Here is a 72,089-nt window from a genome sequence, read left to right as displayed (position 1 = left end):
AACTGAAGCACCAGGGGAGCCGAGCTCAATATGTATACGGAATCTCACAAACGAAGGGGGGGGGGGCTCAAATTTTTGGCCAAAAAGACTAAACTTACACTACGTATAAAAAATTTCGGGCGAAACAGGTAAATTTACACTATTGCGCAAAAAACCAGGGGGACCGGGGCCACCCCGTGCCCCAACTATACTTCGCCAATGGTGGGTGGTGGTGGCGGCGGACGGTGGATGGTGGTGGTGGTGGGGGACGGTGGTGGTGGCAGCAGACGGTGGGTGGTGGTGCAGCGGACGGTGGTGGCGGTGGACGGTGGTGGTGGCGAACAGTGGATGGTGGTGGTGGTGGCGGATGGTGGTGGTGTTGGACATTGGGTGTTGGTACTTTGTATGATGTTAAGAAGTGTGAAGATGTTGAAAAAAACTTATTTTTTAAGACCATAAAAGCAATTTTCAGATCTTTAAAAAAAACAAATAGTCTTCAAGAGCTTATGTCTGTACGTCCGCACACATAAGCTCCTTGCAGATCTTATAAGCAAAAACAAACACAACCTTAATCGCCTAGGCATGAGACATTTTTTTATCTGATACCAATGCCATGCATGTATGGTTATCAAACCAGTAGTGGTAGCGGGTGGTCAATGGTGGTGGGGGCGATCAATGGTGGCGGTGGCGGTGATAGGGTGGTGGTGATGGTCCTAGTGGCGACCGGGGGTGGTTGTGTCGGTGGTGGTTGTGGCCGGTGGTAGTGGTGGGCGGAGGAGGTGGTGGTGATAGTTGTGGCCGGAGGGGGTGGTACCGGCGGTGGTCGATGGTGGAGGTGGTATTGGTGATGGTGACCGATGATGGTAGTAAATGAGGGACTGAAATTAAAAAAATAGTAGGATAGAATGACATATTGCAGGTGTTTAAAGGGAATGTGTTTACTTGTGGAATAAGTGATTTGATTCTAATGGCCAACCAATCACATTATTTATCATTCCCTTACAATGGTCTATTCAATTCTGTTTATGATTCTTGCGTGTCAAACACTAAAAGATCAAGAAACTGTGTCTGCCAAATTTAGTTTGATCGAAATTTGGTGTCACACCCCGACCAAAACGGATGAACATGTCGGGGCGCAACGTTAGTTACGCAGAAACACATGACACTATTTGAGTGACAATAACTAAAAAACTCATTCATTAATTCAAACTCAAGATACAAATTGTTCAATACGAAATACAACCAAATCAAGAATAACCAAAACTGCTAATAAAACTTGACCATTTGATAATAACCTATTGTTACTAATTTGATCAACACAAATGTTGGTGAACATTTCATTAGTTTTTATATGTATAATATGAAGCCAAATTCACAATTCATGTGTGTAACTTCAAATAAACACAACAATTGAAGTAAATGAAACATAAGTAAATGTGACTCCTTTCTAATTAGTAACTAAATTAGTATGAGCGGCATATGATCATACTTATATGAGGATGAGGATGAGGATGAGGCCTAACAACAGCAATAAATAAACATATAGTCCATACGAAGCATATAACATCAATCGGGCAATTTATCTAAGCAACACATAATATAAAATTGTGGGTTAAAGATCTTAGTCTTAAACAATGTGATTGAAAAATTTTATACAAGTGCAACATTCGTAATTTTTCAAACCCGAAACCCGACCCATTTAAAAAGAAAGAACTTTTATTTTTGGAACCGCACTTAATAAATAAAGCAACGAATTCCTATTAATTTTATTATTTCTCTTTATAACTATTTGCATTTAAATTATCGATTATACGCACTTTAAGCCTTTACACTTAGTTCTTACATCTTTTGATCAAACAACTAAACTTAGGGACCAGATTGAAAATTGTTTAAAACCCTTATCCTTTCCCTCCCCTCTTCCCGTCACCGCCAACTAGAGGTGCACAAATCGGTTTTTTTGAAAAAACCGGTTCGGTTATTAACCGGACCGGTTTTTTTTATCCAGAAAAAAACCGGTTCGGTTAATAACCGGACCGGTTATTAACCGGTTTTTGTCAATGAAAACTCAAACCGGCCAAACCGGTTTGGACCGGTTTAGAAACCGGTTAGAACCGGTTATTAAACCGGTTTTTTTACAACCGGTTTTTAATAACCGGTCTAACCGGTTAACCGGTTTTTTTTTTTTTTTTTTTTTTTTTTTTTTTTTTTTTTTTTTTTTTTTTGCTTTAGGGTTTAGGGTTTAGGGTTTCGTTGTTAGCATTCTTTGCTTGGAAGATTAAAAACACATAACTTTCATTTATAGCTTTTACATTAAAAATACAAACATTAAATCGTTATCGCATATTCGTAACTCAAAAATACAAACATTAAAGAATGCTTAGACACGATTACATTAACAAGTTGATGTTTGTTACTCATTTTCTTCGCTACCCGATCCCGAGCTATTCCTTAGGTAATCGTCGTACGCGGCTTCTTCATCGGTCATTGGTTGAGTGTGTCCTTGATTGACCTCGTCTTCATACAAGGCCGCCTCATACTCCATTTCCCCCTCGAGTGAGCGTTGATGTTGTGCCCTATCTAAAGAGTCCAAGTAATCCTTGTAGCAAATCGACATCTCTACAGCTGGTGGAGTGAGTCGAGTCCTCCTAATCGATATAACCCTGCCAGAAACAGAAAAAGCAGACTCCGAAGCTACCGTGGAAGCTTGGACCGTTAGTAAATCTTTGGCCATGGCGGCGAGGATCGGAAACTCATCCTCCTTACCTCTCCACCAAGCCAGCATATCAAGACTTCTAAATTCATCCGGAGTCATGTGTTTCACAAAGTTGGTACCACCATACCTTCCAAGTTCACTGCTTGGGGTGTTTACCCTTTGACGTTTACCGGCGTCTTCCCAAATCATGTAGTACATCCCCATTTCAAGGTCGGTTTGGGATTGGGATTGGGCAACAGCTCTTAACGAGTCATGAATTTGGGAAGACGACCCGTGTTTTGTAAGGTAAACATCATACATGTTTGCCAAGGTGGTGTTGAAAGCATTCTTTAAAGTTTGGTTATAATGGGGGTTTTGATCGTCGTTTAACTCTAGCTCATCACAAATTTTTTCTATTAAAGCTTCAACACCACCAACATTGATGCAAGGGTTTAACGCAGCCGCACAGGTCAAAACAGCGGGTAGTTGTTGAAAATATTTTCTAAATTTTTCTTTCATTTTTGCACCCATATCAAAATAAGGTGCACCCCTACAATGAATTTCAGTCAACTTTGTGCACATGACAGCAATTTTTGGTAAAGCAATGGGGCTTGTTGGATAGTAAACCCCGGATAAACTAGTTGTGCAAGATTTAAAAATTTGAAGAACCTCCGTAACGATCTCAATCAATAACCAGTTTCTAGGATCGTACGGTGCACATTTACCCCTATTTGACAAAATTTGATGAAACGCAATTAACGATTGTTTTTGTTGGATGGCTTTCTCAAACATTTCACAAGTCGAGTTCCATCTTGTTGGACAATCCCAATTAGGCCCCAACCATTGACAGTTAGCTTCTTCACAAAATTTTTTGTATCTTGAAAATGTTGAATTGTTGCTAAAAACATCTCGTAACATTCTTTTAAAATTGTTTCTTTGCGTTTCGATCACGTTTAACCCATCTTGCACGGCCAAGTTGATAATATGTGCAATGCATCGGCTATGAAAAAACGCTCCATCACAGATAGGTTTATACTTTAATTTTAAATGGCCAACCGCGGCCGTATTGTTGGACGCGTTATCAAACGATATTGAAAAGATTTTATCTTCAATCTTGTATTGTCGAATGACTTTATCCAAGAGTTTAAAAATATTTCTACCCGTGTGCGGGTAATCAAACAATTGAAACGCAACGGTTCGTTTCATCATTTGCCACGACCGGGGGTCAACCCAATGAGCCGTCACACAAATGTATGAGTCGGGCGAACCATTAGGTACCGACCACACATCCGTTGTTAAGTTCACACCAGTTTGTAAGTTTGAAAAGTATGAAATTAGTTCGGATTTAGCGTTTTTCCATGCTTTAAGACAATCTCTTCTAAGGGTCGAACGACTTACGTGTTGGTAGCGTGGTTGAACATACTTTTGCATCATCTCCGTGAATTGAGGGTTGTCGAAGTGGTTGAAAGGAAGTGATTGTTGAATCACAAAGTTGCCAAACTGTTGACGTACCGCTTCAAGGTCGTACGTAAACACCGTTCCTTGATTCGTCATCTCCGGCTGCGAACTACTTCCGGATTCGTCCTTCAAGACCTTGCAAGAGGGCTTTTCTACATGAGCTCTTAAACTGGAGTTTGCTTCTTTGTTATAAAACTTCAAACAATGTTTGCATCTAGCTTTTTGGGTTCCGTTAGACATTTCGCATAGGTCGAAATGTTGCCAAATATCTTGGTTTCGTTTCGTGGGGATGACCCGAACGACGGTTTCTCCCGTGTTCGAGGCACCCATGTTGACCGATGAAGCAGCACTTTGGGAGGCCATGATAATCGACTACGAATTAAGAGTGGTATACTCGAGTATGAAATAAACGACTACGAAAGAAGAGCGTTTGGAGTTGTATAATCGCGTATGAAATAAACGTTTAGAGCGTTTGGAGTTGTATAATCAAGTGTGATCTAACCAATACCCAACCTAAACTATATATAGATGTTTGTGGGGGTAAAATGGTAAAAAAACAAAAAAAAAACGGCTAAAAAACGGTCAAAAAAAAAAAAAACGGCTATAAAGCCGTTTGGTAACGTTCGAAAACCGGTTTAACCGGTTAACCGGTTATTAAAAAACCGGTTAACCGGTTTTTTTTATAACGGTAATAAACCGGTTATTTTAAAAACCGGTTAACCGGTTTTTTAATAACCGGTTATTAAAAAAAACCGGTTATAAAAAAAACCGGTTATAAAACCGGTTTTGGCTCCAAAACGTATAACCGATACGTAAACCGGTTACGTAAACCGGTCAAACCGGTTTTTAAAAAAACCGGTTTTTAAAAAACCGGTTTCCGGTTGAACCGGCCAAACCGGTTCCGTAACCGGTTTTTTTGAACACCTCTACCGCCAACAACAACAACCCCCCCCCCCATTGCAAATTGATCTTCAATCGAGCCGTGATATTTGGGATTTGGTGTAATTGTTTGACCCTTAACCATCACGCTAATGACGTATAATTGAGTAATTGACATCAAGATACTAACAAAATCGTTCAAACCCCTTTATCTATGGATGCAGACTTATCGGGCCTTGTTACACTATAAATACATGTTTGAAATTCAATTAACAGGTACCACACACTCTCTTCTGCATCACGAATCAAACCCCTCCATAAATCATTACACAGAAGCAGTCCAATACCACTCTTGATCTTATGTTCTTCACCTAACCCTAGTGTATCATTTCCAACCAATCATTACTCGATTAAGATAATTGTTGTATGCTTCTTGATCAGTTTATGAAGCTTAATCAAAGCCCTATGTCAAATTTTAATTGACAGGGTATTAGACCTTTGATTTTGGTATTTTTGCAAATTAGGGTTCTAAGGGTTTGGGCTGATATGTTTATTAACTGGTTAAAAAAATTTACTTCTTATTCTCCTACACAGGTTAGACATCAACCCTGTTAGTTGGTGTACCCATGTGTAAGCTCGAACCGGCCTAGAGGCGCGGGTTCGAATCTCCATAGGACCGGTTTGTAAGATTTTTTTTATTTCTTATTTTAAATGTTACTCCTTTAAGAATCTTTCACTGTATTAATATTTAATATCAATTTTCACCCGTTAAAATAACCGAACCCCGTTAAACTTCCAAAATAAATTATAAATAAGCATTTCCATACATGTATATATAAATATACAACTTTTTATATTTATAAATTTATATTTTTTCAAGTTTTGAAAAGCCTAATCTAATTAACGAAATGTTTACCACCAATCTTTCAAAACAAGTGTTCACTTATTATATAAATGATTAAATACCTAAATATATACATGTATAGTATTTTTTTTTCTTTAAAAAGAAACTTGTAAAAATATAAAAAAAATGATTGCGTTTTCAATTCAACTTTATAAAGTCAATATAAAATGTATTTAACGCTTGATCGATTCCAAATCCATTAGAAACCCATATTATCACGTCTAGTACATTTATTTCGATTAGATATTCATTTATTTTATTCTTTTAAAATTAGGATAAATTGCCGGTAATTCTTGTGGAACTAACTAAATTATCTTCTCGTTACTACTTTCCTTCATTCAAGTGAGTTTACATACCAATTTTTCCATTTTTGGGGGGTAACATGTATATCTTATTCACCTTTACTCATGTTTTATTACCACATTTATTCAAAACACAATTCAATATATGTTTATGTGTGATTATTGCATGATCTATGATTATGCTATATGTGCTTAAATGCGTGTTTGGTTTATGTTTGATGGTTATCTTCATCTATTCTCATCTAGTATGATCATACATTTATACATATAGATTAATTTTGTATCAATAGGAATGGGTTCACATCTATTTAGTTGTTTACATTTTCATAAGAATTGTAATGCTCTCCATTTACATATGAATTGTGATTTACCTCTCTATATATATAATATAAACGAAAACATAAAAATCTTGCGTGTCGCGATGTGGTAGCTCCCCCTTTTTTGGGAGTCATTAGATTGCTTGATTTTTAAATGAAGGTTTCTCATGCATTTGACCCGAATTCACAAGTATGGGTCTTACCAAACCCAGATATTCCTTAAACGGGTTATAACATCTCATTATACTAAAAATTATTGTCACCAAATTATTGATGTGAAAATCCTATAAAATATAATGTACTAAAAACTATTATATGATTTTTGTTTTAAAAAATTATTATTTATATTAAGAAAAAATTTTATAGTAAAAAAAATAAGCGGGTCTTGGGTCTTACCAAACCCAGATAACTTTTAAGCCGGGTTATAACATCTTAGTTATTTGTGAAACCTTTTTATCATAAAACTCTAAGTATATTATAAATTTCATTACAATAAATAAAATTAAACCCAAAAAATCATATAAATATTAAAAATGAGTAATGTAAAACAGCCTCCGTAATACGGGGGATAAAAACTAGTATATATATATATACATATATATCGTCACCAACATTCGTGTTGACAAACTCTATTTTTATACATGCTACAGGTACAAGTAATTAATATTGTTCAATATCGAAGATATTAGTTTTACCTTAGGATGTTTATTTAAATTACAAAAGTATGATGTATTTGTTTTGTTTATTGAATCTGTGTACTTGTTTAATGTTCATAAAATTAAATAATTAGTGTCGCCTTAATTAATATCTTTTGAGCTATTGTCCAATCAATACGTTACGCCCCAACATTTTCCGCCTTTGGTCGGGGTGTGACAACAGGCAACCCCCAAAATATAAAATGGAAAACGGGGAGTGAAACTACTCACTTGAAAAGATGTCGTTGGTGAAGACTATTGTGACATTCGTCAATTTCGGGTTATCTTATAATTGTTTTTATTATGTAAACAGACCCGTTTTGTAAACCGAAAACTTATGATATATAAAATATTGGATTTTTATGTTACTAAATCATTCTCGTTGGTTCAATTTGAAAAAAAAAACCCTTTTACGGATTCGAAAACGCCTTTAAAACAACCAAATTACATAAAAACGAGCATTCGGGACGCGTAACGACCCACAAAAGACAAGCTGGGCCAACCCACCCTACCCTGGACACGCCACGTCGCGCGGCCAGGGCATAGGGGTCAGGTCGCGCGGCGCCTAGGGGTAGTTGCAGCATATTACGGTTTTTCTTGTTATTTTGTGTTTTGCTTGTTTGTTTAACCAATCTATTTACATGCAAACATGAAAGAGAACCTTGAAAAGAAGCTTTGACCCTTACCCTATATAAACACACCCATCTCCTTCATTTTACACTTACTCATACTCCAAATTCTTTCTCAATTCTTAAGATTCAAAGGTTGTTCTTCATATTCTTGGTAGTTTGACTTCCCAAGTCAAACTAATCATAGTCTTTCATTTTAATCAACTTGTTTTTACTTGAATATGGTTGTACAACATATATATAATATACACCCCTTGTTACCTTTGGTAGTTACTTATCCGGCTCTAGTTGGTTAAGTTTCGGACCTCGTAAGGCAAGGGTTCATGGAGGACTTCGTGCCCTTGATATATATATATATATATATATATATATATATATATATATACTTATATAACTTGTTTATACATACTAACCATGCTTAACTTCTGCTCATTTTAGTTTGTTTGTCATATTTACAAGTTCCATGGTTATAGGTTCTAGGAGTATAGCCTCGGTTTAACCGTAAATAGCTCTAGACCGTAAATTGAACTTTGTTTACTTGTTTTTGTTAAATACTTGTTTAAACATGTTTAATGTTAGATCTTAGTTTATAAAATCATTTTTATAAGTTCTATAGTTATGGGTTTTTAGAATCTTACCTCGGTCTTAACCCGAACCAAGATTCGAACCGAAAACCAAACTTTTGTTTAAAGACTTTATTGTTAACTTTTTGGTTGTAAAACTTAAGTATTTTCATTTGTTCATTATTATACAAGATATTTGGTATTTGGGCATGTGGAAACCATCTATGAACTTATTGTGAGATGAAAACCGAACCAAACCGAACTAAACCGATTTTCACTCGCTTAAGGCACACAAGTGTGTTTTTAGCTATCAAGACTTGTATATTTTTTTAAAAATAGTTTACAAACTGGTTTTAATTATTTTCTTAATACTTGGAAATGTTGGGTCCAACTTGATCTCATAACAAAGTTGGGACCGACAAAACCGAACACTCGCTTAACATACGTTGTTAGTTCTAAAACAATAGAACTACATACTTGGTTAAGTATTATTGGATTTTTATGAGTTATATCATAACATTTAATATTTTGGAAAGTTGACTTTGGGTTTGACCAATTAGCAAGACCCGAATCAATAACCCGAACACTCGTTAAAACCCGTTTTAGTATCTTTATTTTAAAGGGACTTGCATTCTTGCATTTTTACCCACCTTATTACTTAACATATGTTGAGTAAATATTAAGATTAGATACTTTAACCCGGTTTCGAGCAAACTTACCTTTTTAAAGGACTATTGTTATAATTTCTTAAATAGTTACATTTTAAACCTTGAACTTTAATTGTTTACATTTCTCAACATTTATTTTATTTAAAGACCTTCAAGACAACCTTTTAATTCAAGACTTTCTTTTATCTAGGCTTTGCTCGTTAAACTCGTCGTTCCGGTTAACCTCCAATTACCGACCTTTTCATGTTTATTACTTGAACGTGAGTACTTTCATACCATGTTTTCCATCTTTCGTTTTGGGGGTGGCATTTTATAATTATTCAAACTAAATGCTTTATACTTGAGTCTTAAACCACAAACGTTATTGTATATTTTACTTAAATAATTGCTCGATTTGGTGTTCTATGCTTACATGATTATATGCCTATGTTTTTATCGCTTTTGGTTGGTGGAACTATAAATCCTAGTCTATTTGGCAGCCTCTTATAGCAAGGTGTCGTTAATGTATGCTTATAAACGATAACTATAAAATCCTAGACTATTTGGCATCCCTTATAGCTAGGTGTCGCTAATGTGTTTAGCGACATATTTTTATCCAAGTTATTGCTATTATTTATTGTTTCGTATACAAGATTGTGGCTTTTCTTACTATATACTTATTTGCTCAAACTTATGAATTGCTCACCAACCTTTGTATTGATAAACTTTATTTTATGAAATGTTACAGGTTTGCATCTTGGTTGACTCGAGCTTGTGGAGAAAACGTTGTCAAGACCTTTAGGATGTTAGTAAAATGAACAATATTTAATTTGCTATATTTTGTGATATCTTGTTATGACTATTTTATGAATATTTGTTATGTGACATTTTCGATGTTGTGAAATGAAATCATCATCATCATCATCGTACTCAGTATATCCCACCAATAGCAAAGCTATAGTAGGGTCTGAGGAGGGTAAGATGTAGACAGCCTTACCTCTACCCCATAAGGATAGAGAGGCTGCTTCCGGTGAGACCCCCGGCTCGATAGTAGTTTTGCATCAAGCCTTGGACATAAGGCACATAGCACTCAATCATCGGGACACCGGCTGATCGGTGCATGTACCCTTGTCTTTCGGCTATCAACGCCACTACATGATGCCTGATTAACCGTCCGTCACTTTTAACGTTATTTTCACGAGATTAGTAAAATAACGTCAAAATTAGTGCAATTTCACTTTTGCCCACCCGAGGGTTCACACATATATACATCATATGTGCGCACCGCAAGCAGGGCTAATGTTGTGAAATGAAATGCGTTTGTTAAATATTGTCGCTTTAATTAGTGTCATGTGCTTATGGGCAATCGTTACATCTCAGCATGTTCCGCCGCCTTTGGTCGGGGTGTGACAACTATAAGATCCTCACAAAGACGAACCGATGGGTTCTGTTTAGCGTGTGAGCCCTAGATTATGAACGCTTGGGGTTAATATTGGTCTAATAAAATGAAGTGAACTATACAAACAAAAATAGAATAACCAAGACTTAAGTTTAGTGTTTTAGGATTGTGAAATTGAAGTACTTAAATAAATGAATTTGAAAAGTAAGACAAAACAAGTCGAGTCTTGATGTTTTAGTCATTGGTTTCACTCAACCTTGGTTGAGTTATTATGTGGTAATTGGTTTATTGCAAGAATGCTCGATCCCATGCATGTAAACCACAAAAACGAGAAGTTAACAAGTGTTCGGTTTAGTGGTTCGAATTTGGATAAAGTACCAAACCCGAATGCGACAATCCATGATAAATAAATATAGGAGATGACTCATAAAATCAGAAACTTAAAACAAATTTGGAAGCTCAATTAATTAACTCCAAACTCAAGTTTAAGCGAGCGCTCATTTTTGTTGAACCAGAATTTGATATGAGACAAAGTTCGGTTTCGACATCCCATACGCATTGAAAACATTAAAAATGTTGAGATGTATCATAAACTAAAGTAAAATACATGGGTTCGCTCACTTAAACACGTGGTTTAAAAAATGAACCATCAGAGTCCATACCGTTAACTGACCATCAATTGAAAATGTGGAATCACTAGTTTACCCTTTCTTATGATCAGTATGAGTCCATGTGATTTAAGAGGTTGATCGGTTTTAGTCTCTCATTAAAAATTCCTTTTAAATGCAAAAATTAACCATCAAGTCATAATCAACCAAAAATCAACCAACTAAACCGTAATCAATCAAATATGAACGAAGCGAACTTTAGTTTAACAAAAATAAACGAATCAAAACTTTTTTTCAATAAAAATAAACGAATTGAACTACTTTTTTTAACAAATATAAACGAGCCGGATCTATTTTTGTACAAAATAAATGAACCGAACTACTTTAAAAAAATTAAACGAACCAGACTACTTTTATAACAAAAATAAACGAACGAAACAATTTTTTAACAAAAATATACGAACCGGATTACCTTTTTTAACAAAAATAAATGAGCGTAACAGCTTTTTTTAACAAAAATAAACAAACCAAACTTTTTTTCACAAAAATAAATGAAGTGAACTACTTTTCTATAACAATAATAAACTTTTTTTAACAAAATTAAACGAAGCGAACTTATTTTTTTCTAACAAAAATAAACGAACCAAACTATCTCTTTAACATAAATAAACAAACTGAACCACTTTTTTTAACAAAAAGAAACTACTTTTTGGCTCGCTTAGTTTAGTAAAAAAGTAATTCAATTCATTTATTTTTGTGAAAAAAAAATTGTTTTGCTTAGTTTTGTTAAGAACATAGTTCCACTGATTTATTTTTGTTAAAAAGTAGTCTCGTTCATTTAGTTTTGTTAAAAAAATAGTCTGGTTCCTTTATTTTTGTTAATAAGTAGTTTGGTTAGTTTATTTTATATAAGAAAATGTTTGGTTCGCTTATTTTTGTTAAAAAAAGTAGTTCGATTAGTTTATTTTTGTTAAAAAAAATAGTTTGGTTCCTTTATTTTTTGTTAAAAAAAAGTAGTTCGGTTTATTTATTTTTGTGAAAAAAGTTTGGTTCGTTTAATTTTGTTAAAAAATTAGTTCGGTTCATTTATTTTTCTTAAAAAATTAGTCCCGTTCGTTTATTTTTGTTATAAAAGTAGTCCGCTTCGTTTATTTTTTTTAAATGGTCCAGTCCGTTTACTATCATTTTTAAAGTAGTTCGATTCGTTTATTTTATTTTTGTTAGAAAAGTAGTCTTGAAACCATAGGAACTCGTTGACTAGTTATAAAAGTTATTGAACTTAGAAATATAATGTATATATAGTTTTGAAACCATAGGGACTCAAGTTGATCGGTTATGAAAGTTACTGACCTTAGAACGTTAATGTATATGTAGCTGAAATGTCAAATCTACCCCTGAAGTTGACATTGTTAAGTAACGTCATGACTCAAATAGTTTATTTTTGAAACCATTGGGACTCAGCTGGTTCACTTTTTTATTCTGGAGACCCAATGTGTTTTCGTTTAAAACCACTTTGACGCAAATAGTAATTTTTTAAAAGAAAAAACTTTACTTTTACGGCAGTTCATAAAACCCTTAAGAACTCAATCTTATACTGCTCTTGGTGGCAACCTCGTATTGAGGTTGTGGCACTATTTCAATAAAAAAATAATTAAAAACTTGAAAATTTGTGCAACACAACCGTGAAATCAACCCAGGTTGCAACGTGGGTCATTGCCATATGTCATCACATCAATGGGTGTAATTTTAGTTCTTTTTCTTTTACAATAATTAGTTTATATCTCTAATCTTGATTTTTTCAATAACTTCTAATAGTTAAGTTTTAAAAAAATATAAAAATACAATCTTTTTCAATTTTTTTAACACAACAGTATAAAATTTATTAAAAACAAAGTTCGTTTTAACAAATGTATATTTAATATAAAATATATATTATCATCACTTATTTTTTAAAATATTTTTAAATTAAAACATTTATTTACTTTTGAAATAAAATTAAAACTTTCTATATTTCTAATCACTTTTAATTAAAAAACAACAATTATAACAAATACTTATTTAATAAATAATAATGAAGGTTGGGTTGCTAATGAGTGTAAAAAGTTTGATTGGGTTGGATTGAGTAGATGAAAAAGAGAGAAATTAATTTTATATTAAAAAGTTAGGTTGAGTTGGGTTGTGAATAAATATAGTCTTAATATTTTACTAATTATTATTTTGACAATTTTATTAAAACATTCAGGATGTTTCATCAGTAAAATGGTTGTTAAAAAGAATTAAAGCATTCTCGATGAAAACAAAAACTAACCACTAACCTTAATTATATTATTGTTATTAGAGCTACAAACGAGTCGAGTCGTTGACTTAAGGACTTATGCCTAGGGTTTATGCTATTTTACCTCAATTCATTGGATGTAGTTTCGTAATTGATATTGACTTTCAGTTTCAAGTGATAATCTACATGATTAGTATTCAAAGGTTTCGTCCATCAGTCAATCTATTAGAGATGGGCGACGGTGGATAATTGAAGCCGGAGAAGAATGTCTTCATTCGGGAACTGGAAGAGTGTCTACGATTGGTCTGGCTATGGTTTTTCGATCGAAATTAGGGGTTTGTTCCCGTTTATGTGACTGATTAATTTTGTTGTAACATGTTATGTTATTTTGTTTAGGGGATTTGACTCTGTTGCTAGCTCGCTTTATTAGCTTTCTAATAGTAATGATGATGCTCTTCGGGTAATTAACTTAACACCAACTGTTGTAATTTAATTAAAATTTAAATGCATCTCAATTATACCAATTTTTTGTATTTCATTTTCATTTAGGTTGGTTAGAATATAGTAAAGGTGTTTTATAGCAATTTTAGGGTGGAGTTGTGGAAATATTTTGCTTAATGGTGGTAGAACCTAATTGTTGGCGTTCAATTGATAGCTATCTTTCAGTTGTTTAACTTTATCTTATTGTACTATTCTTATTATTTCCATTCAAGATATTGAATTGTGCATATACTCTACAACTGTTAAATACCAAATTCAGTGAGTGTGCTCGAGCTCGAGCTCGAACTTAATCGAGCTCAGCTCGTTTTCTTTATTGAGCTCGATCTCGGCTCGTATAAAGGCTCGAGCTCGTCGAGCCGGACTCCTTTAATTTTTTAAAATTTTTTTATTTATTATTTTTTTATTTTATATTTTACAAATTGATATATAAAATACAAAAAATATAAATTTTAACATAAATATTATATAAAATTTATAAATTAGAGAATTTATAAATTTATTTGTTTATTTTCGTTATTCTTTTATAAGGTTTTAGGTATCGAGTGACATAATATATGTATAATTTTTATTTATTTAATTTCTTGGTATGATATTATTATATATAAATATTAAAATTTAGGGTTTAATCTAAACGAGCCAACGAGCCGAGCTAACGAGTCGAGCCACGAGCCGAGCTGACCCTGGCTCGAGCTCGGCTCGTTTATAAATCGATCCGAGTCGAGTCGAGCTCATTTAGAATCGAGCTTTTTCGAGCCGAGCTATTTTTGAGCTAGTTTCGAGCGAGCCACGAGCCACGGGCTTTTTAAACAGCCCTAATTTTTATATTTAACAAGAATTAACTTATTACTTAATACCTACAGAAAAAGTAGTTATCATCTTTTCTATTTCTTTTACTTTTGTAATTGTAATGTATAATATATCTTTTTAAAAAACATATGAAAATATATTGTGCATTAATATATATTTATGCTTATAATTTTACATTAATTTTAATTATTTATATGTTATCTTTCACTGAAACTCTTTAATACACTAAACCAAGAAATAAAAAATAAATATAAAACAAATATAATTACTTACTAGTGTGTTGTATTGTTTCATTTTAATTTGTTTAGATTGTCTCTTAACGATGTGTGATAAGTTTAGGGTCGTTGTATTCAAACACCAGCCCCGTGGTGCGTAAATAAGGTTATACGGCTCGTATAGGGCCTGTTGTATAATCATTAGTTATTGATATATGTACGGAGGTGACAGTGTGACAGCCTTTTTACAGTATGTACGAGCCGTATAAATTTTCTGGCCTGTATAGCTTACTTATCTCATCCGACCTATAAGAGCCGTATAGGGGCTATACGACTCATATAGACAGCATGTCAGTCTGTACTTTAACCAGATATTATAGCCCGACTCATATAGACAGCATGTCAGTCTGTACTTTAACCAGATATTTATAATTATTTTCTGGTCTATACGAGTTGTGTTTCTATTTTATTACCAGCTCGACTATTATTTCTAATATTTTGTAATTTTAAAGTAATAAAAAAAATCCTATACGGGGCTATATAGGGGTTATACAGTAATACAGGGGCTATACCAGACAAGGGAACAAATCCTGACACTCCTGATAGAAACTGACATAATTATGCATCTATACGACTCGTATAGCCCCTGTACGAGTCGTATGGGCTTTTCTGGTGTTTGAATAACCTACATGGTGTTTGTATGGAAGTGATTAGATGGTTAAACAATTTAGGCTTAATTGTTATTTTTCAAAACAAAATTAAATATGAGATTGGAAAGTGGAGCTCAAAAGTTGAGTTTGGGGTACCCAAAAAAATAAGGATGAGGCACTTGGCTCTTTAGGCTTAATATATTAGAAGTTTATTACATAAGCTACATATTTGAGGGGATGCCTACACCCCTAAACACAATGCTGAATCCGCCCTGGTTCGAAGTGTCTCCAACTCACTTTTGAATGACTGTAAGAGCTTGAAAGATAAATGCTCTCACTACTTTCTTATTCTTCTCGTTCATAACCGCGCTTGTTGCATATTCAGTGGCTTTCCAAATCCCTTGAACATTCACTACGGCCTCCATTTTGATCGCCCATCGCTCCTTTTGTTATTCACTTCTTTAGAACACTACATTCTGCTTGAAACGCGCCGTCCATATTCCTCTACAGACTGTCAAGTTGTCTTGGCACCCCGACCTCATGTTCATGTTCCTTTTTTTTCTATTAGCTCATTGTTATTGTGTTTCGTTGCTCAATTGCACGACAACCAAATGTCGTCTAATTAGTATGCTGATTCTGCTAGGGGTGTTCAAAAAAATCTAAAGTCGTATCCAAATCCGAAGATCTCGGATATCCGAATTGTCAGATTCGGATTTGGATAGTGATTTTAAAGATTTTTGGATAATTTGGATATCTGAATTATCCGAAATATTTTTTAAATTATTGAATAATAAATAATATTTATTCGGATAATTTTTGGATATTTCGGATAAGTTTTTTTAGGTATTTCGGATAGTTCGGATAATTTTTTGGATATTTCGGACAATTTTTCGGACATTTCGGATATCCGAAATTTTTTTAAAATTAGTTCTATAAAGTTTTTTATAACTATTATTTTTTTCGGATATTTCTGATATCCGGTTCACTATCCGATCATATATCAATTTCGGATATCCGATATATTGAATTCGGATAGTGAAATCCAGTATCTGAAAGGTCCGTTCAGATATCCGACTTTGAACACCCCTAGTTTCTGCCTTTCTTCTCCTTGTCGTCACCTCTGTGGTCGACCAAACAATACAATAAACCTTTGCATGACTAGATTGAACCTTTTTTTACTGCATGTTAATTGACGGAAAACACCACAACTTTAATCAATTCTTGACATGTTTCTTCTGATAATTGATGATTTTTTAGGATGCTGAGATTAATCAACCAAGACTTGTTGCTGTTGACAACAACATGTTGTCTACTACTATTGTAGAAAAAGTTGTTGTTCTTGTCTTTTTGCTTGATATTATGATCTTGGAATGAGACATAAACTTGGTTTGTTGTTGTCCTGATTGTCGGTCGCTGCGGCACGTTTTATGGCTGGAATCTTACCTCGCTCTTTGGCTGTTGTAAGGATTAAGCGATCAAACTTGGTTTAATCAACCATGTTGCCATGTTCTTCAGTTGTTGATTGAGATGTTTGTTGTGGTCTTGTTATTTGATTCTAATCAATAGGTTTTTCAGTATCTGGCCTTTGGTCTCGTAGAATTTAGCTTGATCGATGGCTCCCCTTCGTCTGTTCCTTGCTGATCTATGGCATCTAGAACTGTTTTTATTTATTTTTTTATTTTTGTGTTTTGGTTGTGATACCGATTGTCGAAAATACAATTGGATCAAACAGAAAACAGGGGGTGCAGAAGTTTTGAGTTTAACAACTTCGACTCTCTTCTTATTAATAAAACTCTGGAAAAAAAACGAGTGACGGACCTAAATATATACTTAAGGTCATAACTCAAACACAATCCTAGTCTAATACGAAATCTAACAAATCAGACTGATCATCATTTTTGTTCCTAACCACGACATCGATGGCGGTGCTTATTTGGTCTACGTGGCCGGCAGATTCGTGTAAGCATCATCTCGTCGACACGCACGACTGAAAGTAATTGCATGTTCGTTTGGTGGAAGTTGAAAATTCATAGTTTGATTATAACATCTTGACTTTTTAAGTGTATTGCATATTTTGGGATTATCTCTAAAAATGTTGGACTAGTGCTTTTTTGCATAATCCAGCTTATAGTTAATACCACGCTTCCCTGATTAATGCGCTGCAATTGATGACCCATAACACGAATTATGGTCACCCCTTTTCTGAATAAAAGTACCACCATCCATGACCAAAAGAACTATGCTTTCCACTATTTAAATCCTGATGCATAGCCCACATAGATAGAACCCGGCCTGCCATCATTTTTATAGATAACACTGGTAAGTATACGACCATTAAACCCCTACAACCCATTGAAAAACATGTTCTACCATTAAACCTGACCTGAATAAATCCCTTGTATGCATTTAGGAAGGTGTCATGTTCCCCTGCAAAATAAATATAAAATTGGTATATACACAATAATAATGGCATGGAAAAGTATCTTGAAAGAAGTAGATGAATCGGAAAAATAGTTTTCTTATGCAATTTAACAGCTAATGCTCATCACTAATTACTCTGCTTGAAGGCACATATGATTATTCATTTGTGACACAATATAGAACATATACAATAAATATTTCACATGTAAATCTTAGGAAGATAAAATTACTTATATACAACACCTCAGCTGCAGCAAATCTCAGTTTGGCTCCATCCAGCTCCCTTTGATCCTTAACGAATATCATCTTGAATGAAAAGTAGTATCTTTATTTATTAGAACTTGAAAAATCTATAATGAAAGACAAACTAATAAGAAGCATCTAAATTTATAACTAATAACAAAGTTACTTACAAAATTGTGAATCAAATTAGAGGCAAAAAACTAACACAGGCATTTCTCCAAACATTTGGTATGCATATGCTATACACAATACATCATATGCTATATGTCCACCTGAACCAAAATCACAGCACTATTCAAGATTGATCATTAAGAAACACAAATTTTAAAACAAAGTTAGAAAATATATCTCATATATATATATATATATATGGGAGAGATATTTTGAGAACTTGATGAGTTGTAAGAATGTTAAGACCTCAATTTTTGACCACACATTTAGTTAAATGATATGAAATATGTGGCTGAGATTAAATGTAATTAAAAAATGAATCAAGAGAGAGAATAAATATTTTTGATGATTACACAAGTTTAAATGTTAGTTACACACGTGTAAAAAGTTGATTCGATGTGAAAAAAATACTGTAATTTTTTGTACATTACTTACAGTTACGTATTACACATGTGTAAAAAATTCAAAAAAAAATTGTTACATTGAGTTCTTTCGAGTTCTTAAAACTCAAAGCGGTTCTCAAAAGAAATCAATCCTATGTATGTATGTATATAAAAGTTTGTGCCCCCGAAACTTATGTGTCTCGGCCGATGGTGCGGCTCGCACACCCTCCAAGCCTCCCATGTTTACAAATATTAAAGAGAAAACGATTATGATTATTTAATACTTTTAATCCTAATGGAATATCATTTTCTTTGCACATTGAGTATATTTGAAAGCCTACTAGTTTTTTCGATCGGTGACTTTCACAGTTAAGTTATCTCACTGCGCAAACACGCCGCGCCCCACCACCCTACTCAGGCCAACTATATTGACATGATCGGGATCCACGCTGGCATCCGAGTTTGGCTTTGCGATCCCGGTAAAGTTGGCTCACCCCGTCCGAAGGCACAACAGGTTTTAATGCTCTGGTAAATTAGAATAAATGCATTACTAAAAGAATAATACAATAATCCAACTTAAATTTTATCATGTTATCTTATTGTAAAAAACATGTATTTTATGTATGCATGAATGATGAGTTGATCATATTTTCTTTAAGTGCCTAATTTTAGAATTGAAAGTGTGTTATTTTTGGTTTAAAACTAACTTTGGTTAACTTTTCTTTTAATTTTAAGTACGACACTACAAGAAATTCAGGTTTTAGGGGGTCGACACTTGGAATTAGGGGCGACGGCCAACAGTGTCGCCGCTAATGCCGGGTGTCGCCACTAAAACTCTTGATCCGGGTGATAGATCTTCAAATCTTCCTGGCCGTTGATAAGCACAAGATCCAATGGCCACAATCTTTCCAAATAAACACACCACCATCTCCTCTGAATTAATACACCCATACACATACAAACACACCCACCTTCACAAAAACCCACCTCCAAATTAATCTCCTCCTCATCTTCTTCTAGCTGCAAACGGTCATCACCGCGCCCCAACGTAACCAGCCAACACCTCGGCATCTTCTTCAGCTCCGGCGCACCTGCAACTTTTCCGACAACACTAGTTTTTTGAAGTTTTTTGACCGATTTATTTCATGTTAGACCGATTTGTTTGTAGAAATTATGTAAAGTTTTTTGACCGATTAATGAGAATTTGATCGTGTGTTGGTTCAATTTCATGTTCAAACTCTTGTTCACATTAGTTATCGTGATTCCGTTCATAAGAAAATCTGGTAATCCTTATGCAAAACATTTTCCGGCGAAAACTCTGTCGACCCCAATAGAGGTGACATTTTGAACATTAGAGGCAACTGTTTGAGCATTAGTGACGAGGTAATAGGGGCGTCGCCCCTAAAAGTATCAGGGACAACATTTCGGGGTTTTAGGGGCGACGGGCGTCGCCCCTAAAACCGCCTTTTCTTGTAGTGCGATTACGTTTTTACCTTTTTTGATTAGAGGGACCATTTGAATCTATGGCATCGACGAAAGGGTGGAGTAGGTCAGTGGAGCGAGATGTTCTTCTAGGTGAGTTCATCAGAGAGATCCTTCATTTCAATTGGGTCATGTTTGTTCATAGTGTAATCTAGGAGGGTTTAAGAGGATCACATCCTAATTATAAATGGCTATGATATGTGCCACCCACGTAAGCGGTAAGACCATGTGTAGTCATAATTTTCCACCCCTAGGCGTTATGCGTCATGTGGCGCCCAGTCAAAGATAGATTTTTGCATAAAGAGGGTGTAGTCATAACTTTGCAAAAATCAGATACAATTTCTCTCTCCCTTTCTCTCTCTTTCTCTCTCTCTCTATCTACCCCCCCCCCCCCACACACACACAAAACACCACCCTTCAACGTTATGCACATAACTTTGAACCCATAACTTTACCCTATAACATTGAGGGGGCGGTGTAAGGGAGAGTTATGGGCTATAACTTTACCCATAACTCTCCCACTACACATGGTCTAAGCCCATGCATCGTCACCATGGTGCCATTACTTTCCTGGCCAACGCGATCATTTACTAAAGCATTGTCTCCTAGTTTTCCATTCATTAGTAATAGTGGGTAGTTTTCCATTATTTAGATGTTGTTTGTTTATCTAAAAAAGTTATGTGCAATCTCTTTTGTCTGCGCCGTGCAGATCACGCGCAGACATAGCCATCTGCAGACTGTTTGTATTCTCGAAGACGTTTCATTAAAAAATGTCTGCGCAAGCTCTTCTTGGTGCAGACTTAGTCCATCCACTTCTGAGATCTTATAAGGTCTGCAGAAGGTTAAAACACCACACCCTACCAACACCCACTGTCCACTATCACCACCACCGTCCACCACCACCCACCCATCGTCCGCCACCACCACCGCCACCCACTGTTCGCCACCGCCGCCCACCCCACCACCGACATCGTCTACTACTCACCACCACCATCCGCCGCCACCGTCTACCATCACCACTGTCCACCTCCCACCACCGCCTTCTACCACCGCCACCATCCACCACCCACCACTATCACTATCACCATCCAGCACCACCACCAACCAACGTCCTCCACCACCATAGTCCACCACCCACCACCAATGTCCGCCGCCACAACCATCGTCCACCACCACCACCACTATCCACCACTCACCACCGCCTTCTACAACCATCCACCACCACCACCGCCGCCTTCTACCACCGCCATCATCCATCGCCACCACCTACCACTACCACTATCACCATCCAGCACCACCATCACCCACTACCACAGTTCATACTCCTCCGCCAGTTTATTTTAGCAATCTACAAACGTTAGCATTTATTTTAGTAATATACATATGTGTTCTCTCCATATTACAAATGATCATGTATGTTTCTCCTAAAGAAAAAATGTTATGAGATTTGACGAGAATGAACCTAGGAATATAGGATTGGATATTTAGGCTTTAAAATAGGCTTTAAAATAATGTTGCTGACATCTAATAATCTTTTTGAACATAATATTTTACCTTAAAGCAAGTTTCTTTGTATTTTTCACCTTTGTTGCATATTTTTTATATGTTAGCAAAAGAAAGAATAGATACAGAAGAGGATTTGTTCTCAACTTTCACAATTTACCTTCAACATTGTTTTAAGCACAACATCTATCAAATAACATTCATTGTTTATGCAAAGTACGGAACAAGTGATTTAAAAGAAAATGTTATTGTGGTTTTATAAATATTATTTCAGTGTTGTTTGACTATTATTTATATTTCTATGTTGAAGAATCTTTTTATTTTATTTTCAGCTTATTTAAACTTTTCTGTTTGATTTTAGCAATTTGCAGACGTTAAAAAATAAATTGTCTTCTTTTTGCAGACTGCTGAGGTTTGTTCCACTTCTTCTGCCACAGATGCATGCAGGTGTGGTCAGCAGACTGCGAACATTTTACCTCTTAAAAAACAAACAGCACCTTAGTGATAGTGGGTTTAGTGCTTCCTTATTTAATTTAAATTTCTGTTATCTCACCGTCACCGTATTATTGTCAACAAAAAAAAATGAGAGACGAAAGTGATTAGAAAATAACTTATTATTGTGAAGCTATAAGTTCCATTAAGCTTATAAATGGTCATATGTGGAAGTTTTTCATCAAAATAAGAAAAATTAAGAAGATGGCAACTGGTTTCAAGGAGAGTGACATTTTATTTTGGTTTCTATATGATCTGCCATTTGAAATGACGGATTCTAAGTAATTTACAAATGTTGAAGCTATAAACCGTAAAATAAACTTTTCGCTACAATTTAAATACTTTCAAACCGACGACCAACACTATTGTCTATTTTTGTGTGTCCGACAAGTCTCTCATATAAACCTTAATTATGGTTTAAGTATTTTCAAACCGACCTACCAACACCTTTTCTAAAAAACCTAATCGTGAAACCATACCGGTGATCTATATGGTCGGTTTCACATTTTTAAACCAAACCATGAACATCGACACCTGTGAAATCTTATGGATATTAAATATTCTTAAGGATTGGAAATTATCTATGACTTGAATGCCTATCGAACTTGTTAGGACACGAAAATTTGACACTGTGGATACGTTATCCTGACATATGTATGGATAAGTTATCTTTAGCATGTATTCCAGATCATAGCAGGATCAATGATCCTTAGTACTTATTACTAATTAACGGTTGTTCTCATGTGTAGTCTTGTATTTAGCAGGTGTAATGATTAGAAGACTCAGTCTGTCCACTAACTTGCAGTCAAGAAGATATGGCACGTGGTCAAATGGCTGTAACACGTTTAGTGGGGATAATGGCGGATTTATAGGACTTCTTGTTGACTTACAAATTATTGAGTACTTAGGATATGTTATTCTTGAAGACGTGTCTGAATCAATTATCATTCCGAAGAGTTCCAGAGCTATGTCAGGATCATCGATCCTCGGTATTTGGTGTTGTTAACAGTTGTTTCTTATATGAACGTTGATATTTATCAAGTGCAATGGCTCCAAGACTTATTCCACCGGATATCTTGCTATTAAACTTGTCAAACACGTGGTCAAAGTCGTGGGTGAAGATAGTGGGAAGATGGCGGATTTATAGGACTAGTTTGTTAAATAATTGAGTTTATGATCAATATTAGGTGATATACACATAGATACACTCACTGACGGCTGCACACATTCAAGAACTCTCTCTAGCAGTTCATATACACACACACTTAGATATTCTTGTATTCGTTGATCATAAACTCCACCCATTTGTAACCTTTTTTGATATTAATAAAGTGGTGATCGACGAGTTGTCATCACCCGGTATTTTTTTCCTTTGATCTAAACAAGATCAAGGGGTTTTTCCTCGCAACAAATCGCTGTGTTCATCTTAATTTCGTTCATACATTCGTTGTTAATATCATAGCACTAGACCTCACATTTACATATTTGGATACTTATCCTTAGCTGATTTTTATCCAAAACAGAACTCTTTCATGACAAGGGTCCGACTGTCTTTATAGCAGTGTTGTAAAAGTCGGATTTCAATGCCTTGGAATCGGCGATTCCAAGGTCCTCGGGCATCAACCTTGTCGTCTTTTTCCAACTCGGTCACCATTACTCGCCAAGGTCCAACTCGGTCAAAAGTCGGAGTACTTGGGATTACTCGGCCTCCAAGGTCAACTTGGCCACAATTTTTTATTTTTTTTTAACTTTTTTATTTTTTTATTTTTTGTTATTTTTTTAGTAAAAAATTAAAAATAACAGCAAAACATGAATTTTTTGAATTATGTTTATTTTGACGTGAATTATGCTTATCTTAACATATATATATATATATATATAATATCAAATAATTAATTTATATTATATTTATCACATCCGAGTACAAGCCGAGTACTCCGAGTACTCCCTACAAGGGGGTCGAACTCCTAGGGACCGCCTAACGAGTTTTACAACATTGCTTTATAGCTACTAATCCTGTTTTTTCATAATAGGACAAAACACTTTGAGATAGAATTAGATTTTATTAGGAAATGAAAAAGATTATGGCTGACATTTGAAAACTGAAAAAATCAGTTCAGTTTATTTCATTTGAAGCAGCGGATCCAGGAATTTTAGCCAGTGGGTGCCAAAAAAGGTCAAACTAAAATGGACCAGTCAAGTCAAACAAAACAGGTCAACACAAAATGAGTCGGGTCAAACCAAAATGGTTCGGGTAAAAAATTTAAGCAACAAATTTCATTAAACATAATAAATCAAATAAACATTACAATTGATATTTACGTGATTTTATATTTTGAAAACGGTTAATTATAGTGTCATTCCTAATACTTACAAGCGTTTTTTTCATCTTTTAAATTGTGTTAAATTAGTAATTATCAAAAAATGATACTCTGTATATATAGTATATTTAACTAGTATCTAGTTGTGATATATATAAATTAGAATGTGTTAGAAACCTAGAATCCAAACCATCGTTCTCTAAATGACAAGAACTCTAAACGACAACATATAGCTAAGATGTGAAACGCCAGACACATGTTCGTCTTCCACTCTCGTACAACTTGTAGATTCCAATTTTCCAAATGGAAGTGATTAGATGGTTAAACAATTTAGGCTTAATTGTTATTTTTCAAAACAAAATTAAATATGAGATTGGAAAGTGGAGCTCAAAAGTTGAGTTTTGGGTACCCAAAAAAATAAGGATGAGGCACTTGGCTCTTTAGGCTTAATATATTAGAAGTTTATTACATAAGCTACATATTTGAGGGGATGCCTACACCCCTAAACACAATGCTGAATCCGCCCTGGTTCGAAGTGTCTCCAACTCACTTTTGAATGACTGTAAGAGCTTGAAAGATAAATGCCCTCACTACTTTCTTATTCTTCTCGTTCATAACCGCGCTTGTTGCATATTCAGTGGCTTTCCAAATCCCTTGAACATTCACTACGGCCTCCATTTTGATCGCCCATCGCTCCTTTTGTTATTCACTTCTTTAGAACACTACATTCTGCTTGAAACGCGCCGTCCATATTCCTCTACAGACTGTCAAGTTGTCTTGGCACCCCGACCTCATGTTCATGTTCCTTTTTTTTCTATTAGCTCATTGTTATTGTGTTTCGTTGCTCAATTGCACGACAACCAAATGTCGTCTAATTAGTATGCTGATTCTGCTAGGGGTGTTCAAAAAAATCTAAAGTCGTATCCAAATCCGAAGATCTCGGATATCCGAATTGTCAGATTCGGATTTGGATAGTGATTTTAAAGATTTTCGGATAATTTGGATATCTAAATTATCCGAAATATTTTTTAAATTATTGAATAATAAATAATATTTATTCGGATAATTTTTGGATATTTCGGATAAGTTTTTTTAGGTATTTCGGATAGTTCAGATAATTTTTTCGATATTTCGGACAATTTTTCGGACATTTCGGATATCCGAAATTTTTTTAAAATTAGTTCTATAAAGTTTTTTATAACTATTATTTTTTTCGGATATTTCTGATATCCGGTTCACTATCCGATCATATATCAATTTCGGATATCCGATATATTGAATTCGGATAGTGAAATCCAGTATCTGAAAGGTCCGTTCAGATATCCGACTTTGAACACCCCTAGTTTCTGCCTTTCTTCTCCTTGTCGTCACCTCTGTGGTCGACCAAACAATACAATAAACCTTTGCATGACTAGATTGAACCTTTTTTTACTGCATGTTAATTGACGGAAAACACCACAACTTTAATCAATTCTTGACATGTTTCTTCTGATAATTGATGATTTTTTAGGATGCTGAGATTAATCAACCAAGACTTGTTGCTGTTGACAACAACATGTTGTCTACTACTATTGTAGAAAAAGTTGTTGTTCTTGTCTTTTTGCTTGATATTATGATCTTGGAATGAGACATAAACTTGGTTTGTTGTTGTCCTGATTGTCGGTTGCTGCGGCACGTTTTATGGCTGGAATCTTACCTCGCACTTTGGCTGTTGTAAGGATTAAGCGATCACAACAACTTGGTTTAATCAACCATGTTGCCATGTTCTTCAGTTGTTGATTGAGATGTTTGTTGTGGTCTTGTTATTTGATTCTAATCAATAGGTTTTTCAGTATCTGGCCTTTGGTCTCGTAGAATTTAGCTTGATCGATGGCTCCCCTTCGTCTGTTCCTTGCTGATCTATGGCATCTAGAACTGTTTTTATTTATTTTTTTATTTTTGTGTTTTGGTTGTGATACCGATTGTCGAAAATACAATTGGATCAAACAGAAAACAGGGGGTGCAGAAGTTTTGAGTTTAACAACTTCGACTCTCTTCTTATTAATAAAACTCTGGAAAAAAAACGAGTGACGGACCTAAATATATACTTAAGGTCATAACTCAAACACAATCCTAGTCTAATACGAAATCTAACAAATCAAACTGATCATCATTTTTGTTCCTAACCACGACATCGATGGCGGTGCTTATTTGGTCTACGTGGCCGGCAGATTCGTGTAAGCATCATCTCGTCGACACGCACGACTGAAAGTAATTGCATTTTCGTTTGGTGGAAGTTGAAAATTCATAGTTTGATTATAACATCTTGACTTTTTAAGTGTATTGCATATTTTGGATTATCTCTAAAAATGTTGGACTAGTGTTTTGGCTTTCAAAGATTACAGGTTAAGGTCGGAACGGAACGGGTTAAGGTCGAAACGGGTCACTTAAAAAAGGGTTGTTTTGGTTCGGGTCGCAACGAGTTAGGGTCAACAGGTTCGGGTTAGAACGGGTTAAGGTTGGAACGGGTCAAAACGGGTTTGGGTCAAAACCCGTTTAAGTGATTTTTCATTTCGTTTCAGCACGTAACAGCTCGTTTAAGCAATTTTTCAGTTCGTTTCAGCGCGTAACAGCTCGTTTAAGCGATTTTCAGTTCGTTTCAGCGCTTAACAGCTCGTTTAAGCGATTTTTCAGTTCGTTTCAGCGCGTAACAGCTCGTTTAAGCGATTTTTCAGTTCGTTTCATTGCATAGCAGCTCATTTAAGCGATTTTTCAGTTCGTTTCATTGCGTAGCAGCTCGTTTAAGCGATTTTTCAGTTCGTTTCGGCAAGTAACAGCTCGTTTAAGCGATTTTTCATTTCGTTTCATCACGTAACAGCTCGTTTAAGCGATTTTTCAGTTCATTTCATCACGTAACAGCTCGTTTAAGCGATTTTTCAGTTCGTTTCATCGCGTAACAGCTCGTTTATGCGATTTTTCAGTTCGTTTCAGCCCGTAACAGCTCGTTTAAGCGATTTTTCAGTTCGTTTCAGCACGTAACAGCTCGTTTAAGCGATTTTTTTAGTTCGTTTTAGCACGTAACAGCTTGTTTAAGCGATTTTTCAGTTCATTTCAGCACGTAACAGCTCGTTTAAGCGATTTTTCAGTTCGTTTTAGCATCTAGTTGCTCGTTTAAGCGATTTTTCAGCTCGTTTCAGCACTTAACAGCTTGCTTTAGCGATTTTTCAGTTCCTTTCATCACTTAACAGCTTGTTTCAGCATGTTTTTGTTTCGTTGTTGTCGACTTTTCAGTTTCGGTTAATTTGTCGATTTTTTTTGAACGAAGACAACGGACGAAACGTTTTAGTTTTTTTTCATTTTTTCTTTTTGTTTTATTTTTTGAGTTATGATTTTTTTGATGATTTCTATTAAGATCAAAATCTCTCAAAAAAAATTCAATAAAAAATCATAACTCAAAATGTAAACGAATAACGAAAAAAGTAAAAAAACCAAAATATTTTCGCCGTTAACCTCGTTCATCAAAAAAAAAACCCGAAAAATTAACCGAAACCGAAATGTCGACGAAAACGAATCAAAAACCTTAATCGACCCGTCTAATGCGAAAACTCGAAACAAAACGAAACCCAACCCGTCCAGTGCTAAAACTCGTGTCGGCACGAAAGCTGAGCCGAGTTGAAACCTAAACCGATATCGTTCCAATCTAAAACTCATTTCAACCCAAACATGTCACTTTTTCTTAAGACACTAACCCACATCGACCCATGTAGTTAAATTTGTCAACCCATTTTGACCCAAAAATAAGAATGTGGAATTTCAAGTGACCTATTTTGACCCATTTAATTAAAACATATGACCCAAATCAACCCATATGAATTTTAAAACAACCCAAATTGACCCATTTGAAATGGTTTGGGTCAAGATTGCCACTCTTAGTTCATAGCTTGATAGAAGTCACTTAAGGCAATAGATTTAAAAATGTGTCTGTTATAACTAAACAGGGGCGGACCCACATAGTTCCTATCGGGGTCCCGGGACACCAATGTTTTTTAAAACTTACTTAGATACGATATATTAAATTTTGTAAGGACCATATAAAAATTAATACTTGGAACCCATACTATTAAGGCTGAACTAGTCTAGTGGAAAGTCCCTTGTTTTTTCTTTGAGAGGTTGCAGGTTCAAGCCTCATCATACCCAGTTTTTGTTGTTTTTTTAATATTCTAGTCAATATTAGTTATTTAGTTAGGGTATCTGTGTTTTTTCTTTAGTTTATCCCATATAACCATTATCACTTTAGTTTATCCCATATAACCATTATCACCATGCAACATATATAATGACAACATGAGTTTTACATATACTTAAATTATTTATCTTGTGTATTGTGTATGTATATTATAATTAATCATTTATTTGTGTAAGAGTTAGTTTTTCATGTCTTGGTTATTCATGTAAGACCATATATATATAGCTTACGCTTATGTTTTTCGGGTATGAATAAAAATGAATTAAAAGTGTATGTTCTATCTAGTTTTTAATCTATATTCTTTCTACTTACTCGTTTCCAATGACACCATATTTTCGTGTTTTATTATGTTCCTCGTCTCGACCCGACCCGAATAACGACCGACCCAAAAATTTTGTAAACCGGAAAAATTGGGACCCCATTGGCAAAAAATTCTGGGTCCGCCACTGTAACTAAATCTTGTCGGTACAAACATATTAACCGATGTGATTGATAATTACACTACGATCAGTTAAATAAAGTCTCTTTTAAAATGGGGCATGCTATAAGTTAATCCATACCATTTCATTTGAAGATTCATAAAACGGTTAGTATGTTGAAAATATGTAATTTAGGCATCAATTGTGTTAATATGGTTTGGGTTCTTATACATTTTTTAAAACTGTTTTTGTATGATGAGTTGAGTTCAGAGTGCTAGTGGAAATCTGTTGCTACTATACTTGGGCTTAAGGCATAATATAGCTACTATACTTGGGCTTAAGGCAAAATATTATGGGCTTCGGCTAAGATTCGTTGTTGGTTGCTTGTTATGTCGAAGGGATCCTGACAACATGGATAGTCCGCAGGGGCGTAGCCACTTGTTAGTGAGGGGTGTCCCCCGTCCCCTGCCAAAAAAAAAAATTAATGTTAATATTCCGAAAAATTCCCGACCGACCCCTGTAAAATTTTGACACCGACCCCTATGAAACTTTGAAGCCATACCCTGCATAATTTCGAGAAAACCCCCATGAGATTTTGAGACTAACCCTAACAAAAAATACAATGACAATTATATATATATAATTATATAAACGTTATATAAATAATTTTTCCTATCAAATTTAATTTAATATTAACAAGTCCATTAGTCCAATATCCAATCCAATTTTTAAGCCCAAAACTCAATTCAAACCCTACTATATTTTTAGCCCAAAACCCAATCCCATTTAAACTTCTAAAATTTATTTTTTTTTACCGTCTCTGCTGCCTCACTTCGTCCTTTCATCTCATCAGTCACCGCCTCACCGGAATAAGAAATTCCGACCAATCTCACGTCGTCCTTGACTTCTTATCTTCTCACACAATCTCACGTTCACTACTGCACTACAAATTGTTTCCAAGTTTCCAACAGGCAACAACCCTCGCGTCCACTAAAATTGTTTCCAGCCTTCCAGGTATAACATAATACATTCAATTTATGTCTAATTTAGTTTGGCTTTTAGATTTTTAGGTTTATGATAATTAGACTATGTAAAAAAACAAACATGAAAAATCGCCACTATTATGAGTATGATTGCTTCAATGCGGTTCTAGATTTGTAAATCCAAGAGTTTGGGGACCGTTTTAACGAGGTAACATCCGACTTACTTGTTTCTTTGAGTTGTTTGACTTATTGTGATAATTTTCGGGCATTTTCTATTCCAAAAATATTACGATTAGTCGAGTTGTACCCATATGATTTTGATGAAAGTGATAAAAGAAGACTCCCGGTTGAACTCACGACATACATCGATAATTTGAAAGGAGATAAACGATTTAAAAACTTGAATTGTTTAGCAAGTCTTGTTCAATTAATGGTTCAAACAAAGAAACACCATTCCTTTGTATTTGTGTATCGTTTATTAAAGCTAGCTCTCGTATTAACCGTCGCAACCGCAACCGTTGAAAGATCCTGTTCGGCGATGAAGTATGTGAAGTCCGATTTGCGTAATCGAATGGGTGATGAAAATTTAAGCGACAGTTGTATTTGTTACATTGAGAAAGACTTGCTTGTCAATGTTAAAGTAGATGATGTAATAGTTAGATTTCAAAAAATGAAAACTCGTAGAGAACAACTTTAATATATTTGTTATCTAATATTTTGTTTGGTAATCCTTTTTTATATATATGACCCGACTCAACCCGACCCAATTCGACCCGACAGTTTTATTAGTACCGACCATAAAAATTCCCGACCCCTATGAAAAAATTTTCTGGATCCGTCACTGATAGTCCGGCTAACTAAGAAAAAGAGTAAATGACAGCAGCAAGTTGATTTGTTTAGTCTTGACAGTTATTTCTGTGGCTATTAGAAGGCCTATGATTTATCTTGTTAATGGGAGGTCAGAATGTTGATATTTTTTTTATATAAACGTGAACAAGAATTTTGTAGGCCTATTTAGCATGTGTTAAGTTTTTTTTACGGTTAACTTATTGTGGCTTTTAACTATTGTTTATAAAAGTGCTTATCTATAATAATAATAATAATAATAATAAGAGGAAGGTTCATATACATTTTGATCTTAACATGAGTACGTAGGAAATAATGTCAATTTATTTAAAAATGCGAACGTAAGAAACAATACCAACTACAATACCAATCTACATAAACAATGACTTATAATAGCAAAGAAAAGAACCTAAAAATTACAACAAAAGAATCAAAATCAAGAACAAAATAATAACAACATATACCAGCAAATACTTATAACAGCAAAAGAAAGCATCTAATAATAACAACAAAATATAAATAAGCAAATACTTATAACGTCTCATAATCGAAAATTAGCAAATATGAACAAAAAATAGCAGAAAACACCTATAAAAATAAACCTAATCATAACAACAAATTGGTTCTCACCGTTTTCATGTTAAGAATAATAATTGGTTTGATGAGGATTCAGTGTACAAGAGGAAGAAGACAGCTTTAAAAGGTTGTTGACGAAGACCTTGTGAAGAAAGGATCTAGTGGCTCTAAACGGATTGATGAAGATAAGGAAAAGTCAAGTTGCAAGATTTTTTTTGTTTTTCTTATTAGTTTTATTTTCAGCAGAAAAATGATTTTAAACTTATGTTCATTAGTTCATAGTTAATCTTTGTGAATTTTGACAATGACATATTTAATTATTGAAGTAAGTTTATGTTTATTTTTATTAACAATATAATCGATTAATGAAGTTTCTTAGTTCATATCATGATAGAAGTCACTTAAGACATTAGGTTAATTCAATAATGTGTGGCTGTAGAAATTGTAGAATCCGTTAAAAAAAGCTATACAAACTTTTCACGACACCCTTACATCATAAAATTAGCATTATTCTATTAGTTAAAATTGTGTCATTTTCTCCTTTTTGTTGAACTGACTTGTCCACTCATCATTTTCTTATAATTTCAATTTTATATATATAGTTCATATACATAAATGTTTCTGGTATATTTTCACAGGTTAAGGCATACATGGAGCAACAGAACAAAACCAACCAGAGGATCCTACGCAAAATTGAAGATCTCAAGAAAACAAAGAGGCCAGCGGAGGATCAGACTCCCTTGATGCCTAGGGTGCTGGAGTTCACCACTCTAGGACTCATGGCTCAACATGCTTAAGGATCCTCTATACTTCAACCAGGATCCTCTATCCTTCAACCAGGATCCATGGGTCAGCATGCTCAAGAATCCTCGATCTTTCATCAATGATCCATGGATAAACATACTCAAGGAACCTCGATCTTTCAAAAAGGATCATCCATCCTTCAGCCTGGATCCTTAAGATTGTTTCTTCAAGGATCATTCAACTATCAGCCTCAAGGATCCTTCATGCAGAGTCAAGGATCCTTAGGAGTTCAACATCAAAGGTCGTCAGAGGTTCATGACGGAGACTCTACCCTATGCAGACCATTGCTTCCGGTGGACGTCATAGATGATGCATCATATCCTAGATACTCTTCTGGGATACCATCCTTTAATCAACAAAGATGTTACCTTTATAATCATATATCCTTAGACACTAACCTTGTTTTTGCGCAGGATACATGTATCAATCAATCCATGGCCAAGGAATTACAAAAACTAAAGGGTATGCTATCCAGCGTTCCAAGGGTGGTTCGGCACATTTCTGAAAACTCCGAGGGAAGTTATAAGCTATCCATGTTTGCTCCATCGATATGTGATGCTGAAATCCTGAAGCGCTTTCAAACCCCCAACATGAAGGTTTACGATGGCACAACCGATCCATAGGAGCATGTAGCTCAATACAGGGAAAGAATGAAAATCATTCCCATTCCGGAAAGACTTAAAGAAACCTACTTGTTTAAAGGTTTTGGATCCACATTAACTGGATCTGCTCTCAAGTGGCTGCTAAGTCTTCCTCCTTACTCTATTACTTGATTTTCGCACTTAGTTAATCTATTCAATTGTCAATTTTCTTGTAGTAGAAAAATTGAAAAATGAACTAGTGATTTATACCGTATTATCCAACCTCGTGATGAATCCTTAAGGGATTTTGTCACCAAGTTTGGAAGGGAGGCCTTGGAGATCCCAAATCTTGACATGGCTACGGCTGTTGAGGCATTAAAGATGGGATTACTAAAGGGATCCCCATTTTATGATGATCTTGTTATAACCCCATGCAGGACATTAGATGAAGTCAAGAATAGAGCACTCAAATTCATCAGATTAGAGGATGATAAAAGGAACTAGGAAAGATTTGGTACTTCAACAAAACAGAAGTCACCCGATAAGCAGCGAGGATCCTCCTACAGGAACAACAACTCCAATCCCTATTCAAAGTTCAACAACCAAAACACCCATGTAGTTGAAGAAGACTTGTAAGGCCCCGTTGCCGGTGCCCTTCTTTGAACGTTGGATTTACTCATAAACACAGTTCTAAATATCAGAGTTATTTTAAACTTTCACGGAATAATATAAAAGTCAACCATTCGTTACAAACATCCATAACTTGTCTTTTAAAAACATAACATAAAACATAGAATCAAAAATCATGACAAATCTTCAGATGCCAGCCTCTTCAATCTTGCCATGTGTCCTGCTCAAACCAGCTGCTTCAATCTGTTAACCTGCGTGCATACTAAAAGTCAGCTACGCTGAGTGAGTTCTAGTTAAACTGACGACATGCAATGTATTCACATACTTACATATGTACCCGAGTGTACATACTTTCATATTTTACTTACATACATACGTACTTTTATTCTTTCTTTCATACTTACGTAATACTTTCATTCATACATATACGTTTTAAAGAGCATTCCGACATATACCCTTCGCCATTATTATTAGGGTCGGTTCCCTACATTCGCCGATATTATTAGGGTCGGTTCCCTACATTCGCTGATATTATTAGGGTCGGTTCCCTACATTCGCCGATACTATCAGGGTCGGTTCCCTACATTCGCCGATACTATTAGGGTCGGTTACCTATATTCGCCGATACTATTAGGGTCGGTTCCCTACATTCGTCGATATTATTAGGGTCGGTTCCCTTTTTCTAACTATACCTTCCATACCTTTCTATACATTCATAATTATAATTCCCATACGCTCATAAATCATTCATACATCATATATATATATATATATATCAATTATATCTTTAAGCTATCCCTTGACGGTACATGCAATATCCGAAGATCGTTCATGCATTGTCAAACATTCATTCATACATAAATCATATAAGACATACACTTACCACTTAAGGTAAGTGTATTAACTAATCACATCGAGTATGCACACAGCCCCGAAAACATAACAAGGAATGGGCTAGAAACTCACCTGAACTCGGTTATGTTCACCGTTAATAGTTATTCCCTTCTTTAGCTGTGCGTGACTAACTGTATAACAATTACACGTATCAATTATCTATCGCTACCCATATCGTATTTCTAGTTTAATTACAACCCTCAACGAACGGGGGTCCGGGGGCAGCGCCCCTGGCAGCGGGGTTCTAAGGGGCGGCGGCCCCTAGCCGGGTCCAAGGGGCAGAGACCCTGGCTGGGGTTAAGCTGCTAACTTAACACATTTTCATTAACTGTGTTAACACATTTTCAATTAGGATTTTGAATCATTAATTAATTTGCTAACTTAAAAGTTCAAGGGCTTCTTTGTAATTAAATCATTATTTTCTAAGTCCAGGGGCCATTCTCTCATTTTGTTAAACTTCTATTTCGTTACATTGCTCTTAACGAATTGGGGTTCATTCGTTACTTTTGTCCTCTATAACGAATTGGCGAATTCGTTACTTCATAACGAATTGGCCTTTATAGCGAATTGGTCCTTATAACAAATTGGACTTATAATGAACTGGACTTTATTCGTTTGGTCTGGTTAACGAATTGAACTTCTTAGCGAACTGAACCCTTATAACGAACCAATCCTCATAACGAATTAGACCTTATAACGAACTGGTTATCATAACGAATTGGACCTTAACGAATGAAGCTACTTTGTTATCTTTCCATAACGAATTACTTGCTAGTTCGTCATTTCCCCGTTAACGAACTAGGGTTAGGTCAGAGAATGTCAGAAACATTCTCTGACATTCCCTTACCTCGTATACTTTTCTGGCGCCGTCATCGCCGGAAAACCGCTATTTCGCCCGAAAAACGAGATCTCACCCGTTTTCCACCGTTTTTCGCCCCGTTCGATCCAGATCTGAGCTAGGGCGACCCCTAAGCTCATCTTAGGTTCGGTTTATACCCGAATCCACCCGAATCTCATGACTTTAATGGTTTAATGGTGTCGGCTCGTCGTTTCGTGACTAAATCTAGCAGGTTAGAGTTCATACAACATCATACTATCATTACCTTGGATCGGGATCGGTTTTCCTATCTTGGTTTGGCTAGAGAAAGGAGAGAAAATATAGAGAGCTTAAGTGTGTGTTTTGGTGGTGTATGGAATATGTGTGAAGTGAATGATTAAATGGGTAATTATGACTTATATAATTATGGATCATAGGCTTAAGCCCATGGTCTTTTTCTCTTTTCGTCATAACCCAAATCCATTACTCATATCCATTTAACCCAATACTAGCCCGACTCATAATAACTCATACTTTCATTTATTAACCAAAACTAGAAAAACGGGATGTTAGAAGACGACAATGATGAGGATTATCCAAGGATATCAGAGTATTGTTTTTCCGTTTATACTCCTGGCTTAATATGTTCCATGAGGGATCTTGGAGAATAAGCAAGGTGGCCTCGGAAGAATGAGGAGTCTACATCCTTCAAGGATAAATTCAAGTGGTGTGCATACCAATTTCTAAGAAGAGAAATTGGGTATCTTCTGAGCAAGGGTCACTTCAAAGAGCTTATGGGAAAAAGAAATCAAGAATCCAGGATCCTGAAGAAATCCCACATAAGGCTGCTCCACCACTACCTGATGCTCAGATTATCAATTTTATCTCCGGAGGCTCGGACATCTATGGAACCTCATTCTCCTCAGCAAAACGACATGCTAAAAAAACCAAATTGGAGAATGGAGAAAGACCCATCAGGACGACAACTTTAACCGATCAAAGGGTCATAACCTTTGACGAAGAGGATCACATGCACCTCCAGGATCCTCACAATGACGGTTTGATTATTACTTTATTTATTGCTAACCATTATGTTAGAAGGATCCTTTTAGATGGCCGGAGTTCGATGAACATCATTAAGGCTGATGTACTTAAGAAAAGGAACATCCCTGAAACAAAAATCACACCAAGAACATTTTTCCCCGTTGGTTTTAGTGGAGAAACCAAAAAAATATTGGAGGACATCAAGATTCCTATTTACATTAAGGGAGTTAATTCTTTCCAAAAGTTTTGTGTTTTAGATAACCTATCATGCTGTAATGTGATTCTTGGCAGGCCCTGGATACACGAAATGAAAGCAGTAGCCTCCACCTATAATCAATGTATCAAGCTTCCAACCCCGTGAGGAGTAGTGAAGATTGACAGTGACCAAGAGGAAGCGAGGATCTATTACACTTCATCTATGAAGCCAGCTACGAAGCAGACCATCGCATAACAATCGAAGCGCAATTCAAGAGAAGTGATGGAAGCTAGGGAAAAGGATCTTGAAGAAATATCCCTGGACCCTGAGGATTCAGACACCAAGGTGTATATAGGATCTGGTATCCTCAGCAATATTAAAGAGGACCTGTAATCCTTCCTCAAACAAAGGAAGTCCAGTTTTGCCTTCAAACACTCCGATATGACAGGTATCTCTAAGGAAATTATTACGCATAAGTTAGGGATAAATACTTCTATCAGGCCTATCCACCAGAAATGGAGGGAATTCCCGCCTGAAAGAAATATCATTATCCAGGAAGAAGTCGAAAAACTTCTCAAGGCAGGTTTGATTAGAGAGGTATAGTATCCTGTAAAGCCCTGTTATCGGTGCCCTACATTGGACGTTGGATTTACTCATAAACATAGTTTTAAATATCAGAGTTAATAAAAACGTTACGCGGAACATAAAAACTTTTCATAAACATTACATAATAATCCATAACTTGGTCTTATCTAACATATGTCTTTCAAATAAAAAACATTAATTATAAAACGTTTGGGTCTTCAAATGCCAGTCTCTTATTCATGTGCCACGTGTTCCCCTCAAGCGAGCTGCTTCAACCAACTCACCTGCGTGCATAATAAAAGTCAGCTACGCTGAGTGAGTTCTAGTTAATCAAGCAACTTACCATACAACCATTACATGCAATTATATATACAATTATACATATGTGTCTGAAGACAAATAGTCGTTCATCTAACCTGCTCACTTCACTGCTAACCTCTTTACTGCCCCTACATCTTAGCCACTTAATTACTGAAGCACATTGAGGCTTGCCATTCCACGTACCTACGTATTGCCACTTATTTAACAAAGGACGTAGAGGCTTGCCCTCCCACGTACCATCGTTGTGCCACTTAACAACGAAGGCTCGTATAGGCTTACCCTACCACATAAAATCGTCATGCCACTTAAACCCTTACCAACTTGTTACCACTTCTACCACACTCTAACTCGACTTGTCTACATCACACTTCTTATCGTTACATCAGTTACATAATAAAAAAAACACAACATAACATTCATACACACTGCTTATTACCTGGAAATCATTCTCTTTGGCGATACGTGCAGTATCCGAAGATCGTTCACGCACCGACAAACATTACTTTCCCTTTCGATACGTGAAATATTCGAAGATCATTCACGCATCAACAAACATCTGTATATGTATCACATCAAACACTATAGCATACACTTACCACTTAAGGTAAGTGTATTTACACTTCACATCGAGTATGCACACAGCCCCGAAAACATAACAAGGAAATGGGGCTAGAAACTCACCTAGATCCTGTTTCTTTCTTCGTTAAGCGCTATTCCCTTCTTTAATTGAGCTCGACTAGTTGTATGTAAGTTACACGTATCAATACTCATCTGATCTAATCTAATGGCCTAGTATTAGCTTACTTTTACTTAGCATTTTTATGGTTTTCCTTTATTTTAACATTCTTGTATTTTATCTCCTAGGCCCTTATAATGCATACCATCAAGTGTATGTATATGTGTACATATACGAGTCTCCATGTATCCTGGTTTCAGTATAAGCGAGCTTGGATATAAGCGAACTTAGATATAAGCGAACTTGTTATCAGGCGAACTTATATGTGGCGAACTTAACAGCAAGCGAATTTATATGCAAGCGAACTTGCTTGTAAGCGAACTTACTTGCAAGTGAATTTGCATGTAAGCGAACATGCATGCAAGCGAACTGCTGCTAACAAGGTTCGTTTATCGACCAAAACGCACATTTTGGGTGACCTTAATTCACTTATTATGGTTCGGCCTTAACCACAAACGTTCCCTTGACCGTTTGTGGTCCAAACTTGACCCGAACGAACATAAAGCTTGGATCTTTAAGGCCAAGATGTTCGAAACTAGATTTAGGGTTTCTTTAAATGAGACGTATATAGCTGTAGGTTTGTTAAGTTCGTTTCTAACATCAAGTTAATAACTTTATGGTTCATTTAGACCCGATCTACTATAGTTTTAAGTTTCAAGGCTAACCGTTCATAAAAACGTAAACTTTAACATGAAGAACATATCTTTATGTGTTCTTTAGGTCACGGTTAACTTGGTTATGAACTTTAAATCTTGTATATAGCTTGTACATGCAAGATCTATTAAGTTGTAGGCTCGGTTTGGGTCTCAGGTTGCTCCTTTAGCTCGCGGCCAATTATGGCTAGGTGTGTGTGTGTGTGTTTTTGAGTGTGTAGAGAATAAGGTGGATAAGATGGATGGAAATGGAAAGGATTAGGGTTTAAGTGGGTATTTATACTCCCTCAAGCCCATGGACCTAAGACTCGTCTTTCCTTTTTGGTCCATAACTCATTCCATCTAAATAGTCTACTTACTCTTTCATATATTATTATTATTATTATTATTATTATTATTATTATTATTATTATTATTATTATAGATCCACTAACTCAATTATTTCACCCGGCGCAAATAATATATTAAATATTATTTTAGAAATCTCGGGATGTTACATATCCAATGTGGTGAGCCAATGTAATGGTTATTTTTAAGAAAAACGTAAAGTCTTGTATGTGTCGATCTTACTGATTTGAACAAGGCATGTCCCAAGGATCCTTTCCGCTTACCACATATTGACTCCATGGTGGATGTTACGACAGGACATGAGATACTCACCTTTATGGATGCTTCCTCTGGATTTCAACAAATTCAGATGGAACCATCTGATCAAGAGGATACAACATTCATGACTCCTACCGGCATATATTGTTATATTACTATGCCATTCGGACTTAGAAATGTAGGGGTACCATACCAAAGATTGGTCAACATGATGTTCAAGGATCAGTTAGGAAATACCATAGAAGTCTGCATAGATGACATGGTGGTCAAGTCAAAGAAATCTGAGGATCATCTCAAAGATCTGGAAGAAGCATTCAACATCCTTGACCAATACAACATGAAGCTAAACCTATCAAAGTGGCATTTTGGTGTCAAGGCCGGAAAATTCCTAGGATATTTGGTGACTAAAAGAGGAATAGAAGCCAGCCTTGAGCAGATTGAAGCCATTATTAATTTAAAGTCTTCGGTGAATGCTAAAGATGTCCAAAGACTGACGGGAAGGATCGCTGTCCTGAATAGATTCATCTCCAGATATTCAGAGAAGTGCAAAGACTACTATGATATCTTGAGAAAAAATAAAAATTTTGAGTGGACTCAAAAGCATGAAGATGCGCTGAAGACTCTTAAGGATTATCTATCCTCAGCACCAGCCCTAATTAAACCTGTGGATGGTGAACCATTATCCTTGTACTTAGCTGTCTCAGGTAATGCAGTTAGTGCTGTTATAGCCAAAGATCACGAAGAACAACAGCATCCGGTATACTACGTAAGTAAAAGTCTCTTAGACGCGGAGGTAAGGTATTCTCACATTGAGAAATTAATTCTTGCTTTGATTATGGCCTCAACTAAGTTGAGACATTAGTTTTAAACCCATAGTATGGTTGTAAGAACTAACTATCCTGTTAAGAATGTGCTTAGAAAACCAGAAACGTTAGGTAGGATGGCTAAGTGGGCCGTGAAGCTTAGTGCATATGATATTCAGTATGAGCCTAGAACAACCATCAAATCACAAGCGCTTGCAGACTTTGTGGATGATTTCAGTAATGACATGCAAAAGGAAGTTGATCTAGAGGTCCAACAACTAGAAGAAACCAAGATCCTTGGATCCTCGTCACAGATGAAGCATCCAATAAAAGAGGAACATGATTGGGCATACTACTAAAACCGCCACAGGGGAACAAAATACCCCAGTCCATAGCCTTTGAATTCCAACCCACCAACAATGAGATGGAATATAATGCACTTATTGCAGGTTTACAGTTAGCTAAACAAATGAGGATCATGTATTTCTCAGGTTTATATAGACTTGGAAGGCCCCGTTTCCGGTGCTCTACTTTTTGTTTTGGACAAAAATCTACTAAGGATCAAGTATCCAAATCTTTTAAGTGAGGTAAGGTGCTAACTCGATAATGACAAGTGTGCAATCGTAATATTGGTGAACACAAAGGTTTGATCACGAGGGAAAAATCCCTTAACCAAGATAGTCTTACTTTGGTCAAAACTTATCAAGGCAATCTTTGGTAAAATAATTTCGGTCAAGGATTAATAAGCTAATCTTTGGTCGAATTACTTTAGTCAATGATCGACAAGGTAACCTTTGGTTGACAAGTATATGATTATCATGGTCTTCGGCACAAAAAACCCCCAGACGGTGAAAACTATCACCGTCGATTATATTGATGGTAAAAGGTATTACAATCGTTGTGGAGTATATGATCGAGATTACAATAAAAAGCTAGTGAGTAGAGAGAATGTTTGTTTCTGCTCTAGTGTGTGTGTGTATACAATGTGTCCCCTAACTGATCATAATCTCCCTTATATATAAAAAATAATAACTCAATGGAGTTATTAATATTAAAGACTATTAACTAATAATCCTAAAAATCCGCCTTTATCTTGAATGTAATCGTAACAGCAACTTTGACCACGTGCTCCATCACTCAGGCTGCGAAATAGGTGGTAGACCAGGTCTTCTATCCGTTACACTTGATAAATATCAGCCTTCATATAAGAAACAACCGTTAACAGCACCAAATACCGAGGATCCATGATCCTGACATAGCTCTGGAACTCTTCAGAAGGATAATTGATCCAGACATGTCTTCAAGAATAACATATCCTTAGTACTCAGGTATTTGTGACACAACAAGAAGTCCTATAAATCCGCCACTTCTCCCACTAAACGTGTTACAGCCATTTGACCACGTGTTTGATAAATCCAATAGCGAGATATCCGGTGGAATAAGTCTTGGAGCCGTTATACTTATTAAATAACAACCTACACACAAGAAACAATTGTTGATAATTCCAAGTACCGAGGACCACTGATCCTGACAGGATCTATCTAAGGATAACTGATCCAAGAACATATGTCAGGATAACGTATCCACAGTGCCAAATTTCCGTGCCCTAACAATTGCCCCCAAAATGGCGGTTGTGATAAGATCACAGCTGTCATTTTGCCTTTGAATCCAAACTTCCTGCACAAACATATGAGATTTGACAAGCTGGATATAATTGTCACATATCAATGGAGCTTCCATGGGAACTTCCCTTCAAGCTATATATCCGAAACCTCTTATTCTTCCAGAAGTTCTAAATAGACCTAAGTTACCAGAAGTGTGGAATTCTCAATGATCCTTGAAGGAATAGCTTTAGATTTTTGATCTTCACAAAAAACTTAGTAAATCTGTTGCAAATAATTCAAAAAGTTAACTGGGATCAAACCCATCAAGCTGGGGACAAGCCCAAATAATATACTGGGGACAAGCCCGTGCAACTGGGGACAAGCCCGTGTAATCTGGGGACAAGCCCGTGTAAACTGGTGTTAAACTGGCGACATGGCCCTTGAGAAGAGGTGAAAACCCCTTAAAGCTTATGATTAAACTGGCGACAAGGCCCTTGAGAAGAGGTGAAAACCCCTTAAACCTTAGGAAATGGTACGTCTACCATAAATCGTAGGATCCTCCATATAGCCGGAAACAACACAATTATCAGCCACTAAACGTGTACTGGTCCCGCTGCCCCGGACTATACATCAGATATCGTGCGCAATTGGCGATCGTGAGAAAGGTGAAAACCTTTAAACCTTAGGGGATATGACCATCGGGGGTCATACCCAATCGTGGGCAAAGCCAAGGGAAATAGTAAAGTACCTTATATGTAAAGGAGAGGTGGCCAACCTCTTAGACATTGAACTTCTCATTAGAATCTGCATTGTTACTTAAAAACTTGAAAAAAATAAACGTTAAAAATATATTATCCTTAGAATAACAAGAATATAAAATGATAAGTAATCAAATAGATATTACCGATTTTAGGACCCTTGATCCTTTAAGGATAATATATCCTCTCAGGATATTGGATCCTAATTAGAAAAAATATTTCTTTAGGTGGATAGCATTCCATGCTCTTGGTAGTCTATTGCCTTCCATTGTAAGCAAATGATATGCCCCCTTTCCTGCTTCCGACTCAATCTGATAAGGTCCTCCCCATTTGGGCGCTAGCTTCCCATCAGCCGGATTTGTTGTGTTTTGGAAGGCTTTCCTTAACACCAAATCTCCTTCTTGAAATCTTCTGATTATGATATTTTTGTTGTATGCCCCAGCTACCCTTTGTTGATAAGCTGCCATTCTGATCTTTGCTAGGTCTCTGAGTTTTTCTATAGTATCCAAGTCTTCAAGAAGGATATCCTCATTGGCTTGAGGATCACGGATGCTCGTTCTCGCAGTAGGAACCACCATTTCTGTGGGAATTACAGCTTCAGATCCATACACCAGTGAAAAGGGTGTTTGACCTGTTGCATTCTTTGGAGTTGTTCTGTCTGCCCAAAGAACATAAGGAAGTTCTTCAGCCCATTTTCCCTTCTTGGATCCTAGCTTTTTCTTTAGATTGTTAATGATGATCTTGTTGCTAGACTCTTCTTGGCCATTGGCTTAAGGATGAACCGGAGTGGAAGTAATCATCTTGATGCCCCAACTGTCACAAAAGTTAGTGGTTCTATTCCTGATAAACTGGGAACCATTGTCACAAACAATTTCAGCAGGAATATCAAATCTAGTTATAATATTTCGTTTAATAAAAGATATTACTTCCCTTTCTCGGACTTGTACAAATGCTTCTGCCTCAATCCATTTAGAGAAGTAGTCAGTCATGGAAAGCATAAAGACTTTTCCACCGGGTGCTTTTGGTAGCTTGCCTACAATATCCATACCCCATTTCATGAAAGGCCATGAGGTGGATATAGGATATAAAGGCTCCGCTGGCTGATGAAGGATGTTTGCATGTCTTTGACAAGCATCACATTTCCTTGAATACTCCACTGCATCCTTCTTCATTGTTGGCCAGAAGTATCCAGTTCTAAGTATTCTAGAAAATAATTCTCTTCCACCAGTGTGATTGCCGCAATCTCCTTCATGAAAATCCTTGAGTACTTCTTTGATATCAGGATCCTCAATGCACCTCAAGTATGGACCTGCAAGAGATTTTCTATATAGCATATCATCTAGTAAAATGTACTGTGATACCTTGAGTTTGAAGGATCTGGGATTCTCTGTTGTTGGAATTTCTCCTGTTTGTATGTACTTTTTGATCGGCAGGATCCAGGATCCTTGATTGTCCAAGGATAATGGATCCCAAAGCACAATCTGCTTATAATTTGTTATTTCCCGAACTTCTTGCTCTCCTATTGCTGGCGAGAGTATGTGAATAATTGGGATCATGGTATTTTCTGGTATTTTTAGGGATGAGGCTAAATTTGCCAAAGCGTCTGCCCCGGCATTTTCTTCTCTTGGTACCTGTACTATACTAAACACTTCGAAGGATTTTGCTAATTCCTTCACAATTTCTAAATATTTGATCATATTTTCACCTTTTACGGTATAAGAACCGTTAAAGTGGTTAGTAATGAGTAAAGAATCCATGTAAACTTGAAGATACCTGATCCTCATATTTTTGGCTAAGAGTAAACCTGCTATAAGTGCTTCGTATTCTGCTTCATTGTTGGTAGCTTGGAATGCACATGCAATGGACTGGGGTACTATGTCCCCCTGTGGCGATTTCAGTAGTATGCCCAATCTCGTTCCTCTTACGTTGGATGCTCCATCTGTGAAGAGGATCCTGTTGGCTCAGCCCGGGACCGAGACGATCCGAGCGCGTTCGAGACGGAAGGTTTGAAGACCAAAGACGGATAGAAACAAACACGAAAACAAACGATTTCATTGATAAAAACGAAAGATTACATGCTTGTTTAAACACTGAAATCACGATCTATGGCAGGGGGAGGTCGAGCATGGCCTCCCCCCTCATCCGGACAGCACCTGGGCTCCGGGCACGCAAAAACTCTTAAAACCCTTACCTGTTCACGCCTGAAAGCTGGTATTTATACCCGCTGCCATTCGGTCAGGACTCATTCGATCGAATGAGTCCTATTCGATCGAATGGCAGACTCATTCGATCGAATCAGAAACTCATTCGATCGAATGAGTATCCATTTGAAAATGCTCTTTCAAATGGATCACTTTCAGCGTGAACCACTACCTAGGTGTACAGCATACAACATAAACATTCTAAACTATTCGCCAAGCGACGACCACAAAACATGCACCAACAAATTCCCCCTTGGACGTTGCTTGCGAATTGCTGTAAACACCTCTTGCAATCTTCAGTCAATCTCTGCTCTGGCTTGATAATCACGTGGTAGAATACCATCATTGCAGTAGATTCCCCCTTAGACTGAACTCTCAGTTAATGGTGCAAAGTGTTCTCCATTGCTGACATCTTCAGACAAAACAATCTGTTTAAAAACAACCAACTATAGAAATTCCCCCTCAGACATTGGCGTGTATCCCAATATATAGACGTGTAAGCTCATATCGTCTTCCGCTGACTTAATAATGTATTGGGCAATCTTAGATGAGGCTTCCGATCCACAGCTACTCCCCCTAAACAGATTAGTTTGTATGCAGATTCATCATCGGAGACAAAGACACATCATTAACTTCGTGATTGCGAATCACCATTCTTCAACAGAATTCCCTCCAGAAAAGATGCAGAAGTTGCTTTTGACAGTACTTCGTTGACTTCTTCAACAGTAGCAGCTTCTGCAGGAATTGTTGAACTTGGAGATGATTGAGGAACATTTGACTCTTTTGCTTGATCCTCCTTAATCTCCACTGATGACATCTTCAGAATGCGGAAAATAAATTAAACTTGGTTGGCCCATAAATAGTCAGATGCTCCTGACTACCCCACAATAACTCATCAGTAAACACTTTTCTCTGTTCTTCTGTGTTCTTATAACAATCACCACTGTAGAAGCTCAATGAACAAGGGGTTGTCCATTAAACTTGTAAACGATAATTCCTTCAGGTGATTGTGCTTTGTTCATTGCCCCAATTTGCCGCTTTAACCATTAAACATTTAAACGCTCTGACTTTGCCGGCAAATATCAGTGAAAATTTCACTGTCACCAAACTTTTTCTGGATTGTAATCAACTTGTATAGGATGTCCAGAAAAATCTTCATCATTGACCCGAATATTTAACCGAAAATTTCCCGGAAATTTTGTCGAAAAAAATTTTATTTTTGCCAAACTTTTTCAGAAGACTTCCCGACTGATAAAAATGGCTTGGGCAAGTTTTCGTGTAAGCGGGCGCTCCAGACTTTTTTTTTTTTTTTTTTTTTTTTTTTTTTTTTGGTCTGGAACATGTTCGATCGAATGAAGCACAGATTCGATCGGATGAAGAACAGATTCGATCGGATGAAGAACTGGTTCGATCAGCTATTTGAATTTGACACTTTGAGCGGGAAAACCAGTTCGATCGAATACAATCTGATTCGATCGAATGAAGAACTGGTTCGATCAGCTATTTGAATTTGACACTTTGAGCGGGAAAACCAGTTCGATCGAATACAATCTGATTCGATCGAATGAAGACAATCGAATGGGCGGGAAAACTGGCGTTTGAATTTGACACTTTTGAGCAGGAAGACTGATTCGATCGAATCAGTCAATCGAATAGGCCTATTCGATCGAATGGGGAACTCGTTCGATCGAATGGACTGATTCGACTCCTTCAACGCCAGCCCAGAAAACGCGAAGAACACGAAGAACACACCAACATTTTAACGTCCAGAACGCATAAAATCAAGAGCTCGGCTTGCTAGATCGGTTGTTAGACCTTTCTAGCGGTAACCGTGGCTCTGATACCAATTGTTGGCTCAGCCCGGGACCGAGACGATCCGAGCGCGTTCGAGACGGAAGGTTTGAAGACCAAAGACGGATAGAAACAAACACGAAAACAAACGATTTCATTGATAAAAACGAAAGATTACATGCTTGTTTAAACACTGAAATCACGATCTATGGCAGGGGGAGGTCGAGCATGGCCTCCCCCCTCATCCGGACAGCACCTGGGCTCCGGGCACGCAAAAACTCTTAAAACCCTTACCTGTTCACGCCTGAAAGCTGGTATTTATACCCGCTGCCATTCGGTCAGGACTCATTCGATCGAATGAGTCCTATTCGATCGAATGGCAGACTCATTCGATCGAATCAGAAACTCATTCGATCGAATGAGTATCCATTTGAAAATGCTCTTTCAAATGGATCACTTTCAGCGTGAACCACTACCTAGGTGTACAGCATACAACATAAACATTCTAAACTATTCGCCAAGCGACGACCACAAAACATGCACCAACAGATCCAAGGATCCTTGATATTTTCCAGTTGTTGGACCTCCAAGTCAGCTTCTTTTTGTAGATCACCAGTGAAATCAGCCACAAAATCCGCCAGTGCTTGAGACTTGATTGCTGTTCTCGGCTCGTACTGGATATCATATGCACTTAACTTCACTGCCCATTTGGCCATTCTTCCTGATAACTCTGGTTTTCTAAGAACATTCTTCACAGGATAATTAGTTCTCAAAATAATAGGATGAGTTTCAAAATAATGTCTCAATTTAGTAGAAGCCATAATTAAAGCTACGATTAATTTTTCAAGATGAGAGTACATGGCTTCTGCATCTAACAGACTTTTACTTACATATTATACGGGGTGTTGTTCACCTTCATGATCCTTAAAGAGAACATCATTTACTGCATTACCTGAAACTGCTAAGTATAAATATAAGGATTCTCCATCCACAGGCTTCATTAAGGATGGTGCTGAGAATAAGTAATCCTTCAACGACTTGAGTGCTGCCTCATGTTTTTCTGTCAATTCAAACTTCTTATTCTTTCTAAGAATATCGTAGAAGTCTTTACATTTCTCGGAGGATCTTGAGATGAATCGGTTGAGAGCGGCTATTCTTCCTGTGAGCCTTTGGACATCCTTTGTATTTTCAGGAGATTTCAAATTGAGGATGGCTTCAATCTGCTCGGGGCTTTCTTCAATTCCTCTCTTAGTCACCATATATCCCAGAAACTTTCCAGAATTAACACCAAAGTGGCATTTTGACGGATTCAGTTTCATGTTATATTGGTCGAGGATATTGAATGCTTCCTCGAGGTCTCTAAGGTGATCCTCAGCTTTCTTTGATTTTACCACCATATCATCTATGTAGACTCCATAGTCTTACCCAGCTGATCCTTGAACATCATGTTGACTAATCTTTGGTATGTTGCCCCTGCATTTCTTAGTCCAAACGGCATAGCAGTATAACAATATATGCCGGTAGGAGTCATGAATGTTGTATCCTCTTGATCAGATGGTTCCATCTGAATTTGTTGAAATACAGAGGAAGCATCCATAAAGGTAAGCATTTCATGTCCTGCCGTTGCATCCACCATGGAATCTATATGTGGTAATGGGAAAGGATCCTTGAGGCATACCTTGTTTAAATCTGTAAAATCGACACACACCCTCCACTTTCCATTCTTTTTTGAAACAACGATCACATTAGCTAGCCATCGAGGGTACTGAACCTCTCTGATCATACTGGCTTTAAGAAGTTTTTTAACTTCTTCTTGTACGATCTTGTTCCTCTCAGGAGCGAATTTCCTTCGCTTCTGATGGACGGGTTTAACAGATAAATCAAGGCCGAGTTTATGAGTGATTACCTCTTTTGAAATACCTATCATGTCCGAGTGCTTGAAGGAAAAGGTAGATCTTCTTCACCCTAAGAAGGATATTATATCCTCCTCAATCTTACTTGGGATACTGAATCCTAGGAACACCTTTATTTCAGGATCCTCGGGTCCAATGATACTTCTTTAAGGTCTTTCTCCCGAGCTTCCATCACGTCCCTAGGATGTTGTTGTAGTTGCTATGCTATGGTCGGCTTGGCTGTTGGCTTCATTGATGATGAATAATAATTCTTGGCCTCCGCTTAGTCACCTACTATCTTTACAACTCCCCAAGGAGTAGGTAAATTGATGCACTGGTGGTAAGTTAAGGCTACAGCCTTCATTCCATGGATCCACGACCTACCTAAAATAACATTGCAACAGGAAAGGTTATCTATAACACAAAATTTTTGGTATGAATTTAACCCTTCGATATAAATTGGGAGGTGGATGTCCCCCAGTGTCTTCTTGGTTTCGCTACTAAAACCAACTAGCACCGATGTTCTAGGGATGATTTCTGAATCCGGGATGTTCATTTTCTTAAGGACATCATGTTGGATAATGTTGACCGAGCTGCTGCCGTCTACTAGGATCCTGCGTACATAACGGTTAGAGATAAATAAAGTAATAATCAAACCGTCATGCTGAGGATCCTGAATGTTCAGCTTGTCTCCTCATCGAAGAAGATTCTCATGTCTGTTGTTAATGTGGTTGACACTATTGGACGATCTCCGTTATCCATCTTGATCTCCTTGGAGAATCTTTTTGCGGCAGAGAAGGAAGTTCCACATATGTCTGAACCTCCCGAGATGAAATTAACTGCTCGCACATCTGGCTTGTCTTGTTGAGGATCCTGGATCCTTGAATTAAAAAAGATTCTCTGATCAGTCACTCGAGTAGTGGGGATGAATGGTCTTCTCTCATTATCCAACTCGAATTCTTCTACGGGACTCTCTACTACGACACACGAATCTCTAAACAATTCGTAGTCTCTGGAGACGAAGTTGATCACATGAGCATCCGGCGGTGGTGGTGTTGCTTTTTGTGGAAGATTTTCAAGATCTTGGATCTTGGATTTCTTCCTTCCCAAGAGTTCTTTAAAGTGACCCTTGCTCAGGAGGTATCCAATTTCTTTCCTTAAGGCAATGCATTCGTCTGTCGCGTAGCCAAAATCTTCGTGAAAAGCGCACCACTTAGACTTGTCCTTGAAGCCGACAACCTTTTCATTCTTTCGGGGCCACCTGCTTTTTCTCCCAGATCCTTTATGGCACAAATTAAGCCATGAGTATCTACAGAGAAACAGTAATCGGAGATGCAAGGATAGTCTTCATCGTCATCTCCTTCTTCAACTGACCGTACGTTCTGATTGTTAAACTTGGCGTACGGCTTCGAATTGTTGTTCCTATTCCAGGATCCTTTATTCTTTTCAGGAGTTTCTTGCTTTGTTTGTTCCCCGAGACGATCCTGGATCTTTTTATCTTCTTCTAAGCAGATGTATCTTAATGCCCTACTTCTGACTTCATCTAATGTCCTGCATGGAGTCATCACTAAATCATCATAAAAAGGGGAGCTCTTTTGAATTCCCATCTTGAATGCTTCAACAGCAGTAGCCATATCAAGGTTTGGGATTTCTAGAGCTTCCTTTCCGAACCTGGTAACGAAATCCCTAAGGGATTCATCACTAGGCTGGATAACACGATATAAATCACTGGTTAACCTCTCAAATTTCCGACTACAGGAAAATTGAGTGTTAAACAAATTAACTAAATGAGAGAAAGATGTAACCGAGAAAGGGGGGAGACTTAGCAGCCATTTTAGTGCAGCTCCCGTTAGTGTGGCTCCAAATCCTTTACAAAGGCAAGCCTCTTTGAGTCTCTCAGGAACAGGATTAATTTCCATTCTCTCCTGATATTTGGCAACATGTTCCTCAGGATCGGTGATCCCATCATACGTCTTCATGTTGGGAGTTTGAAACCGCTTCGGGATTTGTCACACCCGGCCCTAAACGGCGGAAACAGCCGGGTGCGCGCGAGTGGGAATTGATAATCAAGCACGGGTCATTACAAACATTCAAATAAATTTTTCCATTGCGCATGAAATGTCTAGTACAAAATACATTACATTGTTTAGAATTACATATAAAAACATCCACATATGAAAAACGTTGAAGATTTCCGCGCCATATCCCTTTACACGGTGGGAATAACCACGCGTGTGGAAGGGATAGAACTAAAATCTTCCAAAAACCATTTTTATAGATGTTCTGCGTGAAGTGCTCTATGTGTGACTCCTTGCGCTACTAATTATCACCTGAAAGACACGTAAAAACATTTGAATCAGTATAAACTGAGTGAGTTCACAAGTTTTGGTGACTTGATAAATCGTATTGCATCATATCCTTGATAAAACCATATTGAAACATATTTCTGATAACATCATTAAAACATATGCTTGATAAAGCCGTCCCGCGGGTTACGCGCGGACGTTGTGCTCGGAAAACTAGGCGCTCGTCCATGCAAAGAGGTGCGACCCCTACGAGCGGGCTTTACAACCAGTAGTACTACCCCATGACCATACTAGGCACTCGTCTATGCAAAGAGGTGCGACCCCTACGAGCGGGTTGATCAAACACAGTAGTCCCTACCCTTAGAGTTCCATTGACGAAGTGATCACTTTCTTGTTCTTGCGCACTCACATTGAAAACCAAGATAAACACCATGAACAGATAATCGTTTGCATTGCTTGTAAATATATCATGATAAAATATAATTTAAACACGTGTCCCTTGCCCCGAAAACAGTTTAAAAACAGTGAAAATAGGGGCTGTGAGACTCACCTGTGATTCTTGTTAAGTGATGGTTTAGAGAGAGATTAAACGAGATTCGGGTTTCCTGATGTTAGCCTCGAAATTGGAAGTCTAGTGATGGAAACGGAACTAGAAACGGATGCTCGGGAGATGGTTAGTGCAGAATTACAGGTTTAAGAGAGGAGTTTGAAGTGTGTTTGTGTGATATTTTTATTCAAGAATTGATACTTATTTATAGGCAAATTCAAGGGAACACAATCCCTTGATTTAGGGGATTGAAATCTTATCATATTGGGTGTAATGATGACAAGGTATGGGGTTTATTATTATTTATTTTAGGGATGGGGGTGATGGTCCTAGGGAGTGGTTATAAAGATTCTGATGGATTTGACAGTACATGCAGGACTGTGGTTGGTGAGAGTAGGTGCGGCTGACAGCTGACATTTCGTGTTACAGTATACTTTTCCTGGTACTGTTGTCAGTGTGCAGTCAAAAGGTAAAAATCTCTGAAACACGCAACTGGTTCTTTCTGGGCGGGGGTAATCCCCTTACATATGAAGAATAGACTAAGTGTTTTGTGCGTGTAGCCTTGCGCGTATAGCCTTCTGCGTGAAGGCCATTTCTTTGAACGTTGTGGGTGCGTAACCTTCTCGTAGTCAGGGACGTTGAGTTTCATTTGTAGATTCTCCATGAGGTCTTGGTATTTCAACATAGTGATCAGTTATGTTGAAGTCAATTCCATCTTGGAGCTTCAGACAAACTAGCTCTCAATGTTCCCGCCATGCGGGGAGGTTAGTTCCCTTTCCGCACGCGCACAAATGATTTGATTATTGAATAGGTATGCACCCGCCTTAGCATCAAGCGGGGCGGCTAACCCATTAGACAAATGACATGAAATTAAGTTATGAAAACACAAAACCTGTGCGCGTGGCGCACATAACATATGCCCGCGAGGATCCTAACATGGCGCGCATCGCATCCGCGCATGGCGCATATAACATATGCCCGCGCGGATCCTAACATGGCGCGCATCGCATCCGCGCATGGCGCATATAACATATGCCCGCGCTGATAATGGCGCGCATAACATTCACAATCTCCTAATAATTAGGTTGGTTACTTGGTTTATGGGATTGGGAAATTACCGGGTGTCACAGGATTTCAGCATCACATATGGGCGGAGCGAATCTGGATAATTTGTGACTCCCCTCCGGTATTTCAGGGATTGGACGTATCACTCCCGGGACACTGGATATCATATCCTTTAGCTTCTGTAATTCTCTAGCCATGACCTGGTTGATACCTGAATCCTGCATGGGAACATGGTTTGTATCTAAAGATATAGGATCGTACCAGTTACCTCTCTGCTGGATGGAGTTTGGTATTCCAGACGGGTATCTGGGATAAGAGTAGTCAGCAATCGGAGTAGGTCCTCCAGAAGCTATGGTCTGCATGGGGATTATATCTCCTTCATGGACTTCGGAGGATTGTTGCTGTTGTACTCCTGAGGATCCTTGATTCTGAAAGAAGGATCCTTGCTGAGGATACGTCCCAGTAGATCCCGGACGAAAGAAGGTTGACTCTTGTTGATAATATGAGGATCCTTGACTTTGCTGACCCATGGATCCTTGATGGAAGTTAGATGACATTGGCTGATCTAACGAGAACCCTTGAGCTTGTTGACTCACGGGCCTCTGTTGAAGGATAATTTATCCTGGCTGAAAGAGTGAGGATCCTTGAGCCTGCTGACCCTTGGACCCTGGTTGAAGGATAGATGATCCTTGCGAGAACTGTGCCATGGATTCTGGACTGCTGAAATCAAGCATCCTAGGCATCAAGGGGGTGAGATCCTCAGCGGGCCTCTTGTTCTTCCTGAGATCTTCTATCTCACGAAGGATCCTCTGGTTGGTCTTGTTCTGCTGCTCCATGTATGCTTTAACCGGCGAAAACATAGATGAAACATCACTATTAGTACTAACCACCGGGGTAGCAGCAACGGCTTTTAAGCTCTGGAAGACTGGTAGTTGCGTCTTGCTTCCAGCAGCACCAGGCCGTTGTGTTCCCGTGATTGGCGGAGGCATCGGTGGCAAAGTCCTCGATGAGAGAGGAACCATAGTCGGCATGGTTGATGAAGCAGAGGTTTATTGAGAGGCCATTTATAGTGATATGGGTATGAAAAAGTTAAGAATGATACGAATAATACGGATTATAGCACCAATTGCCCCGCGGTGGGCGCCAAATTGTTTTGGACAAAAATCTACTAAGGATCAAGTATCCAAATCTGTTAAGTGAGGTAAGGTGCTAACTCGATAATGACAAGTGTACAATCGTAATATTGGTGAACACAAAGGTTTGATCACGAGGGAAAAAGCCCTTAACCAAGATAGTCTTACTTTGGTCAAAAGTTATCAAGACAATCTTTGGTAAAATAACTTCGGCCAAGGATTAATAAGCTAATATTTGGTCGAATTACTTTAGTCAATGATCGACAAGGTAACCTTTGGTTGACGAGTATATGATTATCGTGGTCTCTGGCACAAAAAACCCCCGGACGGTGAAAACTATCACCGTCGATTATATTGATGGTAAAAGGTATTACAATCGTTGTGGAGTATATGATCGAGATTACAATAATAAGCTAGTGAGTAGAGAGAATGTTTGTTTCTACTCTAGTGTGTGTGTGTGTATACAATGTGTCCCTTGACTGATCATAATCTCCCTTATATATAAAAAATAATAACTCAATGGAGTTATTAATATTAAAGACTATTAACTAATAATCCTAAAAATCCGCCTTTATCTTGAATGTAATCGTAACAGTAACTTTGACCACGTGCTCCATCACTCAGGCTGCGAAATAGGTGGTAGACCAGGTCTTATAGCCGTTACACTTGATAAATATCAGCCTTCATATAAGAAACAACCGTTAACAGCACCAAATACCAAGGATCCATGATCCTGACATAGCTCTGGAACTCTTCAGAAGGATAATTGATCCAGACATGTCTTCAAGAATAACATATCCTCAGTACTCATGTATTTGTGACACAACAAGAAGTCCTATAAATCCGCCACTTCTCCCACTAAACGTGTTACAGCCATTTGACCACGTGTTTGACAAATACAATAGCGAGATATCCGGTGGAATAAGTCTTGGAGCCGTTATACTTATTAAATAACAACCTACACACAAGAAACAATTGTTAATAATACCAAGTACTGAGGACCACTGATCCTGACAGGATCTATCTAAGGATAACTGATCCAAGAACATATGTCAGGATAACGTATCCACAGTGTCAAATTTCCGTGCCCTAACACTTTTGACGTTGGATTTACTCATAAACACAGCTCTAAATATCAGAGATAATTAAAACATTCGCAGAATAATAAAAACTTTCATAAACATTACAATCAAATCCATAACTTTGTCTTTAACGAACATATCGTCTTTCATTACAAAAACATTAATTAAAAGCATCTTAGGTCTTCAGATGCCAGACTCTTATTCTTCTGTCATGTGCCCCCGCTCAAGCCAACTATCTCATTCTACTCACCTGCGTGCATACTAAAAGTCAGCTACGCTGAGTGAGTTCTAGTTAATCATACCACATACAACACATTCGTAACTACATACTTTCATACTTGCATAACCATACCATACGTTTTAAAGAGCATTACGCCCTATAACCTTCGCATATATTATTAGGGTATGCAACCCTTTAACCTTCGCATATATTATTAGGGTGTGCAACCCTTTAACCTTCGCATATATTAGTAGGGTATGCAACCCTTTAACCTTCGCATATATTATTAGGGTATGCAACCCTTTAACCTTTGCATATATTATTAGGGTATGCAACCCTTTAACCTTACCTTACCTTTCATTATCATCTCCATTATCACATCCATACATTTAATATCATACATATCATAGTTGTACATACTTCCTTATTCACATACACATATCATACATACTACACTATACTTGCCTTAACAATACGTGCAATACCCGAAGGTCGTTCACGTACTGTCAAGCATACATTCATAACTATCACATTCTTCATTAAGACATACACTTACCATTTAAGGTAAGTGTATTAACATTCACGTATGCACACAGCCCCGAAAACGTAACAAGGCAATGGGGCTAGAAACTCACCTGAATGCGGTTATGTTCACCGTTTATGGTAATCCCTTTCTTGAGATGTGCACGACTAACTGTATAACAATTACACGTATCAATTAACTATTACTACCCATGTCGTCTTTCTAGTTCAATTATTACCCACAACGAACGGGGGTCCGGGGGCAGCGCCCCTGGCAGCGATGTTCTAGGGGCGGCAGCCCCTAGCGGGGTCCAAGAGGCAGAGCCCCTGGCTGGGGTTAAGTTGCCAGGTCAATTTATTATCTAATTCGCTAACTCATTTTCTATAACGAATTAAGCCCGATTCGTTAACTAATTCTTTATCTTTCGTGATTTGATTCGTTAGTCTGGTTCGTTACATTAACATAGTGAATTGGTGCTTAACGAATCACCTGATTCGTTATCTGGTTCGTTATCCTAGTTCGCTAGCCTAATTCGTTATCCTAATGAATTGGGTGGGTAACGAATCACTTGATTCGTTATTTGATCATAATGAACTGGGGAAACTGATTCGTTATTTGGACATAACGAATTGGTGAACTAATTCGTTATCTTGCCATAACGAATTGGTGAACTGATTCGTTACCTTGCCATAACGAATTGGGTTAATTAATTCGTTACTTTCTCCAAACGAAGTACAGCAATATTATCCAGACTTTGACTCAGAGGTCAAAGTCAAAATCGTCAAGAACACCAGATAGTCAACATATCTTAGATATGCAATTAAACCTTCGTTTCTTAACCAAATAACACGATTTAGGTATCAATGGGTTCGGAATTACAGCGCCTACAAACCCTAACTCTTTATTCGTCCAAATATTCATGTTTATAGGGTGCGATTTAGGCATATATGTTATTTAGGTTGGCAATTAACCTATCAATCGTTAATGGTTTGCAGCAAGAATCATCACGTTTGGTTCGTTTTTACCATATGTATACAGATCTAAGATTATCTAAATGAATCCAGACCTCAATGAACAATTCCTATTTATATACGTACCTTAAACGAGTCGAACTACGAACACGGTTACGCCTTGATGTTGTTTTGGTTCTTCACAACGATCTAGCACCAACAAATCTCGGGTTTTCAACTTCGGATCTAGGCTCGGGATAAAGGATAGTCTTGTGTGTGTTTTTGATGGTGTAGGCTATGTTGAAGAGATTGATAAAAATGGATAGGTTTAGGGTTTAAGGGGTATATATACTCCGTTAAGCCCATGGACCTATGGCCCATTCCATTTTTTATCCTATTTCTAAAGTCCAAGCCCATCATCTTATAGAAGCCAACACACGACGCTTAATTGAATAGACGAAATTTCATTTATTTTTTAAAATTAAAAGTAGGATGTGTTTTGGACAAAAATCAGCTAAGGATCAAGTATCCAAATCTGTTATGTGAGGTAAGGTGCTAATGCGATAATGACAAGTGTATGAGCGTAATATCAGTGAACACAATGGTTTGATCACGAGGGAAAAAACCCTTAATCACGATAGTCTTACTTCGGTCAAAACTTATCGAGGTAGTCGTTGGTAAAATAACTCCGGTCAAGGATTAACAAGATAATCTTTGTTCGGATTACTTTAGTCAATGATTAACAAGGTAACCTTTGGTCGGTGAGTATATGATTATCGTGGTCTCCGGCACAAAAAACCCCCGGACGGTGAAAACTATCACCGTCGAGTTTATTGATTAACAAAAAGGGATTACAAGTGTTTGTGGAGTTTATGATTGAGATTACAACGAAAGCTAGTGAATAGAGAGAGTGTTTAGTTCTGCTCTAGTGTGTGTGTGTGTAAGTACATGTGTGTTTCTAGCTCGATCATACTCAAATATATAAGGAAAAAGTAATTAACAAACTTAACAACTTTGCCCTATAAATCCGCTAGTCTTCCATTCTTCACTAACGTGCTCTTTGACCACGTGCTAACAGTCACTCACTAGCGAACAAAGCGGTAGACCAAGTCTAGATACCGTTGTTATTATTTAAACGTCAATCTTCTAGAGAGTTCGTCCATAATCAGATATGTTGAATTAGGATCCTGGATCCATGCTCCAACTAAAGGTTGTCTTGTGAGGATAATTGATGCAAGTTCGTCTTACAGTTGATATACCTGTCTAACACATCACCATACTAAACGCAATCATTAGTAAACAAACAATACCGAGGATCGTCGATCCTTTATATCCTGATGGATATTTCAAGGATAAACTATCCATAAGACAGTCAAGGATAAAGGATCCTCAGTATAAAAATCGTGGCCTAACAATTTCCCCCAAAATGGCGGGTGACAGTGGAGCACAGTTGTCATTTTGAAATTTGAAATCCTGCAAAATAGTAGATGATTAGACCTGCGCCAGGCGGTTGATATTCACAAACCATAATTACGCGCCGCCTATATATATATGATAAATATAATATTCTTATAACCACATATCCAAGCGTCTCTCAGGTATCTTTCTTTATTTTCGTTAATCTTCCTTCAACATGTTAACTGCTTCTACATCTTCCTCATCTTTTTTTTACCCTGATGACCTTTATTAACAAAATATCCTTCAATCACCCTCCTCCGAGATCTGTAAATTCACAGATTCGGATATCGATGAAATCCGATCACATTTTCCAGCGGACACAATTTTTTGAACCTTCGATCCTACAGCTCGCAGTGACAGCATTTCGAAAAACTGGGTTTGCTTCCCGGCCCAACCGTTTCTCATCGGTTATAAGTATCCTTTTCCCAGTTTTACACAAAGGTTCTTCAATTGGGCGGGAATTTTTTATATCCAGGCCACGCCAATGTTGTGGAGAGTCCTTCATACCATAGAAAGGATTATCGTAGAGGAAGGAGTCGAGTTCGGCTTAGCAGAATTAGCGTATCAATACAATCTTGTTACCCACGGTTCCCAGCGCTTTGTCTTTAAATCTAAACCTCACCAAGAAAATCCCATTTCCAAAGTCACTCTTAATAGTACCCTTTGGAAAAATCAATTTTTCTTCGTAAGACGAGATTCTACTCAGGGTGGAACAAATCTTCCCAAAAAGTGGATACCAAAGGGTAGGACCCAGGATCCTTAGGTTACCAAGGCAGGATATTCTATGCTTCTGCTAATAGTTTTAATCACTTGTGCAGTTGAAAATTTCGAATTGTTGGCTGATCTTCCAGGAGTTGAAGATAGAGTGAAGAGGTTTCTGTCACTAGATCCTACAATTAGGACTTTTCAAGCAAAGTTTGTTGAATCTTTTCAAAGATCAAACTCAGAATCAATTATGTCAAGTAAGAATATTAACTCTCAATATAAAAAGTATTAACAATTTGAAAACTTATCTAACAATTGTTGTTTGTAGGTGCTTCGAAATCAGGAAAATCTGCTTCCAAGTTTTCCCTCAAGGATATTGATTGCATGCTTACCAAGAAGAAGACTCTGAAATCTACCCCTACATCCCAGCCTCGCCTGATCACAACTCGAGCAAAGTCCAGGTCCAAGAGAAAGAGGAGTTCAGACTCGGAGAATCCCTTTGATACCGAAAAGCAGATTCTGGACATGCTTTCTACTGTAAGGATCCTTTATATTTGTTAATTCTTATTATTCAAGCATCTTGCCAAGCTTATTCCAACTCCATCCGCAGGCCATAGATTCTGCTCGATACCACTATGAGAAAACTGTTGCTGATCATGAAAAGACTCTTGCTGCACTGAGATCAACGGCTGCTGCTAAGGAGAAGGCTCTTTTGAAGATGACCAAAGAGAAAAGAGAGATAGAGGCACATGCTGCTGCATTGGCCGTCGAGATGCAGGATGAAATCAAACCGGGTTGCCGAGGAAGCAAAAGTATGGGCAGCCAAGTCGATCCTTAAGGCTAGAATCAAAATGTTCACTGAAGCCAATGATCCTTCTTTCGATAAGTCTTCATGGGAGATCAAATAATGGAAGCAAGCCTTGGTCGACTTGGATGGAGGCGAGGATGAGACTAAAGCTATAATGGTTGAAGTGGGCGAAGCAGGAACAAGCGGTGTCAAGGATTTGAATGAAGCTGAAGGTGGAAACGAGGCACCGGTGGAGGTGAAGACAACCATATGAACGGGCGATGAAGGATACGAAAGACAAGGCCTAAGCCCATTTATATTTTGTTTTTATTGTGTTTTTATGAACAAGTATTATGGTCTGTAATAAACAATAGTTTATAGGATGAAGGATCTATGATCCTTAAGACAATTGGCGGGGGTGACAAAGGTGGAGGGATCCTCTGTTTGTGGGGATGAAGCCTTTGTTACCCCTGTTTTTAATTTCCTGCACTTTATGAACTATTAGTAACTCCTACTTAACCCGGATGGATGGTCCATCTTTTCGTATGGTGAAGTCCGGGTTAGGTAATTTTGGATAAGTTCTTGGGGCTTATTCTAGTTTATATATAAATCTTTTGACTATCTATTTGTTTATTTATTTTCAAATACTTGTTAAATATAAGTTTAGCATTATTGATAGTTTGGAAAATAATTTTAAGTAAAAGACGTATAGGATAAAAGATCCTTAAGAAAATCTTTTAGGAAAAAATATCCTCTAAAAATAAACAGTAGGAAATCATATCTTTAATAACTGATAAAAATTTCATAAGAGAATTCTTTCAAAGGGTAAATTCAAGGATAAAGTATCCTTAAAACAGATTAACCAATTATAAAACAATTTTAAAGGAATAGCCTTCTAAACTGATATGTTTAAAAACATTGAAATAAATATAACACAAAGGTTAATTAATGGAGATCATACCAGAAGGTCTAGATAGACCTAAGTTACCAGAAATGTTGAATTCTCAACGATCCTTGAAGGGATAGTTATAGGATTCAGGATCCTTATGTGTTTGATCTTCGTAGACAACTTAGTGATTCTGTTGCAAATATTTCATAATGTTAACTGGGATCAAACCCATTAAGCTGGGGACAAGCCCAAATAATAAACTGGGGACAAGCCCAACAAATATTTTGGGGACAAGCCTAATAATAATCTGGGGACATGCCCAACAAATATTCTGGGGACAAGCCCAATAATAATCTGGTATTAAACTGGCGACATGGCCCTTGAGAAGAGGTGAAAACCCCTAAAACCTTAGAATTAATACCGGCGACAAGGCCCTTGGGAAGAGGCGAAAACCCCTAAAACCTTAGGAAATGGTACGTCTATCATATATCGTAGGATCCTCCATATAGCCGAAAGCAACGAAATTGTCGGCCACAAAGCGTGTACTGGTCCCGCTACCCCGGACCATACGTTGGATAACGTGCGCTCCAGGCGAGAGTTTAGAAACTCTATTTATAAGAAAGGTGAAAACCTTTAAACCTTAGAGGACATGACCATCGGGAGTCATATCCAAACGTGGGCTAAGCCGAGAGAGATAGGATAGTACCTTGAATGTAAGGGAGAGGTAGCCAACCTCTTAGACATTGAACTTCTTATTGAAATCTGCATTGTTACTTAAAAAACTTGGAAAAAAATATATGTTAAAAATACACTATCCTTAGAATAATAAGAATATAAAATGAATAAGTAATTAGATAGATATTACCGATTTTAGGATCCTTGATTCTCTAAGGATAATACATCCTCTCAGGATATGGGATCCTGATTAGAAAAAAGTACTTCTTGAGGTGGACTGCATTCCATGCTCTCGGTAGTCTATTGCCTTCCATTGTGAGCAAATGATATGCGCCCTATCCTGCTTCCGACTCAATCTGATAAGGTCCTTCCCATTTGGGCGCTAGTTTCCCATCCGCCGGATTTGTTGTGTTTTGGAAGGCTTTCCTCAATACTAGATCTCCTTCTTGAAATCTTCTAACTCTGATATATTTTTGTTGTATGCCCCAGCTAGCCTTTGTTGATAAGATGCCGTTCTAATCTTTGCTAGGTCTCTGAGTTCATCTATAGTATCCAAGTCTTCAAGAAGGATTCCTTTGTTGGCTTCAGGATCACGGATGCTGGTTCTTGTAGTAGGGACCACCATTTCTGTGGGAATCACTGCTTCTGATCCAAACACTAAAGATAAGGGTGTTTGTCCTGTTGCATTTTTGGGCGTAGTTCTGTCGGCCCAAAGAACATAAGGAAGTTCTTCAGCCCATTTTCCCTTTTTGGATCCTAGTTTCTTCTTTAGATTGTTGATGATGATCTTGTTGCTAGACTCTGCTTGGCCATTGGCTTGAGGATGAACCGGAGTGGATGTAATCATTTTGATGCCCCAACTGTCACAAAAGTTAGTGGTTCTTTTCCCAATAAACTGGGAACCATTGTCACAAATAATTTCAGCGGGAATCCCAAATCTAGTTACAATATTTCGTTTAACAAAAGATATTACTTCCTTTTCTCGGACTTGTACAAACGCTTCTGCCTCAATCCATTTGGAGAAATAGTCGGTCATAGCAAGCATAAAGACCTTTCCACCTGGTGCTTTTGGCAGTTTGCCTAAAATATCCATACCCCATTTCATGAAAGGCCATGAGGAGGATATAGAGGCTCTGCTGGTTGATGAAGGATATTTGCATGTCTTTGACAAGCATCATATTTCTTTGAATATTCCACCACATCCTTCTTCATTGTTGGCTAGAAGTATCCAGTTCTAAGTATTCTAGAAAATAGTGCTCTCCCACCTGTGTAATTGCCGCAATCTCCTTCATGGAAATCCTTGAACACTTCTTGGATTTCAGGATCCTCGATGCATCTTAAATATGGACCTGCAAGAGATTTTCTATATACCATATCATTTAACAAAATATATTGGGATATCTTGAGTTGAAGGACTTGGGATTCTCTGTGGCTGGAATTTCTCCAGTCTGAATGTATTTCTTGATTGGATGGATCCATGATCCTTTATTGTATGAGGATAAAGGATCCCAGAGTACGACTTCTTTATCATTTGTTATCTCTCCCACTTCCTGTTCTTCTATTGCTGGCGAGAGAATGTGGATTATTGGGATTTTCAAATCTTTAGGAATCTTCAGAGATGAGCCTAAGTTTGCTAAGGCATCTGCCCCAGCGTTTTCTTCCCTCGGTACCTGTGTTATACTAAATATTTCGATGGATTTTGACAATTCCTTCGCAATATCTAAATATTTCATTAGTTTCTCACCTTTAACAGCATACGAGCCGTTAAAGAGGTTAGTTATCAATAAAGAATCTACATAAACTTGAAGATAACTGATCCTCATGCTTTTGGCTAATTGCAAACCTGCGATTAAAGCCTCGTACTCTGCTTCATTGTTTTTTGCTTGGAACTCACAAGATATGGATTATGGTATTATGTCCCCCTGTGGCGATTTCAGTAGGATCCCTAATCATGTTCCTTTTACGTTAGATGCTCCATCTGTGAAGAGTATCCAAGGATCCTTGTTCTTTTCTAGTTGTTGGACTTCCAAGTCAGCCTCTTTTTGTAGATCACTAGTGAAATCAGCCACAAAGTCCGCTAGCGCTTGAGACTTGATTGCTATTCTCGGCTCATATTGGATATCATTTGCACTCAATTTTACAGCTCACTTAGCCATTCTACCTGACAACTCTGGTTTTCTAAGAACATTCTTTACAGGATAGTTAGTTCTCAAAATAATAGGATGAGTTTCAAAATAATGTCTTAATTTAGTGGAAGCCATAATAAGTGCAAGAATTAGTTTTTCTAAATGAGAATACCTGGACTCTGCATCTAGAAAACTTTTACTTACATAGTATACAGGATGTTGTTCACCTTCATGATCCTTTACCAAGACTGCACTCACTGCATTTCCTGAGACTGCAAGATATAAATACAAGGATTCTCCATCCACAGGCTTCATTAGGGCTGGAGCTGAGGATAAGTAATCCTTCAGTGCTGTAAGTGCAGCTTCATGCTTTGCAGTACACTCAAATTTCTTGTTCTTTCTAAGAATATCATAGAAGTCTTTGCACTTCTCGGAGGATCTTGAGATGAATCTATTCAAGGCCGCTATTCTCCCGGTGAGTCTCTGGACGTCTTTGGCATTTGCAGGGGATTTAAGATTGACAATGGCTTCAATTTGCTCCGGGCTTGCTTCAATTCCTCTCTTTGTGACCATATATCCCAGAAACTTTCCAGCCTTAACACCGAAGTGGCATTTGGACAAATTTAGTTTCATGTTATAGTGGTCAAGGATATTGAATGCTTCCTCAAGGTCTCTAAGGTGATCCTCAGCTTTCTTTGACTTCACCACCATGTCATCTATGTAGACTTCCATAGTCTTACCCAACTGATCCTTGAACATCATGTTGACTAATCTTTGGTATGGCATAGCAGTATAACAATATATGCCGGTTGGAGTCATGAATGTTGTATATTCTTGATCAGATGGTTCCATCTGAATTTGTTGGAATCCAGAGGAAGCATCCATAAAGGTAAGCATTTCATGTCCAGCCGTCGCATCCACCATGGCATCTATATGTGGTAATGGGAAAGGATCCTTGGGGCATGCCTTGTTTAAATCGGTAAAATCGACACACACCCTCCACTTTCCATTCTTTTTTGAAACAACGACCATATTTGCTAGCCATAGAGGATATTGAACCTCTCTGATCATGCGGCCTTAAGAAGTTTTTCAACTTCTTCTTGTATGATCTTGTTCCTGTCAGGAGCGAATTTCCTTCGCTTCTGGTGGACGGGTTTTACAGATAAATCCAGGCCGAGTTTATGAGTGATTACCTCTTTCGAAATACCTGTCATATCCGAGTACTTGAAAGAAAAAGTGGATCTTCTTCGTGATAAGAAGGATACTATATCCTCCTCGATCTTACTGGGGATATTGGATCCTAAGAACACCTTTATTTCTGAATCTTCGGGGTCCAATGATACTTCTTTAAGATCTTTTTCCCGAGCCTCCAGCACGTTCCTAGGATGTTGCTGTAATTGCTACACTATGGTTGGCTTGGCTGTTGGCTTCATTGATGATGAATAGTAGTTTCTAGCCTCCGTTTGATCACCCACTATCTTCACGACTCCACAAGGGGTAGGTAGCTTGATACATTGGTGATATGTTGAGGCTACTGCTTTCAATCCATGGAGCCAGGGTCTGCCTAAAATAACATTGCAACAGGAGAGGTTATATATAACACAAAATTTTTTATATGAATTTAACCCTTCGATCTAGATTGGCAAGTTGATGTCCACCAATGTCTTTTTAGTTTCGCCAATGAAGTCGACCAGCACCGACGTTCTAGGAACGATTTCTGAATCCGGGATGTTCATCTTCTTCAGGACATCATGTTGGATAATGTTGACCGAGCTACCACCGTCCACTAGGATCCTGCGCACATAATGGTTAGAGATAAATAAAGTAATAATCAAACCATCGTGATGAGGATCCTGGATGTTCAGCTTGTCTTCTTCATCGAAGATGATTCTTTTGTCTGTTGTTAATGTTGTTGACATTATCGAATGATCCCCGTTATCCATCTTGATCTCCTTGGCAAGTCTTTTTGCTGCGGAGAAAGAAGTTCCACATATGTCTGATCCACCAGAGATGAAACTGACTGCTTGCGTATCCAACTTGTCCTGCTGAAGATCCTGGATCCTTGATTTGAAAAAGATTCTCTGATCAGTCACTCGAGTAGTGGGGATGAGCGGTCTTCTTTCATCATCCAACTCGAACTTCTTTACGGAATTCTCTTTGATGGTACACGAATCTTTAAATAGATCATAATCTCTAGAGACGAAGTTGATCACATGAGCATCTGGTGGTGGTTGTGTCGCTTTTTGTGGAAGATCTTCAGGATCATGGATCTTGTATTTCTTTCTTCCCAAGAGTTCTTTACAGGTGACCTTTGCTCAGAAGGTACCCAATTTCTTTCCTTAAGGCGATGCACTCGTCTGTTGCGTGGCCAAAATCTTCGTGGAAAGCGCACCACTTAGACTTTTCCTTGAAGCCGACAACCTTTTCATTTTTTTGGGGCCACCTTGCTTTTTCTCCCAAATCCTTCATGGCACAAATCAAGCCATGAGTATCTACAGAGAAACAATAGTCGGAGATGCAAGGATAGTCTTCGCTGTCTTCTCCTTCTTCAACTGCCCGTACGTTCTGATTATTGAACTTGGCAAATGACTTCGCATTGTTTTTTCTATTCCAGGATTCTTTATTCTTCTCATGAGTTTCTTGTTTCGTCTGTCCACCGAGACGATCCTGGATCTTTTTATCTTCTTCTAAGCGGAAGTATCTCAATGCTCTGCTTCTGACTTCATCTAATGTCCTGCATGGAGTCATCACTAAATCATTATAAAAAGGGGAGCTCTTTTGAATTCCCATCTTGAATGCTTCAACAGCAGTAGTCATATCAAGGTTTGGGATTTCTAGAGCTTCCTTTCCGAACCTCGTAACGAAATCCCTAAGGGATTCATCACTGGTTTGGATCACACGATACAAATCACTGGTCAACCTCTCAAATTTCCAACTACCGGAAAATTGAGTGTTAAACAAATTAACTAAATGAGAGAAAGATGTAACCGAGAAAGGGGGAAGACTTAGCAGCCATTTTAGTGCAACTCCCGTTAATGTGGCTCCAAATCCTTTACAAAGGCCAGCCTCTTTGATTTTCTCAGGTACAGGATTAATTTCCATTCTCTCCCGATATTGGGCAACATGTTCCTCAGGATCGGTGCTCCCATAATACGTCTTCATAATGGGAGTTTGAAACCGCTTCGGGATTTCAGCATCACATATGGGCGGAGCGAATCTGGATAATTTATAACTCCCCTCCGGTATTTCAGGGATTGGACGTATCACTCCCGGGACACTGGATATCATATCCTTTAGCTTCTGTAATTCTCTGCCCATGGCCTGGTTGATACCTGAATCCTGCATGGGAACATGGTTAGTATCTAAAGATATAGGATCGTACCAGTTACCTCTCTGCTGGGTGGAGTTTGGTATTCCAGACGAGTATCTGGGAAAAGAGGAGTCAGCAATCGGAGTAGGTCCTCCAGAAGCTATGGTCTGCATGGGGATTATATCTCCTTCATGGATTCGGAGGATCGTTGATGTTGGACGCCCGAGGATTCTTGATTCGGAAAGAAGGATCCTTGATTCGGGATGAAGGATCCTAGAGGTTGGGTACCATAGGATCCTTGTGGAAGGATGACCGATCCTTGCCGATAATATGAGGATCCTTGATTCTGCTGACCCATGGATCCCTGTTGAAGAATAGATGATCCTGGCTGAAATAGTGAGGATTCTTGAGCCTGTTGACCCATGGACCCTGGTTGAAGGATGGATGATCCTTGCGAGAACTGCGCCATGGATTCTGGGCTGCTAAAATCCAGCATCCTGGGCATCAAGGGAGTGAGATCCTCAGCTGGCCTCTTGTTCTTCCAGAGATCTTCTATCTCACGGAGGATCCTCTGGTTGGTCTTGTTCTGCTGCTCCATGTATGCTTTAACCTGCGAAAACATAGATAAAACATCACTGTTAGTACTAACCACCGGGCAGCAGCAGCAGCAGTTTTTGAGCTCTGGAAGACTGGTAGTTGCGACTTGCTTCCAGTAGCAGCAGTCCTTGGTGCTCCCGTGATTGGCGGAGGCATCGGTGACAAAGTCCTCGAATAAAGAGGGACCGTTGTTGGCATGGTTTATGAAGCAAAGGATGATTGAGAGGCCATTAATAGTGATATGGGTACGAAAAAGTTGAGAATGATAAGAATAATACGGAATATAGCACCAATTGCCCCACGGTGGGCGCCAAATTGTTTTGTACAAAAATCAGCTAAGGATCAAGTATCCAAATCAGTTATGTGAGGTAAGGTGCTAATGCGATAATGACAAGTGTATGAGCGTAATATCAGTGAACACAATGGTTTGATCACGAGGTAAAAAGCCCTTAATCACGATAGTCTTACTTCGGTCAAAACTTATCGAGGTAATCGTTGGTAAAATAACTCGGGTCAAGGATTAACAAGATAATATTTGGTTAGATTACTTTAGTCAATGATCAACAAGGTAACCTTTGGTCGGTGAGTATATGGTTATCGTGGTCTCCGGCACAAAAAACCCCCGGACGGTGAAAACTATCACCGTCGAGTTTATTGATTAACAAAAATGGATTAAAAGTATTTGTGGAGTTTATGATCGAGATTACAACGAAAGCTAGTGAATAGAGAGAGTGTTTAGTTCTGCTCTAGTGTGTGTGGGTAAGTACATGTATGTTTCTAGCTCGATCATACTCAAATATATAAGGAAAAAGTAATTAACAAATTTAACAACTTTGCCCTATAAATCCGCTAGTCTTCCATTCTTCACCAACGTGCTCTTTGACCACGTGCTAATAGTCACTCACTAGCGAACAAAGCGGTAGACCAAGTCTAGATACTGTTGTTATTATTTAAACGTCAATCTTCTAGAGAGTTCGTCCATAATCAGAAATGTTGAATTACGATCCTGGATCCATGCTCCAGCTAAAGGTTGTCTTGTGAGGACAATTGATGCAATGTCTTCTTACAGTTGATATACCTGTCTAACACATCACCATACTAAACGCAATCATTAGTAAACAAACAATACCGAGGATCGTCGATCCTTTATATCCTGATGGATATTTCAAGGATAAACTATCCATAAGACAATCAAGGATAAAGGATCCTCAGTATAAAAATCGTGGCCTAACAGGATGTTACAAGACTCTTTATTGATAACTAACCATTTTAACAGTTCTTACACCGTAAAAGGTGAAAATATATTTAATTATTTAGAAATCGTGAAGGAGTTTGCAAAATCCTTCGATATGTTTAGTATTATTCAGGTACGAGAGGAAAAACTAGGGCAGATGCCTTAGCAAACATAGCATCATCTCTGAAAATACCAGATGACATAAAGATACCCATTATTCACATACTTTCTCCAGCAATTGGGGAACGGGAAGCAAGGGAGGTAACAACGGATTGTTCCGAAGAACTTATGGATCCTCCATCCTCTCCAAAAGTAGGATCTTGGATTATTCCAATAAATAAATTCCTCCAAGATGGAGAAATCCCTACAGGGGAAAACCCTTATTCTTTCAGAATAAAGGTATCAGAATTAATTATTTTACCAGATACTTGTTAGGGCGTGAATTTTATGCTGAGGATCCTTAATCCTTAACTGTCTTATGGATAGATTATCCTTGAGATATGTATCAGGGTATAAAGGATCCACGATCCTCGGTATTATTTGTTTACTAATGTTTGCGTTTAGTATGGTGATGTGTTAGACAGGTGTAACAATTCTAAGACATACTTGCATCAATTATCCTCATGGAGTATTCTCTAGCTGGAGTATGGATCCAGGATCCTAATTCAACGTAGCTGTTAATGGATGATTTTGTATGAAGATTGATGTTTAAATAAGAGCAACGGCTCCTAGACTTGGTCCTCCACATAATTCGTTACTGAACAGCTTTTGGCACGTGGTCAAACTCATGGGAGTGGCTAGTGGAAGACTTCCGGATTATTAGGAAATGTAGTTATTTGTATTTTCTTATATAATCGAGTTATGGTCGAGTAGAATGACACATGTATCATCACACACACTAGAGCAGAAGTAATAAACTCTCTCTAATTACTAGTTTACTTTGTAATCTCGATCATCAACTCCACAACACTTGTAACCACCTTTTATTATCAATATAATCGACGGTGATAGTTTTCACCGTCCGGGGGTTTTTTATGCCAGAGATTACTATAATCACGCACTATCCGACCAAAGGTTACCTCGTTGATCCTTGACCGAAGTGATTCAACCAAAGATTACCTCGTGAATCCTTGACCGAAGTCAATCGATCAAAGATTACCTTGTTAACTTTTGACCGAAGTGAGATTATCGTATTCAAGGGCTTTTTCCCTCGTGATCAAATCAGTGTGTGTTCACCAAGATTTCGATTACACATTCACTCTTATCGTGTTAGCACTATACCTCACTTGACAGATTTGGATACATTATCCTTAGCTAATTTTTATCCAAAACAATTTAGCGCCCACCGTGGGGCAATTGGTGCTATAATCCATATTATTCCTATCATTCTCAACTTTTTCATACCCATATCACTATCAATGGCCTCTCAATCATCCTCTGCTTCATCAACCATGCCGGCTACGGTTCCTCTCTCATCAAGGACTTTGCCACCGATGCCTCCGCCAATCACAGGAACGCAACGGCCTGCTGCTGCTGGGAGCAAGACGCAACTACCAGTTTTCCAGAGCTCAAAAACCGCTGCTGCTGCCCCGATGGTTAATACTAACAGTGATGTTTCATCTATGTTTTCGCAGGTTAAAGCATACATGTAGCAGCAGAACAAGACCAACCAGAGGATCCTCCGTGAGATAGAAGATTTCAGGAAGAACAAGAGGCCAGCAGAGGATCTCACCCGCCTGATGCCAAGGATGCTAGATTTCACCAGTCCAGAATCCATGGCTCAGTTCTCACAAGGATCATCTATCCTTCAACAGGGGTCATGGGTCAACAGGCCCAAGGATCCTCGCTATTTCAGCAAGGATCATCTATACTTCAACAGGGGTCCGTGGGTCAACAGGCCCAAGGATCCTCGCTATTTCAGCAAGGATCATCTATCCTTCAACAGAGGTCCATGGGCCAACAGGCTCAAGGATTCTCGTTAGATCAGCCAAGGTCGACTAACCTCCAACAAGGATCCATGGGTCAGCAGAATCAAGGATCCTCATATTATCGGCAAGGATCAACCATCCTTCCAAAAGGATCCTACGGTACCCAACCTCAAGGATCCTTCATCCCGAATCAAGGATCCTTCTTTCCGAATCAAGGATCCTCAGGCATCCAACATCAACGATCCTCCGAAGTCCATGAAGGAGACATAATCCCCATGCAAACCCTAGCCTCTGAAGGACCAACTCTTATCGCAGACTCCTCTTATCACATATACTCATCCGAGATGCCAACCTTCACTCAGCAAAGAGGTAACTTGTACGAGCCTTTACCCTTAGATGCTAACCGTGGTTCCATGCAGGATGCAGGTATCAACTAAGCTATGGCCAAGGAGCTGCAGAAGCTCAAGGATATGATATCCAGTGTTCCCGGATTCATAAGACCAATCGCCGAGATACCTGAGGGATGCCACAAAGTATCCAGATTTGCTCTACCTATCTGTGATGTTGAATTCCCGAAGCAGTTCAGACTCCGAATATGAAGACTTACGACGGGACCACTGATCCTGAAGAACATGTAGCACAGTATAGGGAAAGGATGGAGATCAATCCTATTCCGGAGAGACTCAAAGAAGCTTGCCTATGCAAAGGCTTTGGATCCACACTAACGGGAGCCGCTCTAAAATGGTTGTAATGTCTTCCTCCTTTTTCGATTACTTCTTTCTCTCACTTAGTTAACTTATTTAACACTCAATTTTCCTGTAGTCGGAAATTTGAGTGGTTAACCAGTGATTTATATCGTGTTATCCAACCTAGTGATGAATCCCTTAGGGATTTCGTTACCAGGTTTGGCAAGGAAGCTCCAGAAATCCCAAATCTTGACATGACTACTGCTGTTGAAGCATTCAAGATGGGAATTCAGAAGAGCTCCCAATTTTATGATGATTTAGTGATGACTCCATGCAGGACATTAGACGAAGTAAGAAACAGGGCATTAAGATACATACGGTTGGAAGAAGACAGAAGGATCCAGGATCGTCTTGGGGGACAAACAAAACAAGAAACCCCCGAAAAGAATAAAGGATCCTGGAACAGGAACAAAAATTCGAAGCCGTACACCAAGTTCAACAATCAGAACGTACGGGCAGTTGAAGAAGGAGATGACGATGAAGACTATCCTTGCATCTCCGACTATTGTTTCTCTGTGGACACTCATGGCTTGATCTGTGCCATGAAGGATATGGGAGAAATAGCAAGGTGGCCCTGAAAGAATGAGAAGACTGTCGGCTTCAAGGACAAGTCTAAGTGGTGCGCCTTCCACGAAGACTTTGGCCACACGACAGACGAGTTCATCGGATTAAGGAGGGAAATTGGATACCTCCTAAGCAAGGGTCACTTTAAAAAACTCTTGGGAAGGAAAAAATCCAAGATCCTGAAGACCTTCCACAGAAAGCAACACCACCACCGCCAGATGCTCATGCGATCAACTTTGTCTCAAGAGACTACGAATTATTTCAAGATTCTTGTGATATAAAAGAAAATCCCGTAGTAGAATTCGAATTGGACGATGAGAGAAGACCGCTCATCCCCACTACTCGAGTGATTGATCAGAGAATCTTTTTCAATTCAAGGATCCAGGATCCTCATCAGGACAAGCTAGATGTGCAAACGGTCAATTTCATCTCCGGAGGTTCAGACATATGTGGAACTTCTTTCTTTGCAGCAAAAAGACTTGCCAAAGAGATAAAGATGGATAACGAAGATCGACCAATAGTGTCAACCACCTTAACAACAGACGAGAGAATCTTCTTCGATGAGGAAGACAAGATGAACATTCAGGATCCTCATCACGACGGTTTGATTATTACTTTATTTATCTCTAACCATTATGTACGCAGGATCCTAGTGTCTGGTGCCAGCTCGGTCAACATTATCCAACATGATGTCCTTAAGAAGATGAACATCCCGGATTCAGAAATCATTCCTAGAACTTCGG

The sequence above is a fragment of the Bidens hawaiensis genome, unplaced genomic scaffold (genome assembly GCF_021521415.1).
Source record: "Bidens hawaiensis isolate Kalapana, Puna unplaced genomic scaffold, B.hawaiensis_p1.1 tig00034783_1, whole genome shotgun sequence".
NCBI lineage: Eukaryota > Viridiplantae > Streptophyta > Magnoliopsida > Asterales > Asteraceae > Bidens > Bidens hawaiensis.
Note: the sequence above shows the minus strand (reverse complement) of the source record.